At 42.4% G+C, this 70,056-nt stretch overlaps 1 protein-coding gene across 1 annotated transcript; it reads right to left on the bottom strand.

The window, feature by feature from the left end:
* Nucleotides 1–28,822: 28,822 nt before the first annotated feature.
* GCLC (glutamate-cysteine ligase catalytic subunit) lies at nt 28,823–66,860 on the bottom strand. Its single transcript, XM_029962836.1, is given in 21 exon segments — nt 28,823–30,516; nt 34,043–34,163; nt 34,256–34,359; nt 34,456–34,537; nt 36,654–36,758; nt 37,535–37,627; nt 38,299–38,411; nt 38,932–39,070; nt 39,895–40,011; nt 40,913–40,987; nt 46,643–46,779; nt 46,866–46,924; nt 47,690–47,803; nt 50,428–50,610; nt 51,940–52,052; nt 63,397–63,431; nt 65,817–65,949; nt 66,012–66,417; nt 66,711–66,783; nt 66,786–66,822; nt 66,825–66,860. Coding segments are annotated over 21 exon segments (2,481 nt in total). The 3' UTR covers nt 28,823–30,310.
* Between the last annotated feature and the right edge of the window lie 3,196 nt (nt 66,861–70,056).

Raw genomic sequence — 70,056 nt, 5'->3', positions numbered from 1 at the left:
ATGTTCCCCTCACAATTTGGATGCATCTGCAGTTAAGAGTAGAAGTTCTTCAAAGGGGAAAGTGTGTTGTCACTTCGAGCAGTTTCTGCTGCAATAGAGTGATTTTATAAAAGATAATGGTAATCACAGTAGGTGAATCAAGTATGAGCTGCATTATTTTGCATTAGTAATTGGATGCTTGTTCCTTGCCTGTTCCTGCTAAGGTGCCTTCTTGTTGACTTACTATGCAGATTACGACATCTAATCCTTCAAAACAATGTGTGTTCTTCCAAATCACCATAGATCCATCATTGTCCACAGCAGCCTGTCACCAATTTTCTGCTTTGTCTCAGAACTATTGGGACTGGGATTCAGAGCTGTCATGTTACTCAGTATAAGGGAGCTGGTATTTCCATTAAGAGTGTTAGATGTTCTGGTTTGAGAAGCAGTTAAGGGCAGCATTTGCAATCCCTCTTCATGTGTCGTGCTCCCTATCCTTTTGTCTTTAATCACAGACAGTATAAACTGTTTGAGATAATCCTGTTGTGGAGAGAAAACATTGTCTTACTGCTTGGAGGGCACAGTAAATCATGCTGTCTTAATGCAAAAAAGTATTTTTGTAAATGCTCTGATTTGTCTGAAAACACATGCATGAATCTGGATGGTTGTCATTCTGCATTGGAATTTTTCAAGTACTTAATTCATTCAATCTGCTTTGTTGCTGGACCTCATAGTGCCAACTCTTACTTGATAGTCAACACAGTTATTAAGTTATCACTGCAGTCATGTTTTTGAGGCGGCTGTTTCCCTACAGAGCACTCAGATCCTGATATAGCTCCTTTCCTCTTTCAGCCGTAAGTGTTCGCAGAAAATCTTTTCTGCATTTTGAGAAAACCATTATACCTGGACATTTCTCCTGAGTTAAAACAATTGTATACAATTTTCATGGCTGGGCTTCGCGAATGAAGACTTAGGGAGGCTCTATCCACGTTTGTTACAAGCACGCTGGTGGCTTATGAGGCCAATATGAGATAGATATATCCGACTGCAAAAGGCACAGCAGAAAGACTCCTTAGGTGGTATATTCTGCAAGACACGATTCTTTCTGCGTTGTCTTTTCTCCTCGAGAGTGATCCTGCGTGCATTCTCGAAGGAGACAGCAGCGTTATAGATGGTGTGTCTCCAGACCTCCTGATTCGAGGCCAGAGTAGAGCAGTTATGGTGATCAGTATGGCCGAGGCTGAGATGTTGTTTCAGGGAGTCCTTGTATCTTCTCTTTGGGGCTCCTCTCATGCGGCAGCCAGAGGCAAGTTCACCATAGAGCAAGATCTTAGGGTGGTGGTGGTCCTTCATCCTTGAGATGTGCCCTGCCCAACACAGCTGTGTTCTCAGTAACATGGCCTCTATACTTGTGACTGTTGCTTGTTCTAGAACCGGTGTATTGGTCACATAATCTGACCAGTGGATGTTTAGGATTGTTCGGAAGCAGCGTTGATGGAAGCGTTCTAGGAGTTGCAGGTGGTGGCGGTAGATGACCCATGATTCGGAACCATATAAAAGAGTAGACAACACTATGGCTCTGTAAACACTGATCTTTGTACTTTTCTTCAAGTGTTTATTACACCATACTCTTTTATGGAGTTTTCCAAAAGCACTACATGCCTTTGCTAACCTGTTGTCTATCTCCCCATCAATCTTACCGTCCGAGGAGATGAGGCTGCCTAGGTAATTAAACTGTTGGACTGATTTAAGCTCTGATTGGCCAATGGTGATGTGGGGATGATGGGGGACTTCCTGAGGTGCAGGTTGATAGAGAACTTCAGTCTTCTTTAAGCTGACTTCCAGCCCAAAGAGCTCTTCTGTCTTCTTTAAGCTGACTTCCAGCCCAAAGAGCTCAGCAGCATCTGCAAAGCAGGATGTTAAACGCTGCAGAGCTGCTTCTGTGTGGGCAACAAGGGCGGCGTCATCAGCATAAAGCAGCTCCCGGACAAGATGGTTTAAGGTCTTGGTGTGGACCTTCAGTCACACCAATTGAAAAGGCTTCCATCAGTACAGTATCGAATGTAGATACCGTCCTGATCCTCGAGGTCTGCCGTGGCCCTTTGGAGCATCATGCTGAAAAAGACTGTGAAAAGGGTTGGAGCAAGAACACAGCCTTGTTTCACACCATTCTTTGTTAGAAAGGGCTCAGAAAGTGCATTACCATATCTGACTTCGCCATGCTGATCCTCATGGAGTGAGATGATCATTTTGAGGAACTTGGGGGGACATCCTCAATGTTCAAAAATTTTATTAATCTGTTTTACTGTGGGATCACTGTCTGTTCAGACCAGCCTGCAGCCTACCTTCCTGGCTGCAGGATACTGAAGCCTCGTTACACAGCACTCAGCCCTCCACTGCCCATCTTCCCAGGAGAACCTGTAAATCCAACATGCTGTCTCTGTTGCTTGCTCAGCCCATGTCCTAAGGTGAGAGTAACCTTTTTACCTGATATAAAGTGTTCAGATATCCTTTTCCACTTCTAAAGATTGTCCCAGCTCTCACCTGGAAAGGCAGAACCTGCCTTTACCTTCTGGCCTCTGCAATCTTCTTCGGACCTCCACTCACATGACCTGGGGAATAGGAAGGCTGGGAACATATTTTACAGGCAATTGGAAAAAAAAAAAAAGCCAAGAAAAAGATTAAACATTCAAAATAACTGGTGTTTTAGGGTTTTTCACCTTCTCACTGATCATCTTCAGAGAGCCCTCTGCGGATGTGCAGCTGAAAAGTGAACCACCCAAAGCAGTGACTGCTGTTGATATTTCCAGCCATGCTGCTGTCCTCAGGAGAACTGTGAGGGCACCCTGTGTCAGTTCCTCAAATGTAAGCTGCCAGCAGCACACTGCCAGCTATTGGGAATAATCTTTGATAGCAACCAATCCAGGTCAGGTTTTGTGTAGGAGGTATTTTAACATAAGCTTACTTCTTGTTAGTTGAAAAGTAGTTTGGTTTTCCCTAGGAAGGAGAGCTGGTTTGGCTTTTTTCTCCAAGGAACACATTTTTTTCTCAGCTGTGAACAATACTGGATGTAGGTAGACACTGAGATAAATAATGGTGGATATTCCTCTCTTCCTCCCTCATTCTTTGCTTGTTTTGACCATTTACACTGTAAACTCAGGGCAGGGACTCTTTCCCACTATGTGCATGCAGAGTACACCTCAAATATTCAGGAGATAGGAGAAGGGTATGGAAATGTCTTAAAGATGATTGAATCCATTCCCTCACCCTAAGGCCTAGTGAGATTTTCCTAGGCATATCCGAAGACATTAAACTATTCCTGTTGTGCAAAGTTAGCAGCCAAAAAGAACATCCCCAGCCACACAGATTCCCACATCCCAAGTGTATATGTTGAGACTGTGCCTGCCAACCAAAGTCATGTTAAAGTCCACAGGAGGTCGTGATGAGGTCCTGGGAAAGAAGAGGAGTTCTTGCTTGGAGCAGAAGCTGCCGTCTCTGGGGGCCGGGTACTGCTGCTCTTCAAAGAAACAAGCCTGACTGACATTTTTGAAAATAAATTATATTAAAAACAATGCTCTGGTCAGTCTTATTCATTTCTTCTTGAATCCTGTGCCTTCCTCCAGCCATGTTTAAACAAAGTATCTACCAATGACTTCAGCATGAAAAAATATTTAATATGCTTGGGTTTATTTCCAAAACTATTTTTTTTCATGCTGCTGAGGTGACATTTCTCCAAAGACTCTTCTTTTATGAATAAATGCATCTGAGTTTACAGTCCTGTCTTTTAGTTTTACTTTTTTTTTTTTATTAAGCCTTACGCCTATTTTGATGACACCTAACATTTGTCCTGTGCCTCTGGTAAATAATTTGGTCTATAATCTTAATTCCAAATTCCTGCTTTCATAATTTTTTCCATTTATAGCGTTTCCAAGCTGCAGTCTGCTAAAGCTTGTTTATTTCTCTGCCGTAATTTTTGTTTCTAGTCCTTTGACACAAATTTTCATTTCGGTACTTGAACAACCTGAATAACAATAATTAGAGTTTCTTGCATTTATTGGTCTATTTGAAAAGGAGGATGGCATGATTACAGTATTGTCATAAACTAGGTACTGGCCTTTCACATCCATGTCCATCCTATTCAGCTGCAGGGTGCTGATGATGTGATGTGGGTTGTGTTGACTGCTTCCCTGAGTAGAAGTCTAGTACATCCACATCTGTAAGCAACCACTTTCATGAAAGTATTGAAATTATGAGATCCAGTCCTTGGTTTTTGTCTGTCCTTATTTCTCTCACATAACTCCATTTTAAATGAGGCAAGTTCCTCTTTTTGGGCCTTGTTACAGTTTTGTCTCTTGAATTTAATTTTTTTTTTTTTGTGATTTCTGTGGTAAAAGATTCTGTTTCTGAACTTCATCTTATTTTCTGGTTGGCTGTATCACTGTCTAATAGCTGTTATGATCTGATGACTTTAAATACTAAGTTTGTATCTAGTTGAATTTAGAGGCATTTTTTATTGTTGTAGTTGTCTCTTTGTCCTTTAAAAGGAAGATATGTGGTATGGTTGGACTAGAGGCTGATTTTATTTTATCGTTGGAGTAATTTTATGCACTGAATTTTTCTGAAGTTGAAAGTTGCTGTGCCTTGTTCACTGCTACCCCCACCTCTGTGTGGGAATGGTTGTTTTGGGATGTCCCTGGAGCCTTTCATCTCCAGGATGGCTTCTCTTGTGTCAGGACAAAACAACTGGAACTCAGAAATGCCAAATTACTGCTCTTCAATGAGTTATCACATTACTTCATCAGAGAATCAAGTTGTTTGTGCTCTTACTTCCTGTTGGAAATGAGAAGTGAAGTATATCAGCCTAAACCTTTGCAGATCAAAGATACCATGCTCTGCTTTTGCTGCGGACTGAGAGGTTTTAGCTCCCACTCCTGCAAAGGATGTTGGTCAGCTGCAGGCATCTGAGCCCTTACATATATTTTAACAAGAACTAAGTTAGTTCAGTGTATACCGAGGACAGTTACTGCTGCTACCAGCTCCCCTTGGCAGAGCTCTTCTAGGCATATATATGAGAGTGCCTCTGTCCTCGTAATTATAGTATCGCTACCAACATGCTATAATTAGACAAGTTAAAAATTGTCTGAGCTCCTACTTATTGCTGCAACGCGCCAAATTCCAGATGCTGTTATCACTGAGAAAAACCACTTAGAAGCTGCAGCTCCAGTATAGGTGATATCCTCACATCCTCCTCACCTTTCTCTTGAACAGAGCTTTTTTTATGTGAACTTAACACACATGGATGGTCTTTGTAAACAGCTCTTCTTCTCCTTTAATTATGTACCAGGAGAAGCATTAGAGGCTCAATGGAGTGTATTTCTTTTTTACATAATTCCTTTATGCCACTTGCCAGCCTTACGTGTCAGGGTTTTTTTTTTTATTTTATTTCGTTTAATTTTTATTTTATCTTTAATTGAATATGTGTATTTTCTGTGTTGGAGGCTGCATAGAGTATCCTCTGAAACTCGGGAAGAATAGCCAGTTCACTCCTTTATTCTGTGCGAAATATCCCTGCTCCTTGTTCCTTACCTCTTGCAGATAGCGGGTACAAGCTCTGCACAGCATGGACAAGAGGTTCTAGCTTTGAACTGCTGCCAAATTCTATGAGCTGCCAGCTTTGATGGATCTTGGATTCTTCGACCTACTTTTATGAGGAAAAAAGGCATTGAGGCCTATTTGTTTTTTGCTATAACCGCTCCTCCTTGTATCATTTTGACAAGGTAGTTGTCATATCCCTTGTATGGATCATTGATCATGTCACTTTTTATAACTGTCGCATTTTTGCTCCAGCCCTGCAGTGAGAGCACTAATGACTGAGGAAAGGCAGCTCAGAACTCAGACATCTGCCCTGTTCTCACGAATGCAGTAGCAGGAGACTCGTCATCAGAGGCTGTCATCAGAAATCCCCATTCTTTACATAGTTTTGAAGCTCTTGGCAGACTTTCTGCTTCCACCCACACGGTAAAGGCTTGTCTAATAACAGTAACAGCGTGAAGCCCATTAAGATCAGAAAACTAACTGAGCCCAACTCCCCCTTTTGATAGTGGAGAGTTGTTTTCTTTAAAGGAAAGCAGGAAAGTGGGTTTCAGTTAATAAAGCTGGCTGGTTTCTGACACTGAAGCAGCAATGCTGGACCCTAAGGCGGGCTGAGGCAGCGCATCTCTTCCTCAGCAGAGTTTGCACTATGCCTGCTGCAACGATGTCCTGTCCAATCCACAAGGAGTTCCCATGGGAGCAAGACTACTAACCTCTCCTCCTGCTTCCAACAGGTTGCTTTGTAATGCTTGGACCCTGAGTTTTATTTCAAGATATTATGCTTGCCTTTCCTCTGTCCTTTCCTCAACCTTAGCCTCTGCCAGACTGACTTAAAAGCTGCAGTCATCTGATTTCTTCTGGAACATCGCTCTGATGAGGAGGCTTAGCATTCCCAGTGCTGGGGCTTAAGAGGATGACTGTCCCCAGGGGTGGCAGGATGGAAGGCTTTGAACTCTACTCTGTGTATTAGCACCACAGACTGGTGTCTGTGTTTAATACATTAATCAGTGTTTCTTCCTGCATTGTTGTACTATATGATATGTAGAATTGATTTGACATGAATCAGCAGGGGAAGCTTATGCTTCCAAAATGAATGATGTGCATAACATTAGCTTTTTAAAATACTCATCCCTAGTTCCTGAGCATAGCACAGCATCATGCACCTAACAGCCCACACGTGGAACTGTGTCAGCAACCTGCCTGGGTAGAGTGCAGTAAAGACTCTGTTGTCCAGATCCTTATCTTAAACAGGGGGTAAAGGCTTCTAAGAAAATGAAGCTTGGCTATTTAAACTCAGTTTTTGCCTGGTGGACTGTATGTGTATAATTTTCATTCCTGGTAAACCCCAGAATGCATCAAGCAGGCCACAGGTCAGTAAGATGGGTTGCTTACCTTGAAAACTAGCAACTTCCATGGGTGTCCTGGTAACTGAAAGACGCCGGGGGCTGAAAGGGGCTGGAGTAAGTGGCTGTGTAGGCCTAGCTGTGGAGTAAGTATAACTCTGGAACAGGTTGCCCTGAGAGCTGGGAGATATTCCATCCCTGGAAACACTCAAGGTCAGGTTGGAGGGGGCTCTGAGCAATCTGATCTAGTTGAAGACATTGCTGCTCACTGCAGGGATGTTGGACTAGATGACTTTTAAAGGTCAAGTGTGGGTTCAAGGGAGAGGATGGGAATGAGGCCTAGGAACAGGGGGAAGACTGGACCATCCCTTCCATTTTGAGTAAGGGCTTGTGCTGGATTAAGAGATCACGGAACTACTGTGTCAGCTGTCACGGCAGATGCAGGTATGGGTGCTACATGCTTACCACAATTTGCTCCTTCTGATGGTCTCCTTTTCTAGAAGGTACCTTGGATTAGACCTCTCATTTCCACCTCTTGTTTCAAGCAGACCTTTGAAAATATTGACTTCTTTTTCTGCTTTAATTTCCTAGAACGTCTCGAAAACAGACAATACATTTTCTGATTTTATTTTTTTTATGTTCTTTTCTCCCCTCCCCCTCCCCGCCAGTTTATTTCTCTACATTAGTTTTCTTTCTTTGACTGAATGCTCATGGAGGAACAAAACCATGCTGTCGGATCTTGTACAATTAGAACTGAAATAAAGTAGCTTTACAACAGCTTGTATTGACTAGACCTCTTTCAGCTCAGTTGTTTTTTCTATTTGTCAATGAAGCCTTAGAGCAAATTAGTGCCGTGACTGGCCCCTGCAAGTTGTAGTGTGTCCACAGGTGGTGGGATATGGTGGATCTGCTTCCTAGAGTCTCAGGAATGTTCCTGAGGCTTGTTATGATGCAAAGAGTAAAAGACCCCAGAGTCATACAGCTACGAAAACCCACCACCTACAAGAAAGCTGTCCAGTCCTATGTACTTTGGGAAATTCATATAAAGTTGTTAAAACGTCACAGAAGCATCTCGATTTGAAAAGAGTGAAGTATTTTTTGAAACTCATTTAGAAATGTATATTTAGAAGAGAGGGAAACTGTCATGGTGTAGATTTGGTGGGTTTCTTTTCTTAAGAAGAGCAGGGCCAAGACGGAAAGGTCTGGTTTATATTTTTACAGAAGCTCAGCTTCTTCTTAAACTGAAATTGCCATTGATTTTAACAACAGAAAGAAATGAGCCTCAGATTGATTTACACGATGACTAGAAATTGGATTTCATGTGGCAAACTGTTCTTGGATCACGACTAATTACATCACTCTGGGTAAAAAGGTCTTAAAACCCCTGTAGCTATCATGTTCCCCTTTTAAATGCTATTTTATCTGAAAAACATCCCTTGTTAAGGGAAAAAACCAAATTCTGTACTCAGTTCTGTTTTATCCACTGGAGAACACCTCTTCATTCTGTAAAAACTGTAAGCAGATGAGTGAAATTGCAGATACCAGGAATGATGGCTGGAGAGCAGGGTCACCCTGGCTTTGTAGGTCAGTGCTTGCCAGCGGACTTACGATGCAGGGAGCAGCGCTCCCATCGTGGTATCTGCTTGGAGGGCAGCTGCGGTGACTCAGGCGCGGGCGTTTGGCCCAGCCCTTCAGGGAAGCTTGTGTTCTGTTTTCCACAGCTTAGTCAGTGCTGCCTCACAGCCTCTTGCCTCAGGATGTGCCATTGCAGGTCACTCCCTGAGGTACTTCAAGGCATGTTTTTTGCTGGTGAGGCCAAAAGTTTTGGTTAAAGGCAGGGACCGGTTGGGCTTGGCTTGGTTCAATGCTCCCTCCTCTTCTGGGAGCGCCTGGGGAGGTGCCCAGGGTGCAGCTTGAGCTGCTGATAACATCCCAGCAGATCTGTAGGGACTAATTATTCATGTCATGCCCTCTTCACACTGCTTTAGCCTTAGCTGAGATGTTCAAGGCAAGTGGTGCCAGGGCACAGCAAGAATCTCTCTGGGCTGCATGGTGGAGATGGGAAGGCAGCACAGGGCTCCTGAAATGAACAGGAGGGGCAAAGTTCTGAGCGTAGTCTTGAAACGGAAAATAAGGGCTGGAAAGGAAGTATCTTATGAGACTTCTGTAAACCTTCTGGACCTTAAGGGAGAAAATCAGTGGCATTATTCAGAGCCTCCTCCCTCTGCTGAGCACAGTATTTGTACAGTAGGTATCATTAGCAGAAGCTTTGGTTGGTAAGAGAGTGACAAGTCTCTGCTTGTGTTTAAACGGTCCAGATTTTTGGTATAATTTAAATTTAATTATTTTAATTCTAGCAGCCTGTGCTAGACATGGCTGTCCTGATGCCATACCTGGCACAGCATCTCAGCCAGCACCACAGGTAAGACTTGCTCTTACCTGTTGGGAAGGGTAGTTGGCTGGGGCTCAATGGACATGAGTCAAATAGAAGTTTGGGACTGTGGTGGGACCCAAATTGCCTCCATCCTTTTCTAGTACCTAATCTGTTGGTCTCACCTGTGTGCAGGTCAGTTTTGTGTTAGTAACATGAATCTCCACTTGGGATTTTCTACCACTACTGACTGTCCCACTGACTGATGCCTCTTCCAGTCTAATTATCTATGCTCTTCTAATCATGACTATTAAGTGCACCCTTACAGCCCAGCACAGGGATGTTTGAGCCTTGTTCACCAGAGGAACACAGAAGTCTCTTTCTTCACACTGTATTTGCATCTTAAATTAAGAACAGACTGATCTCTGTGGTCAAGACCAAAGTTCCTTTGTCAGAACAGTTTGATCCCTCAGATGAAACCAGATCATAAAATCATTCACCCATTGCATATGCAATTTTTTTCAACACCAATACCAGCATTGCTGGCCTCTCTCTGCAGGTACTTTCAGAACATCCTCTTTTTCTTCTAAATATATGTACTTCCTTCCTGTACCTCCCTCCTTTTTACATTACATGGTATCACTAAAATCACAAATATTTATGGTGTTGGCTGATCAGTTTGGTTAGCTGAGAAAAAGAATCTAAAAGGAAGGTCAGAAAGTAAAACTGAAAGCTGATGGAACACTGGAAAGAAAACAAAAGGAAGTTATCTTAAGGGGAAAGCTGAGGAGCAGAAAGAAATCAGGTGAGGTTTGAAGATATGGTAACGAGGGAATGCTGCCTGGAAAAGAAGGTGACATTTTGAACAGTCTAAATAAACTGTAGAACTGTAAAGAATGCAGCCATTCACATAAAATCTATTGTAACATTCTCTTTTTGAAATGCTCTGGTGGCAAACCCCAGAACCATATCTTATTTTAAAACAACAGAAGTTGTAAGCTTAACTTTCTTGGAAACCTTTGCTAGCACCAGCAGTCCAGCCAGCTGAAGGCCAACCATCTCCCTGGCTTCACCAAGCACCTGAATCCTCCTACTGCCAAAGAAAGGCAAAAGACCAGAAGCGAAAGATGCCAGGGGCTGTCACCACCAGCTGGTCATGGTGCAAAGGGCGAATGGTGGGAGAGCTGCTGAGCATGGTAGGAAACACAGCACCCTGTGCTCCAAGCCCAGCAGCAGCTCATTAAAAAGCCCTCATCATTACTGATCCCTGGTGCTTTTTTTGCAGAGTGCTAATCATCATCTGGGCGGTTTTCCAGCCCACGTGATTGCAAACTGCTGGCTGAAATTACCTTCAGCAGTTTGAACTGAATTTGATATCTTTCTGCACGTCCTAGGAGTGCTGGGGAGATGTCTTCACATCATGTCGTGACTGCAGCTCCCGACTGAAGGCATGTAGGTGATACCCTCCTCCCTCTACTTCCGTCATTTTTTTCATGTCTTAGAGCAAGGTGGTTAATAATGTTGCAGTGGTTTCAGATCACACAACTGGAAATTGCTTTCAAAGTTCAAAATGTAGCCTTATTAAGAGCTATATGCTTCCAGACAGAAGAAATCCCATATAAGTGCTACCTAGTATTTAAGGAAGTGTAAGTGCAGGAAATTTGACAGAAGTGCCTTGGCAGCTTCCCAGGTGACTGCTTCCATTGCCTGTTTGCTGTCAGCCTGCGGGGTGATGATGTAAAACTTGTTGGCTGGAGGGATGTAAATAACTAGTCCTTTGTCACAACTGCCACAGGCAAAGGCAGGGCAGGATTCATCCATGCTACAAACAAGGCCCAGCAGCAGCCCATGGCAGCAAGCCAGGGGATCCATGGGCCACCTGCCTCTGCTTCACTGACTCTCAAAATCCTAGCACTTGCCTGCTTGGGTCCTACTTTGCTCTTCCACCTCTCCCCAGGACCATAAGCAAAGTGTCTTGAATTTTGCTTACGCTGATGAGAAATCTGGAGCCGCTGTCACGTGTCCAGATTGCAAATGGTAACTCATTAATCACAGTGCTTTACCCTGAGCATACTACTACAAGAAAAGGGACCAAATTCTTCTACTGGCTCTGTTTGGGCAGTTGCACAACTTCAGGAGATTAGATGAGGATCTGGCCCCTAATCTACCAGGAGAGTCACAGTTGCTGTTCAGAGCTCCTCCTCCCAAATCCTTTGAGCTCTCGGGCAGTTTTCCTGTTGCAAATTGCCTTGAAAGTATAAAAAAAGAGTAATCTGTTGAGGCAAGCTTGGCTGAATGTTCCATTGTTCCTTTGTTTCTAAACACGTGGAAGCTGATGTACTTCTGCTACTACCCCATTAGAAAGGAACAACTGCTTTAAAAAAAAAACACGTGGGAAACACAAGGGAAAACAATTCTGGTTTAAACATGAATGACCATAAGTCTAAATAGAGCCATGTCTGATAAAGAAGAAAAACTAGATAGATTTATTCCAGCTATCTATAAAGCAAACTGTATGTTTTTAAATCCATAAGAACAGATTGTTTTCAATGCATGTTCAAAAACAGTGGCATTGGTAGCAGGGAGAAAAAGTTTCAATGCTTTGCTGGGGGAAAATGGCAATGGCACTTTCCGTCTTTTTCAGCGAACCGTTCTCCAGCTGCGGCAAACAGCCAGGCATGGCCAGGGCACACTTGTATTTCTCCCAAAAGCCATGTTTCCACTTTCCCCTCCCAGCTGCAGAGTTCAATGCTTGCTCTGAGGTCACTGAGTAAGCCTGTTAGACAAACACAAAGTATTATTAACGTTGAAATATTCCTGAGCTGTTCTTGTGATTTTTTACAATATTACCAAGGATATGCTAGTGCAATATTTCTTCTGCAGGAATTGCAGAAGCCAAACACATGATGATAACTACAGATATATTTTGTCATCCACATAGGGCTTTACTGAAAGTACAAGAACAAGCTCTAATGCCTGCACACTCCTGTGCTTGATTTCTTACTCTTTCTTCCAGAATCCACAAGGAATTTAGCTTGCAGCAAGAGGTAATTTTGGGTTTGCTATGAAAACAGCATAAAAGAGTAGTTTTCACCTTAAAATCTTACATTGTTTGCTAATCTTAACTACCAGAAGATGAGACTAATTTAAGGAGACCACTTAAAGCACTTTATGACCTAATTACACTTTTGTGTCCTCTAGCTTTAAAGAGGCTTTAAAATGTGGATACACTGCAGGCTATTTTACCTTGTCAGAAAGATGTGTATGTAAGGACATATGTAAGTAGTGCAATAACCACTGTCTTCTGTTGCAGTAATTTGAGATTTTGTGCCATTCTCTTACAGCTTCTGCGAAAGGGACTATTGAGTGCCTAGATGCAGTCACCTACTGTACTTTCTAGATTTTATAAAGGCTGAAGCTCTTATCAAAATTAAGTTTTTTGTGACTTTTTAATTGCTTTCCCTGTTCTTTTAAAATGCACAATTCAAATGCAACATTCAGGAGGGGTGAATGCTCTTCAGAAACAGCTTTCTCTCTCCACGTATTTGATACTAATATCTGCTGTAGTGAAAAGGACTGGGCAGCAGGCAAGCATGATGTACTCTTGGTCTGCCTTCTTCTTTTAAAAATGTTAAACAAACTGTTTCCCAAGATATATTCCATGTATTTGCAAAGGACTTTAAGGATATTGCCTTCATACATTAAAACAAACCCTGAGTGTGGGTGTAGGTTATATAACATCACCAGCAAATGCATAAGCAGACAAGAACAACAAAAGATAATCTGTTTACCCATTCCAGTTGCAAAACCCTCCTGCTGGATGACTCTCTGCTGTCACTTATTGTCTGTGTAATGCTGAGGTAACGTCAGTGCTGTAACTCTGCATTTATAGCAAAGGTGAGAGAACTCAAATTTAGCAGCCTGTCTCATGTTGATCTAAAATGCTCTGGACATCCATTACTGTCAGGCAATGGTTTGCATGGCTCTTCACAGTCTTCATAGGTAACCCATCTCTGCTTTGAGGTGTGATATTTTTTAAACAAATGCCATATAAGGGCAAAATTGGGGAACGAAGCATTAGGTCAATAGCACTGGAAACATGTCTTGCTCTGGAAATTCCTGTGAAGGAAGAGGGGAAGTGCATTTGTGTTTAGAAGATCGGGAGGGTTTCTCCAACTACTGCACATGATCTAGGAAAAGGGTACCAAACTGGAAACTGAAAGCAAGCATCAGCAGAAATGAGGATGTGAGGATATTGCTTATCACAAATTCGGAATATAAGGAGATGTGAATGTTCTATTCTGAATTAGGTAAAATCAAATTGTTCATGTGACTACCTGTCTGTCATCTGAGACAGGTAAAGACCCCACAAAACATTTACAAATACAATCAGATTTGAATGTACGAATTTGAGGAAGCATGATAACTCCCATTAAAACTCCTTTGTCTTCTGTCCTTTATCATCCCCTCTGTGCTCCTCCCTCTCTCTGTGTTTCTCCTTTCCAGCACTCATTCCACCTCAGGCCGTCAGAGGAAGGAAGATCTGCTTTTCTGCTGTCAGCTACACTCTTACCCCTGGCTGCAGGTTGCTACCAGAAGTAAGAGGTGTGAACTTCTGTCAACCCTGCAGCTTTCCAGAGGTGCTGGCATTTTTTGTGGGTCCTGAGTACACCCAGAAACAGAGGAGCAGGGAGTCAGGGAGTAGGAACATCTTCCCTGGAGATATCCACCTTCTAAACGTTAGGACATGCTCCTTACATCCTCTCCAAACTTTCTGATGCAATATTTAGGGCCCAACAAACTATTGCTTGGAGAAGATCTCTTTCTGCTTTTAGTCTGAGATCCCTTTTAGTCTGTGATATTCAGAGCAGACCTGTGATGCTCCATCACACACAGCAGTGTTCTGGCTGCCTAATCTCAAAACACAACATCACACAACATTTTCTGATCTTTTCCTCTCCCTGTTTGTGTATGTCTCTGCTATAACTTTGTCCATTGGACTAAATTAGAAACATGCATGCAGCTGAATAATCATTCATTTTGTACTAGTGGGTATCTCGTACAGAAGAAGTAATAGCTGAGGTCTTCTTCAGGTAACTGGAAGAAGCCTCACTCGCTCAAAGTGATTGGAGTAGTCAACATGGATTTGTGAAGGGGAAATTGTGCTTATCCAACCTCATAGCCTTCTATAATGAGATGAATGACTTGGCAGATGAGTGGATGTTCTTTTTCTTGACATTAGCCAGGGTTTCAAGACCTGTAACATCCCCATAGACAAGCAGAGAAGTATGGGCATGATAAGTGGAAAATGAGGTGGACCAAAAACTGGCTGAATTTCCAGGCTCAGAGAGTTGTGATCAGTGGCACAAAGTCCATCTGGAGGCAGACTCTAGGGGGTGTACCCAAGAGTTGATGCTAAGGACAATATTACTTAACATCTTCATTAATAACTTGGTGATGGGTGGTGGGACAAACTTAGCAAGTTTGTTGATGATACAAAACTGTGAGGAGTAACTGATGCCATTCAGAGGGACTTGGACAGGCTGGGGAAAGGGACAGAGAAGAATCTCATGAAGCTCAGTAAAGAAAAATACAAAATCCTACACTTGGAGGAGGGAGGAATAACCCCATGCCCTAGTACAGACTAGGGCCCAACCAGATGGAAAACAACATTGCAGAAAAAGGCCCTGAGTGTCCTTGTGAACAAGCTGATCATGAGCCAGAAATTCTCCCTCATGTCAAAGAAGGCTAATAGTATCCTGGGCTGCATTAGACAAAGTGTTGACAGCATGTTGAGGGAAGTGACACTTCACCTCTGCTCAGCACTGGTGAGACCACCAGGCATGTTGTGTCCAGTGCTGGGCTCTCCTGGACAAGAAAGGTGTGACCTTACTGGAGTGGGTCCCATGAAGTGTCTGAGAGATGATTAAGGGACAGGAGCATCTGTCATATGAGGAAAGGCACAGAGAGCTGGGACTGTTCGGACTGGAGAAGAAAAAGCTCAGGGGACATCTTGTTGGTGGGTATAAATATCTGATGGGAGGGTATGAAGAAGGCAGACCATCTTCTCAGGGGTGCCCACTGACAGGGAGAGAGGCAATGGGCACATACTCAAGCACAGGAAATTCTATCTGAAATAAGAAAACACTTCTTTACTGTGAGGGTGGTCAAACACTGGCACAGGTGGCCTGGAGAGAGTGTGGAGCCTCTATCTCTGGAGATACTCAAAAGCCACTGGGACATAGTCCTGGGTGGCCTGTTCTAGCTGACCCTGTGTTGAGAAGTGGGGCATGGAGTAGGCCAAATGATGTCCAGGGGTCTCTTTCAACCCCAACTGTTATGTGCTTCTGTTTTGTAATTTCCAAATTGCTATACTTTTGAACTGGACTTTCTTTTATCAGGAAAGCAAGTCAGTTCCCTCGCTCTACAGGGAACAGGCAGTGATATTAGACCCTCTCCATGCATGAGAACATCTATTTCCTATTTCAGACACGAAGTCAAGATGCAGCTTTCAGATGTTTTACAAGAAGTTGGACTTGAAGACAGTGTGTGTAAAAAGAACGTTTGTTATATGAGACTCAAATGATGATTCATTTTCACAAGGTTGAATCATAAATTTCTGAAGCTTCATTGTTGCCTGGAGCTGTAGTGCTTGATCGGCCTCCTCATCTGTGAAGGGCTCCTTTGGTCCTGTATAGTATATGATGCACCATCAAGTACTGCTGGATGTAACCACAAAGTCATAACATACCTCTAGTTCTGTAGAGAGTCTGGTAGCAAAACCAAGAAAATATTTGGGTACATGAATTTAAGATGTGATTCTGTGTAATTGGTAGATATAACCTAGTTTTGCCAGTGGAAGCTGCTGGGAGGCACATATGCTACATCTGCACTAGAAAATAAAACAGTCCAAGGGGGCCAACACGCCCTAAGGCCAGTTCAACCTGTATCCATGTGCTGGTTTTAGCTAGGTAATTTTCTTCACAGTGGCTGGTATGGGGCTGTGTTTTGCATTTGTGCTGAACACAGGGTTGATTAATATAGAGATGTTTTTGTTAGTGCTGAGCAGGGCTTACACAGAGCCAAGGCCTTTTTTGCTTTTCATACTGCCACACTGGCAAAGAGGCTGGGGTTGCATGAGAGGGTGGGAGGAGACACAGCTGGGACAGGTGACCCAAACTGATCAAAGGGATATTCCATACCATATGACATCATACTCAGTGTATAAACTGGGGAGAAGAAGTAGGAAAAGGGGGACATTTGGAGTGATGACATTTGTCTTCCCAAGTAATGGTTGTGTGTGATGGGGCCCTGCTCTCCTGGAAATGGCTGAATACCTGCCTGCACATGGGAAGCAGTGAATTAATTTCATGTTTTGCTTGAGTGAGTGGCTTTTCTGTTCCCTATTAAACTGTCTTTATCTTAACCCATGAGTTTTCTAGCTTTTGTCCTTCCAATTCTCTCCTCCATTCCACTGGTGGGGGAGTGAACAAGCAGCTGTGTGGGGCTTATTTGCTGTCTGGGGTTAAACCACAACACCATACAGCTAAATTCTCCCCCTCTCTGAGCAGCGTGGCTGCATCCTGCCTGCCTGTGAGACTCTCAGGCCAAGCCTGCAGAGTGCAGGGCAGCTCGGGCTAGGACCATGCAGGGAATAAGATAATATGTGGCCAGCCAGGATGGTTTGCTTTCCTTGGACTGTATGTGAGCCTCAAATGTTTTCCACCTAATGGTACAGCTAGGTATCTGTTCCATGGTCCCAAGCAACCAGTAATTCTGTCAAAGTGGCTAGTTAATATTAACAAGCTGTTAAAGCAGTTTTGCCCAAGATGTGACCTGTACCCATTAATCAGGTTATAAGGCATGATTGAGAAGGGAGTTGGGGCATGAGAAAGAGCAAGTAGAGATGGATTAATACATTACTTGAGTAGTTAGGGAAAAGGATGTGAATGACTCAGTTCATCTAGAGCAGGAGCATGGAGCAAAACAGTTGAAAATGCACTGAGGCTTTCCTTATATCCTGCTTAGTCAAGGCTGTTAGAGAGGAATTTGGTAGTCCTGTGAGAGCCCTGAGTCAACCCAAGAGACAAAGCACCCACCTATTCTGTGTGGCTGCTGTGAGGGCTGGGCAGGCTGTCAAGGAACAGAGTAACATAGCTGCATCTGGTTTGGCTGTCTCCTGTGCAATGCTAGTGTTTAGAGGACTCACCCAGAAAGCTGAAGACTAATTCAGTTAGTGGCATGCTCAGCCACTAACAGCCACCACAGGAGGAGCCACCAGGCATGGGCAAGGCTCCCACCAGAGAAGGGCATGTGCATGCTGGTGATCGGGAGTTTACCTGCTAGGGGACCTCTTCTGAGTAGCCTGTATTCTCTTCTTCTGTAGTCTACTAGTGACTGCTTGAATTCTGATCCAGCTCCCAAAGCCCAGGATTCCTAGCCCAATGCCTACCTGCTAGGCTGAAGTCTGTCCTTTCTCCTATGCCTGCTTCCCAAGTAACACTGAATTTTGTAAGAACATAACTCAGTCAGACCAGAGAACCCATATTTTCTTCCTGGCAGATGTGGATGCTTAGAGAAAGAACACAAGAAACAGCCACTGCAAAATTATCCTTCCCTGACATATTTACCGTGTTTCAGCAGCCTGTGTGTGTGGATTTCCCTGGACAGAGATGGCACCCAGACAATGGTAACCAGAACACTGAATATTAAACCAGATAATAACAATAATAAAAATGACAATTATGATGCCACTATGCTAACTACTGTAGCCACATCTTTTCCATTAATTTGACTGATTGCCTGGCAAGCCCTTTCATATTTTGCAATGATCAATTCTGCAATTTACTTAAATGATTTAATTATATGTACCTCTATCATGCTCACCCCCCAGACTCCTATTTTACAGGAGAACAATTTCTAATTTACTTTATCTCCCTTATTATAAAAGACCTTCTATTTTTCTGAAAATTCCCCTTTGGCCTTGGCCATTGCTCGCTCTGTTTCATGTGCTTTTAGATTAGGCAGGAAGAAGAGAAGATACAGTAGTGAAGATGTCAGCACAATGCATATTCATGCATAGATTTACAAATATCTCTTCTGTTTTGCTCTCTGTGGTATCAAAGTCTAATAAAGAGGATGGAGAATTTCCATTATGTCCTCTCTCTCCACCAGAAACCCTTTAAAAACTACATTAAGGAATTGATTTAGATACTCTGCATGGAGATTATGAGGACTTAAACCCTCAGAGGCAGCAGCGCATCTGACCTTCCACTTTCTAGAAGTGCCCTAAACACAGGGGTCTAATAAGAACTTTGAAGCTAAGCCCTTCTCAGAAAACAGAAAGTGACCACTATTGCAGCTTGTGGATTGCCTGTTGCTTACCTTCCAAACTGAATCCCTCTGGGACTTGGGCATTACTGGTTTGGGCAGTGACTGGACCTACACAGGTCTCTTGGTGCTCTCCTCTGTCTGGAGAGCTGTGTGCTGAGATGCCTGGCAAACTTGAAGGCCAAATGTGAGATGAGTCTGAAGCTCAGATCCTTGTAGAGGATCTCATCTTGGAAAAAAAAGTCAACATAAACAGACTTTTATCCCTCCTGATCTAGGTAAAAAATTGCTGCAAGCCTGCAAAAGCCTAAGTCCATGTTAGGATCACTGCCACAAGCAATGTAAAGCTTCGCCTGCTGTCCCATGGCTGCAGGACACAGCCATCAGCACAGTGCTGCATAACCCAGCTGCTTCCCAGCCTCACCATGAGAAGCTCCCTCTCAGCACTAAGTCCTCACGTTTCAACTGAGGCCATTTTCATTTTACCTCAGAAATGCTGCAATTTTTTGTTTTTTTTGTTTCTATCTACCACACAGAGAGAAGCAGAGGGAGGATGGAAATTCTAGCTTTTCTTGGAAAGAAGGAGTTGCTAGGCTTTTTTAGCCTAGAAAAGAGTTGCCAGTTGCATACCCAAAACCGGTTCCACGGTAGCCAGACACAGAGAAGTTCCTGCCTGCCTTGCTGCATGCCAAAGAAACGAGCTAAGAATATGAAAGCATTCCTTGGCAATCACTTGACAATGTCTAAATTGGAAGGAGTGGCTTAAAATTAGAGAAGCTTTTTTTTTTTTGCATTTTCTTTAAAGATAAAATTTTGCAAACACAGAAAGGCCTTCCATCCCAAATTACATGCCAGCCTTATATCCCTTGAACCATCAGGCTTCACAGACACTGCCAAACTCTCCCTACTGTCTACATCTTCCCTGGCTTTCTTCTCTTTTGCTCACTCTTGGGTTGCCTCCTGATTATCTTCTCAATTTATCAGATGGGTTAACCCTTTGCTGGGTTATCCTCATCTTCTCACCACCTCTATATGTCCTGCAGGTCTCCATTTCAACTGTCTATTCTCCTGTCTCTGAATAAAAGCAGAATTTCCTTTGCTTGTCTCCTCGCAGACAATTTACAGCTCACTCACTCTTTAGGCCACACCAACCTTCTTCTGCACACACTGAAATCTGAGCTGCCACATAGACTGAGTTTGGACAAACTGGAGCTCTTCAGCACCTCCCTCTTTTCCTTTTTTTTTTTTTTTTTGTTAACTATGGACAAAAAAGGCCAAACACAGTCTTGTAGCTTGTGCACTGAGTCCTCATGTCTAGGCTGCCTAAGCCTTGCAGAGTCTTCTTTCATAATGACAAGTAATGAGGCATTTTTAGAGGACTGTTTTGTGGCTCATGCCCATGTCTGCCTTCACAAGTTTTTTGTGTCTCTTCCACCACTTGGGCAATGGAAGCAGGCACAGCTTTGCATCCTATGGGTGGAGGGCTGCTGACATGGAGCTGCAGAGGGGCAGGAAGGCAAATGTGGTAAAATCAGGTGGCAGAGTTTATGCAGGAGCAAAAGAAGCAGCTGAACAGGAGATTCAACCATGGAGATGTGCTACCTGGGGAGAGGAGCAGGGAGGCAGGTTGTAGTCCTGAAGAAGAAGGTAAGGCTGGCAAAGAGGGAAATAGTGGCGAAACCAGCCTTTTCCCCTGGAAACCATCTTTGCAGTTCCTCTCAACTAGGCTGAGCTTTGCTTCTTGGAGCAGACAGAGCTCATGGGAGCACTAGGACAGAGGAGCTGGGATATGATGGGTACATGTTATTTTTTTTTCAATTCCTATCCCCACAGAAATCATCAGGCAAGTCACAGAACTGGGAACTTGGTATTATGTCAGTGTTTCCTGCCCCACTGAAAACATTTTTGAAAGTAGCTGCTAAATCATCAACTCCTATTGTAGGGCCTGTCATAGCAGCTGATCTCCAACTGGAGGTATGCCATGAAGACACAGTACTAGTATTTATCAATTTCAGTACTGTCTGTAGTGTCCTCTGGGAGGTACATGCCACCTGTAGTGTCCCAGGACACAGCCCATAGATGTCTTTTCATGACAGGTACCAGAAAAACACAAATCTGGCTGATTTTGAGCCAGTGGGCTTCACCAGTAAAAGTTGTTTACAAGGAAGTAGCTAGTACAGACTAAGTTTATACACCCTTTGTATTTGTTGATGATAAAAGATAGGAAATGGGTGTACATAGGCTGTCATTATGTCATTTCTCTCAAACTTTAGGCACAGATGAGGAAAAGTTGTAAAGACAGAGCAGTTCTATGACAAAATCTATCATAATGTTTTTCCCTTCAATTGCAATGAGAGCATCAGACTCACCACATCACATCATCCCGTGGGCACGTCTAGAAGAGCATCGTGCCTCTGGTTGCTGTATGTCAGCTCTGTGGTGTCGTAGCATGCCATTGCAACAGCCAACTTGGTACCAAAGTTTTCACATTACAAAGCTCTGTTGGCTGCATCAGGACAAAAGGGAGATAAAACCTCCCTTTCAGGATGGAAGCAGAGCTGGAAAGAGAAAACTCTTCTGCTGACATCCTGACTGCTGATGTGCCTGGCAGATGATCCCCTCTGGACAGCATGATCCTGGAGGATGTGTTCTTCTCCACTGGAGAACAGCTTGCCCTGGTATATCTTGAAAACCAGTACAGAGCTTTGTACAAACATACAAGCACAGAAGGCACACAGTGAGAAACATGGCAACCCGCAAAGCTTTTCCCTGGATGCTCTTGTTGCATGGTTGGAATCTTCTGAGTTTCCTTTCTGTTCTGTAGATTTTGCTTTTCCAAGATAGGATAAGAAATGCTTTGTCCTAGCACTGGCTTGGGACTCAGGGCAAGCATCACACTTTATCAGCTCAAGGCAAGGCCAAACATGCCACTGAAAGCCAGAGTCACAGCTGGAGGGACTGAAGTGGGTGCATGGCTGCCTTCTCCCCTCCTGGACATGCCACCTCTTTGAACCCCTGTGGCCTGAGTGGGAATGGTCAGGCACTGATGACACCACATGTGCTGGGATGACCAGGAAGTGGAAAGTCAGGGACATGTGGGCACTCCCTTCTGGAGCTTTGCTTTTCACATGTACCTCTGGAAGTGGCTGAATCCCCACCCCAGAGGAAGTTTTGGGATATGTGCCAGTTGGGCTGCTCTGCAAATAAAAGGAAAAAGACAAAAATCTGAAATATGCTGATTTGTGCCACTCTCTGAGGGGGCCTGGGCAGAGTTTTTTAAAACAGTGAAGTTTGTTGTCTAGAATTGATTATTTTAAGAGCAAGACCTAACTGTATTTAAAAGGGGAATTCTCCTTCTCACCTTACATGGTTGTTCAGGAGGTGTCATGTCTGGAAGCACTGGGATATTACATGTTTTAATTTGGACTGTTTTTGCTCTCAGCAGTGCAATTGTATGGCTGAAACAAATGTTGGAAAGGGACAGGCTGGTCTATTTTCGAGCCTGTGCCACAGAATGCCTTTAAAAACACATACAGAGGGTCTACCCTGCTCGTAGGCCATCTACACGGCACGTCTGCCTGGAGCTCTCCCGCCTGGGGTGACCCCGGGCAGCCTCACCACTGGCTTCAGCTTCCCTTCACGCCTTCCCAATGGGAATGCAGCAGGCGAGGGTTGCGGAGTCACCGTGGCTGCTCCGCTTAGTGACCCCACCGGGACACTGGGACGTGAGGAGTTTGCACCAGCTACACGGGCTGGGGATAAGCCCACGAGTAGCAACTCGGGCATAAATCCACTGAGGATTTTGACCTGGAATATCGCTGTGGCTCTGGCTCCTTTCCCCCTTTATTCCCCCGAGAACAGCTATTTTCTCTTTCAGCTCACTGCACCGCCTCTTGCCTTACGAGGACATCTAGGGCTGGCCCTGGGCTGAGCAATGAGCTCCGTCCAACCTCATCCCCGCACTACGAGCACACCCCAGCGAGAACCCTGCCTGGTTTTCTGCTCTCTGTGCCGAGGTTATTTCACTTTGCTGGCGATGTTCACGCCGCCGAAGGTCAGGGCTCAATCACATCGGAGTTCCTGTTACATTGCTCTGTTTCATCCTGTCGGGGTGAGAAACAGGCAGAAGTGGTTTGTGATCAGTGGTCCAGTTTGTGTGCAGCCACATCTCCTGCTCCCCACAGTCTGGAGCGGGGTCTGGAGAGCTGGCTGCCGGCTTGACCTGTCTCCAGTAACATCCCATGCCATCCTCTGTCCTACTGCTCTGTAATATCAGATGCCCTGCAGCTGATACCAGAGGGATGAGTAACGCACAGGAATGCTGCAGGGTGGGATGAAGGGTAGGAAATGTGGGTGATGCCAAGCCTTGCTTCTCCTCAGCAGAGAGGTTTTGTTTTTTTCTGGAAGGCTTTCCTGTTTTTCATTAGGCAGCTGTGTGACGGTCTCTGGGCAAGGAGTCCTAGTCCCTTACACTGCCAAGAAAAACACGGCAAGTTCTTGGCCTCTGAATGCCCATGTTGTGAGTAAGCTGGCAAGGATTAGATGTCCAGCTCCGCCTGTGCATGCACGGATGGGAACAGACAGGAAGGCATATAGTCCAACACAGAAAATGGTTGAAGGGAAAGAGAAAACGTAACTGAAAAGTGTTGGAGAACTTGAGGTCATCTTGGCACAGATGCTTCTCTAGTGAAAATCAAAGAGTGGGGAGAAAATGGGACGTCTCAGAGATGGCTTCTTTCCTTCATTCTTTCCTCCTTGCTGCCCCCAGCCACCTCTTCTGAATGTGACCTGCCAGAGCAACACACAGCAAGCTACTCCTTGCTGCCACACAGACTGGCTGCAGTCAGATAACAAGGCACTCTTTCAGATCTTCCATCAGAATCTGTACCATCATCCTGTACTATCAGATAAAAATCTAATTGCATTTAATAGGAGCTTGGACTTTTTCCAGAGTAAGAACAGTTGTTGCTTAAATATTTTATAAACTAGCATTTTTCCAACCAGAACACAAACACTTAGAAGTCAATGATGAGGAACTATCATGCACCAGCACTATTTTTTAGCACAATGTGTCTCTGGGTATTACCTTCACTTTCCTTCACTGGGAAGTGAAGGAAAATTCACTTTTTACCTTCTCACTGTCAGCATGATTTTAGATTTCCCTTTGGGCCGTGTCACAGGGGTAGTTTTTTGGAGTAACTTTCAGATACATAACTAAATTCAAGGGCTAAATTAACAGATTGTTTTCAAAGATTGGGAAAGTATAGCCATTTCTTGCTTAACATAAGTCATAGTATCTCACCCAGCAATTTGTAGCTAGCATCTATGGACAGTTATGCTTTCTTCTGGAAAGACATTGGGTTGTTTAAAGGGAGACGAGATGCTGCCAGTCCCATCCCTAAGCCCTCACAGCAGGGATGGCAGGGTGAGTGGTGCAGCAGCAGGACCCTCCAGCTGCAGGGCACTCTGTGGAGCTGCTGCCAGCACCTGGAACCTGCCAGTGGCTCCAGCCAAGTGTGGTGCAAGGGGATACCTCATTATTTCTGTTCAGCACAGTGGTATCTCAGCAAGAAGGACCCAGAAACACCCCAAGTGGAGTGTGGCTCAGCAGTGCTGCCTGCAGCTCTGCAGGGTTCACCTTCAGGGCTACCCAGCTTACAGCCTTCACACTCTAGTTTACACAACCTAGTTGGGATGGAGTAAATAAAATAAATCAGGGGCATTTTCAGGAAACGATTTCTAATATAATTTTTCCAATATGGTCGGAATAAATATTTGATAAAGTCCTACCAGAAACCAAGTGGGCTTCTGTCGTATTCCAGTGAACAGTGTATTGGGTTCATGTGGCAAGGTTTTGGTATAAGGGGTGGCTTCTGTGAGAAGCTGCTAGAAGCTGCCCCCTGTGTGTGACAGAGCCAATACCAAGTGGCTCCATGATGGACCCACTGCTGGCTGTAAAGTAAGATACACAGGTATTTCTAGAAATGCCAAGGCAGTGGAAAGAATTCAAAAGTTTATTCAGGAGGCCAGAACATGAAAAAACTTACAGATACCTCACAGTGCTGTTAAACACTGGGCCCCAGAGAGAAAAAGGCAAGTTCCCGCCCTCTCCAGGGCCTTTAGTATCTTCTCTGTTTCTCTCCTGTCTTCCAAGGCCTCTGTACATGTCTGTTAGGGTTATCTCTCTCCAGCATAGCAGAGAGAGATAACACAGTGCTCTCTGCAACCCCCTCTGCACTGCAGAAGGGAAAAAACCATCTAATGCTCTTGAGAGGGCACTTTGCATGCTTCCTGAGCAAAAACAAGTTTCTAGCTTTCCCATTATGAATTCTTCTGAAATCACAACTGTTCCCTACACTGGTCATGGCTGAGCCCATCAGCAGTGGTGGTAGCACCTCTGGGATAAATATATTTAAGAAGGGAAAAAACTGCACAACAGCACTGCAGCTGGAAGAGAGAAGTGAGAACATGTGAGAGGCACAGCTCTGCAGGCACCAAGGTCAGAGAAGGAGGAGGTGCTCCAGGTGTGGAAGCAATCTTTCCCTGCAGCCTGTGGTGAAGACCATGGTGAGGCAGGCTGTCCCCCTGCAGCCCATGGAGCTCCATAGTGGAGCAGATATCCACATGCAGCTCCTGGAGGACCCTACTGAAGCAGATGGATGCCCAAAGGAGGCTGTGGGATCCACAGTGGAGCCCTTACTTTTGAGATTTAGTTTTCATTTCTCATTATGCTACTCTGCTTTGATTGGTAATACATTAATTTTTAATGTGTTGCTACCTACAAGCCCATCGGTTGGGGGTGCCACTGGCTTCCTAGTACCTACCCAAGTTCGTTGGAGCTCTACTGGCATTCTTAATGCTGTTCTACAGCTCAGGACCCCAGAGACAAACCAAGAAATTGGCCCTGAGAGGAAGTGATGTAAGTTCACTGAGGCACAGCAGTGCCTTTATATTGCATGCAACTACATGTAGCAGAAAAGGAGGGACGTTTGGAACCAGATGCTTGGGACACTGCACCTTGCTTTTAATGCAAACATCATAATTCACATTAAAATTCAAGACCCTGGGGAAAAGCACAGTAGAGCAGAAGCCCGTGGGGTTTAGCCCCAGTGTCAGGGGAGGTACAAGTTCTGCTGCTGCCATCTCCAGGGCTCTGCTCAATGGCTGCAGGAACCGACACCAGGAGGCACCAAGGACAAGCACCCACACACCAAACCCCAGGTTGGTCTCGATACCGGCCCACATCCATCAAGAAAAGCTACGCTGTGGCACTCACAAGGATTTGAGTTTCACTGAGCTGTTTTACCCAATTGCTGCGGCCTTCAAAGAAAGGTACAGATAACACTTTAAATTTTTCCTAAATGAAGTGATGGAAAAAAGCCATGGAAATCCCTGTTGCTGTCATAGCTATGTACAGGGAGCACTGCATGAGTGGGGAGAAGAGACTGGACCAAAACCACAGAAATATTGAGTTTGGATGCTCTTATTGGGGATTATTGCCCTAAATTGGCCAGCTATAGCCCTGGAGCTCTAGCTCTGTCTAGGCTTTCAGCAACTGTGGCTCTCATTGCAGCCAGTCCCATCCAGCACCAAATTCTTGCACCACCTTTGCCAGAATAAGCCCATGGTTCCAGCATGTTTTCAGAAAAGCCAAAATTTTCAGGAGAGTTTGCAGAGGGATTTTCACTTATTTGGTACTGCATAACCTAAACAGAGCTGTTTAATTTCTCTTTGTCTCATTGCCCCTTATTCTTCCCTGATTTCTTTTGTAGAATTCAGAAAGCACTTTGATGTCTCATGATGTTGTGTTTTGGTTATTTTATGCCAGTACAATATTTTGATTATATGATGTTTTACATAAGAAAAGGCTAAGGACCACTTTCCCCTCACCTGAGGAGTGGGGGATGCAGGAGGTCGCTGTCATGGGGGAATATCCAGAGCTACCAGCATCTGCTCCCAACTGACCTGTATATGTTAAAGACACCATAATTCAGTTCCTAATTTGCAGCTCATTGAATTCTGACAGAGAAAGTGTAAAGCATATAAAACATAGTCAGAGGGGAAAAAACCAATATCCCAACCTCTTGCTCACAGTGATGCTGTGCAGGCTGTAGGAGGGCAGCTGGGGGAACTGGGAAGTGACCTAGCTGTGGAGGACAGCTGCTCCCTGGGATGGCCTTTTCCCTTCCCTTCCCTTCCCTTCCCTTCCCTTCCCTTCCCTTCCCTTCCCTTCCCTTCCCTTCCCTTCCCTTCCCTTCCCTTCCCTTTCCCTTCCCTTCCCTTCCTTCCCTTCCCTTCCCTTCCCTTCCCTTCCCTTCCCTTCCTTCCCTTCCTTCCCTTCCCTTCCCTTCCCCTTCCCTTCCCTTCCCTTCCCTTCCCTTCCCTTCCCTTCCCTTCCCTTCCCCCCTTCCCTTTCCCTTCCCTTTCCCTTCCCTCCCTCTCCCCTCCCTTCCTTCCCTCCCTTCCCTCCCTCCCCTCCCCTTCCCTCCCCTCCTTCCCCTCCCCTCCCTTCCCTCCCCTCTCCCTCCTCCCCTCCTCCTCCTTCCTCCTCCCCTTCCTCCTTCCCCCTTCCCAGCAGCTTGTGTGATGCTCTGCTTCCCACTTGTGGCTAAAATAGTGTCGGTGACCCACCGAGGCTGGGGCTGTTGCTGAGCAGGGCTTGCACAGTGGCAAGGCCATTGCTGTTTCCCACTCTGTCCCTGGCTCTTGGAAAAGGATTGCAGAAATCCTTTCCTGCTGGAACTCAGCTCACACCATCTAGATAAATGCTGCAATAACCTCAGCTGTCACAGCTCCTGTGACCAACTTCCCGTGCAGGAGGAAGACACCACCTAGCAGGAGGTGCCTCTCCAATTTGATGCAAAACCACATTAGTGCATCAAATATAATCCACTTAAAAATAAGCAAAATAACTGCAAACAAGAATCTTCAAGTGCAACTTTCACAAGTTGCATGATGCTAGTTTCAGAGGTTAGGTTGCTTTTACAGAACCAGATTATTGTATGAAGCTCTTGCTGCATCACTTCCAGAAAGGCAAGCTGCTTGCAGAGCTCTGTGCACACATAGAAGGAGCCAGCCATGTTTTAGGGATTTAGGCCATGATAAAAGCATGGCTAAAATAATCCAGAAATAAATACACTTGTACATAAGTACTCTGACTCTCTAGAGAAAACTGGCATCAGAGTACCGTTTATAGCATCCAGAGCTCTGGAAATCATAGCAGGATTTAGCTGAAAACTGAGTGGAAAGCATGAAACTATATTACTGGGGCTGAACTGGGGCCAACACATTAGCAATCACAGGAAATGCCATGACTGATGCACTCCTAAAGTATTTGGACAAGGAATCAATCACAGTTCACCTCAGCTACTTGATGCTTCTTCACCTCCCTTTTTACTCAGGTGACTGTTGGAAAGGTCATTAATCCCATGAAAGCACTTGATGACTGCAGGACCAAAAATCCCAAATTCATAGCTCAAGGGTGTTTCTCTCATGTTCTCTGCAAAAGGTCAGCCAGAGCTTGAGGCTTGCCCTAGGGTTTGCTTCCCCACCTCGGAGTGGGTGCAGATACCACAGAGCCACCTCTAAGGTATATTCAAAACCAGTAGCAAAGTTTGCCTCCCCTCTCTGCAGCAACTCTGGTTTGCCTTCAGTACAGCCCTCACTGTGCCACACCATAAAGAGCAGGCTGGAGCACATACTTAACTCTTCATCTAGTGAATGTAAACTGCTTGGATACTGCAACCATGGCTGTCTCAACAAACAGCAGCAGCTCCGTGTTTGATGCCTCTCATTCTTTCTGAAAATATGCATACAAGAAGTCATGAGGGAAACTTCCAGCCACAACTTTTAGGGCATCATGACAAAATGTTCTCTCACTTACAGGACACACAGTAGGCCAGAAGGGTAATTTGATATCAACTGAAAGGGAATAAAGGCAGGTATTGATGCAGTACCAGCAGGAAAGCACTCTAACTATTTTTAGGGGTCTTCCAAGCATAGCGGCTCATGCTGTGCAATCAGCCAGATGCTACCTTGACAAGGGCAAGGATTTCTCTGTTGCAGGGGTGGCAGATCATTTGCCATTAGTCCTGAGAAGCTCCACTGTGACGAAAGTAAGTCTGGATGACTTGTACTTGCAAGGTACACAATTCCTCCTTTTTTGAATCTGAAAATGTGGGCTCAAGTCATGCAAGTGACTAACACATACTGCAAATTTTATTTTTATTTCCTTATTACAGAAACTAAATCAGTATATGCCTACACCTTAAGTAAAACAAATTCACCACCGCAGAAAAAGAGCATTCTTTTTATTCTCTAAAGAACACCTGTGAACACAGAATGAAGTCTATTTCAGTACATAAAAGCTTCTTCTTAGTGCACCTCTTCATTGCAGTTTCTCCATTAGCTCTTTTAAAAAAATCATTACACCTCAGGTATTTATATATGCTTGCATTGAGCTTTGCATCATCTACCCATAACGCAATTCACATCTAGAAGTCAGTTACGAAGCTAAATCAAAAAGGCCCCTTAAGTTGGCTTTATTTACAGTTGCAATGGCTAAATTTTAAATACTTTACAGTCACTCCCAGCACCTGCTCCAAATTCAAAGGATTAGTGCATTCCAAAATTTCTTTTTGTAACTATTTTCTAGAGGGGAGTAAGTTGTCCAAAACTACAGCTATGTAGGTACCCTCAGCTACCAACATAATGTACCTTTTTAGGAAATAAACATGCTGACAAAAATATTTATAATAATGAATGACAAACGAGAAACTCAACCTTTAGGAAGAATGGACATGAGTTTGGTTTTGTGCTGCAGTCACTGTCAACTGTGGGAACATCAGCAATGTGGGAGAAACAGGAAACAAGGAATGCCAAAGTCCAGAGTGGGTGTCTCTGGTTCCTTTGTGAAGATAGCTTTTTCTCCTCTATTTCATCATATCTCCCATTACAACTTTTTTGTTAAATCCTTGGGCAAATTTCTGAACTATGATAACACACAGATCTATTTCAGAGGGGAAGAAAATAATGATGCAGCTGCAGGCAGGCTGACTTGCATTATCTGAATAAATACAGATCTGTTCCTCTGAGTTTTACATTTTACAAGTAGATGCAGGTCTTGTGGCAACTGAGAAACTGCTGTAAAGATTAACAATTAGGATGCACATGCGTTTATCTGTTCTTACATACTTTCAGAACCCAAATGGAAGGAAAAAGTTTCTGTGATTCAGTTAGATCCAGAAGAATTGTTTTTTTCTTACACAATAAGGTAAATTACTTAGCACATTCCAGGTTAAAAAAATTACAGTAAACATTCAGCAACTGGAATGCATATATAATATACAAGTAACATTACATTTACAAAGCTGTTCAGGGCGATTTTTCTTTCTAGAATAAGCATAAAAAAGTTACAAGCTAATTCACAATAACTTTAGTTACAATGTTATTAAAATACATTGATGTTAATCATAAAAATATTTTACTATTTACATGTATATTGTATAAACCTCAGCAATAAGAATATGCCTATTTCAGGATGCCTTAAACGAATATTTAGGCAGATCGGCCCATTATATAGTGCAGTAACCCTGTTTTGGTCTTCACACCATGAAACTGTACCAGATTCACAGCATCTTTGCTAGTGCTTTGCTAAAAGGCTTAAACTTTTTTTTATTTAAGAAGCATTCATTCATTACAAAGAGTCAGTTTTGTTTCCACTTTGTTTCTTATTAAATCCCGCCCCCAACAGTTCAGGACACTCTGCCTGGCCTTGTGCGATTTGGTTGCATTTCCAGATAAGGCTGTAATTCATTTCGTCAGTTATCACACTATCTTGCTTGTAGGCTGGATGCTGTGCGATAAATTCCCTCATCCATCGAGCAACTGTCATTAATTCTCCTGTGGGCAAGGGGAAGTCAAATGTCACAGTTTATATATCTAATTTAGCATCTACAGTTCTCTGCATTATATACACAGTTAAAGAGTAGTCCATGCTTTCACGAGAAACACTTCCTGTTTCTCAAATACAGATAAACTGCAAGCATAGTTAAGCTGACATACCACTGGTGATCTAAAAGCCATTCATCTGGTGCAATCTTCAAACTTTCAGATGTTGCAATGACAGCGCAGAGAGAAGTAGCTACTGGAACAGGTGTTACCAAGAGACTGTACAGCAAGATGCCCTAAACATTTCATTTAACAGAATCTGACTGAGATGAGCCAACAGACACCTCTACACAACTATATATATATACAAAATAATTTTGTAGTTCATCCAGCTCCGCTGCTAGTTTTGATCTGTCTATCTTTGCTTACTATTCTTTCTCCCTCTGGCAGCTACTCTAGCAAAAAAAAGGCAGGTTCCCAATTGTACCAATTTCTGGTTTGTACACACTGCCTCTGCTTCACTACACAATACTTGGAGTGGTCAGCAAGTGCCTAAAGGTCCCCAACACTTCTATACAGGGTCATTGAAGAGCACACACCACTTGCAGGAGAACTGACATTCCTAGAAAGTAGCAGCTGGAGGCCAGGCTGCTAAATCTTGCTCCTGAATGCCGCATCTGCAGACCAACCTTAACTACTACAAGTTAAGGGTAACTGACAGCAAGACATTAAGATAGGCTGATGGGATGCTCGAAGAGCCTAGCAAAACTTATATGGCTAGCTACTGGAACATCAGTTTCTTCATGAGTGGAAAGAATCAAGGACTTCCACTACAGAAGTTTTCAGTTTAAGAATATTATAAAAAGAAAGAGGAATCTAGCTGGAGAAAGCATGGAGGAACACACAATAAAAAGTAAAAAGCATCCAAGACTGTTTAAAAATATGCTAGCAGTGGTTTTGAACAGAGGTACATGAACACAAATGAGAAAAATTGCAAAAAATACAGGAAAGAAAAGCAGAATAAAAAAGGTTATTAGAAATAAAAATGTCCTTCAAAAACCAGAAGTCATGTTTTAAAGAATGAGGCCAGAATTTCTATAGAAGAAGAGGGCAGAAAAAAAAACAATACCCAAGAAACATTTTTTATTGAAGACAATAAAAACTCACAGGAAAACTTTCTCATACCAACAAGAAGCAGGAGGCCTGCAAGAAAAGCAGTGGAGCCAGGAGATGAGCAGAGTAAGGCATAAAAAAGAGACACATTCCTGGACTGAAAGCCTTACAGGCTGTCTATGCAGGAGGAGCTGGGAGCAGTCCAGTGCACACCAACATAGACACCTAGTGGCCAGGCACTCCACATCCTTGTCACAGTGTAAATGTGCAGCACAGCCTGTGGCTCTTAAAGATCATACAAGGATAAGGCACCAGAGACTGACAAAAGGTGTGAGACAACTTTCCAATCAAGGAGAGACAAGACAAAGGGAATCGCAAGCTCAGAAGCGACTGAAGTTGTTCAGAAGTACTGGAGAGGTCTGAACAATTATAAATGTTGATGAGAATTGAGTAGAAAAATGTGCTCCTACAACATAGGAACTAGAAGGCATATCATGGAATAACTGGGAAGAGCATTTAAACTAAACACTCAAAACTACAGGAACTACTTTTTTTAAGTGCATATAATAGAACTGTGGCATTTCTTACTGTATGACTTTATGGGAACCAAAAGTGTAACTGCTTCAAGGGCAAGGCAAAGATCATGGAAATCACATTTGTGACTGTTCATCAAGCACTGTTGACTGCTGCACCAGCGTTGGCCGAGAGAGCTCCCACACTGCAGGCAGCTGGGACAGGAGAGCACAGCAGGACAAGGATTGCTTGATGCTGCTGTCTCAGTACTGCTCTCTTTAATATTTGGTGGTGGTCAGCACCTGCTGCCTGCCTACCAAATCTGTAGTCTCACTGAGTGGTGGCAGTCACACACCACCTAGACAGAGACCAGGAGGGCAATACCCAGCTGTGCTGCAAGAGAGGATGTAACTGAAGCTCAGATGGATGATATCAGGGCAAGGTTACAGCCACAGCAGCTAAGGTGTCAGTGTTTAACTCACGAGTGTTGTGTTAACCATTTGAGGAGAGAAATCAGAAAAATGGCCACTCTTTGTGGACATGACATGCTAGACAGGCTGCAGATCAGGAACATTTGATTTAAGATTGAGAGTAAACTGGACTACTCTAAAGCTCACAACTGAGAAACATCATGGCACAGTAATACAATACCTAATGCTTTTTATTCTGTGAATTCTGGCTCTTAAGAAGCATCATTTAAAAGTCATTTCAGTTCATTAGAGCTAAACTATAAACCCTAGACTCTTATCTACCTCACTCTCACACATTTTAGGTCTGTGTAAATACACGAACTGACTTTTGCAACGACTGCAACTTTGCATACCAGGTAGCAAAGCTGTTCTTTGGAGGGAAACACCTGCCAGTAGGGGTTGGACCCAGGTCACTTATGCATTCCTTGTTTCTTCAACAGTATTTCTCTGAAGGGGAAAACCCAACAACAGACAAGTAAATATTTAAAAACTTATTACCATTCTGAAGTACTGCTAAAGTACTGAATTACCAGGTGAGAGAAAGTCCAGATCTCCAGCTCAGCTTTGAAAAGGTCTTTACCTAGAATACCCATGCTGTAGAAGTTTCTACAGCAATTTTCAAGAACTAAAAAGGAATGCAATACTTTAATTTAAAATTGGGGGGGGAAGAAAAAAGTCTTGAATTAAGAGACTAAAATTATCTTGCTAAATTAAATTTACTGCAAGGCAGGTGTTCGAGGGATTTGCAAAGAAAAAGTTAAAAAGCTGCTGAAGTCTGTGCTAAGCACTCAGTTCTGAATTAAAGTTCAGCCTACATCTTTTACTCATTATACTGCTGCATTTTAAGAAGGAAAATAAAGAGTCTTTATACCACCTGTCTTGAAAAACATTGCAACATGGGAAAGACCAGAAGAGCCTGGTTTGCTCTGTGTTGAAGGAGTTTTGCTACTTACAAAAGGGCTTCCTTATCAGGGAGCTAAAGACTATGTCCTATGCTCTAGCATACCTGAGTTTAGACTTATGAATCCTTTGGAGCAGCATGCTTTGGAGTCACACCAGTAACACCAAGCAGGCTACCAGACCCAGCCTCACTCTTACACCTCCCAAGTGACAGGGAAAAGTGGGTTAGTATATGTACAAACTACTACAAAGTGGACAACACACTGGCAAAAGCAGCAGTAAGTGGTGCTGAACAGAGAAATCTTGGATTGGACATATGCTACCCTCTAAACTTTATTGGTTACTAATTTAAATTCTAAAATGGATCACTAAACATTAATAATCAAAATTAAACAGGATCACATTAAAGCCAGAGAACATGCTCCAGTCCTTTGCTTTCATGATTCAACACTAAAATCAGACAGTCACCACTGCCATCAGTTTTACCCAACTGAAAGCAGGAAAATGCCAGGAAAATCAATGTCCAAAAATGTCAAACATACCAGAGGCTCTCTTTTTTATTAGCTTCAGGTAGTTTAGGATGGTGCACCTTGTGTCCACATCCACTTCCATATTTTCAAGATAGGAATTCAAAACTGGGATCAAACCAGGAAAGACTCCTTCCTGTGTATGAGAACAGAATCAGCATAAAACACACTCAGTCTGGTTTCTGGGAGGGCAGAATACAGTGTGTTCCAAGTAGAAGAGGCTATGACCTTTCCATTGATAATAGTATCAATGCTCATCAAGGTGTACTCTTCTGTGTCGGTGCTTGCCCCATTCTGTGCAGAGCCACATCCATCCACAACAGCATTTCCTCCTTCATGGGTGACAAAGAGAAAGGACAAAATGGTTAGAAGGCAGCAGATGCACTTACCATTGACAACAGTGTTAGTCAGATTGCTTGTTGTAATACCTTTGCATATATCTTTCCTGAAGTAAAACATTCCCTGTCGGACAGCATCTCTTTTCTGGGCCACTTTCATGTTTTCATCCACCTGGCAAAAGAAGTATTTCAGAGATGTGTGACCCTTTGGAGCAGTAGGACTCTACCAAACTCTCACATTTTGGTTTCATAAGTTGAAACATCTACTATGTTTCTTATTATTTCATCGCACAGGTCAAGTTGTGGAGATAAGTTTGATTTCATTCTTCATTGTCCAGTACAAACCCACAAAGAGACGACTTTTTATGAAACTGGGTCTCCAGCGGAAAAAGGTAATGGTCTCCTGTTAGAACATGCTATGCTAATTTAAGTTTGGATGAAAACACAGGAAAATTTGTGAATAACACGTTGCATCCCATGTGGCAGACTTCTTTGCATATTTAGATGCAATTCAAATGAGTACAGAAGAAGAAAATTGCTATTTCCCTAGCCACAGCTTGCTTCTTTTATTAACAAAATCATTGCTGCCTTTAGAAGAGTTATCAAAGTATTAAACAAACTTTTGGAAACAGCATTCAAGTAACTTTGTATGGGAATTGTATCTATTCCATTCCCAAACATCTGTTAGATATTTCAACTTAAGATTGCTAGTAAAGAAGTTCTAAATTGCAGACTTCTCAAAAATTCTGCAAATGACAAAGTACATGTGCTCTGCAAATGACATAAGCATTGCTCTGTCTTTCTGGATGGAAAATTTTGTCCAACTTATTTGGTCAGTATGTTCTCAGGGAATTAACATCACACAGCTTTAGGACATCGGCTTTACCTCATTGTCTTCAGAAGAGAGGATATGGATTTGCTGAATTCTTTGTCTGACCTTTAATTAAGGGCAATGCAAAATCTTTACTTCTTATCTTTCAAAGCTTTGTTTTCAAATGTCTATTTTTATTCATATTATGAAACTTATTTACACAACAGGCTGTTTTGAAAGTTTGAAAGAACTCCAGTCCCAGCTGATGAGTGTTCAACCGCATTCAATCAGACAGCAAAGATTAGTGTGAGATTAGCCCCATAACTCCCTATTATTTTACTTGAAAGAGGCAGGCTTACCAATGGTTGTGCAATTCTATGTTGCATTACCTGCCAAATTACTTGGTTAGCTCAAGCAATTTTAAGCCCACCAGTTCCCCAGTTCTGTTCAGGTTCTTTCAGCACCTAATCTCTTTTTCACTTTTAACTAGTAGTTAAAAATTGTGTCATTTTGAGACACTTCAAATAACAATGTAACTATGTAATATAAGTGCTAAATTGCTGCATTATTTATCAAGTCTGAACTCCCTGACATCTCATTTTAGAAGTCATACCAAATGTATGGTATCGTTACTGTAAATTTACAGCTTCAGTGTTTTTCTCCAGTTTAATTAGAAAACACTATGAAAAGCCACAGGATACACAGCTATGCTGTAGCCAACACAACTGGGATTTTCCAGTACAGAGTTTGTTAAAAGCCTTCTGCACTACAAGACTTTTTTTAAAGTTATCTATAACACTGCAGGAATATACATCTAAAAAGACATTTTTTGGTCAAGGGCCTCAGAAAGAGGATATGTAGGGACAGTTTCACACAAAACAGTTCAGCAATTTTGAGGACAAGATTAAGGCAAAAGCACATTTTGCATGGCTGGTCTGTCTAAATACAAGTCACAGCTGTGACCAGAATCAGCAGTATTTGTTTCCACTCAAATACTGTGTAACACTAAGCATGCTGACTCCTCCTTTCCCTCTCCACCAGATACAAACAAAACAGAGAATAATAGCATGAGACATAGGCAACAGTCATGCTAAAATAAGTATCTAAAGTTTTTATTTTGTCCTCCATGGGTTATTTCCCCAACCACGTAAAATGCTCCAAACATACCCTTTTCCCAGCCTCCAAACAGCCTTGTGGTAATGGTATTTCTTGACATTTCTGCAGTAGTCAGACACTGCTAGGCACCACAGAAATTCCTACAGCATTTGTCTATAAGTTTAATTCCATGAGACAGCAGTAAAATTGTTTAATACTGTAAAGTTGACATCAATTCAAAGTACTGCTATAGATGAAAACTGACTGAAAGATAAAATGACTATTCTGTAAGTGCACAAATATTATTTCCTAGCTTGCAGGGGATAAAAATCAGGCAAATACATTGCATTTATTTCTAATGGATCTGATCTTTCACACCTACCTTGGACAAAGGAATGAGAAAATCCAGTTTATATGACAGAATCACTCTGGTTAGCAATACCACAAACACAACATATGCAGAGTTTTCAAAGTCTGTTAACTGGACCTAGACACGAAAGGATTAGAAAGTCAATTACTGTAGTGAGAACACACTCATGCAAGTAGTCAAATATTGAGGACAGTTTAAAACACTTTGACTCGTATGTTCACGTTGGTGCTTGTATTCTCACACACACACACACACACACACACACACACACACACACCCCTCACCAAGATGGTGACGCACACACAGGAATCATCAGCAGTGACTTGAAATGCACAATGCACACACACATGCTTCAACAAACTCAACCTTCAATCCGATACCAAAACACACTTGTGTTTCAAAAGACTATCTAATAAGCTGCACCTTCAGGCTCTCTGTCTAATTACAGATGTATAGTAGCTTTTAAATTTCCACTCCTTAAAGGGATTAAATTCAGAGAGCTCAGAAACTGACAGCTACAGAATTAAAGCACTCATGAAAAACAAAACAATGACAGTAGAATTGTTCAGTACCAGGAAATGTACTGGAAAAATACAGTTTCTAGAAGCTAAATGGGGCTTTGTTTACTGTTGCTTTAATACAAGCCTAATTCCTTTCCCCATCACCCCAAATCCATTAGCATGCGTTGCTGTGCTGCAGTGGATTCACCTGTCAGTTACATTCCCACAGTTCACGTCTGATTAAACACTGCTGTCCACTTCACTTGCATCCAGCAATTCAGAGGGGAGAAACCACAGCACAAGTAATAAGAGTTTGATACTGGATGGCATAATGCCTGGTACTTTTCCACTTAAAAGGAAATGCGCTCTTGTGCATACCGACGTCTTTCTTACCTCCATAGGTCTGAATTCCACTCTCCATCCAATATCTGAATTGGGAGGTGGTGGCTTAAACCTCATTGTCTGCCAGTTTGTAGACTGAATATTCTGCAAAGCACATGAAATAATCTGTCACAGTCAAGATACACATCATTCTATAATATAATCAAAGAAAAATAAGCAGATAAACTAGAGTCATAATATTTTCCTTGGAACAGCCAATCAAGTTAGAGAAGTGCTTCCAAAGTGGCATGACTTCCTAAACCCCCCAGTACAAGTACCCATCCTAGGAGCAAATACGTTACACTTTCTCATGCTATTGTGGTTGAGTATTATGCACAAGATACTAGGGCACCAGTATACAGCTGACTTTTTTTTTTATGAGGGGTTGACACATCCCAAACTAAAAATACCTAATATCACCATAGCTATTATCTCACAAAACTGTAAAAGAGAGACGTTTCTACATAACTAAAATGCAAAACAGTTTTTAGGAGGCCACAAAAACAGACAGTTCCCCTTAACACTGATATATATAGCTATAAATTGGGCTCTTCTTATTTTATTTGGTTTAAAGTATAAGCCATCACCTTCTAAATAAAAGATAAAAAAAATAATATGCTTATTACTGCAAAGTCATGCTAAAGAACTAGTTGAAGTGAAAGTGCAATGAAAAAATTCTTAGCTACTACAGCCATCCTCCAGTTAAGCAGTACTATAAAGAATAAACAACTATATATATGAAAATATTTACTAAATTCCTCCAAATCAGACATAACCTCAAAATGGTCGGATTCATTTGCATCATCTAGATGTATTCTCTCCTCAAACAAAGTCAATGGGTCTCGAATGAACAAGTGTGCAATATGCTGTGCCAAAAGGTGGTCAATACCTACAAAATGAAAATTCAAACAATTCACACATATCAAAACAGGCTCTAGCAAAAATTTTTTTACAAGACTGAAAACATCCAACTCTGCAATACTACCTTCAACCCACCACATCCTGTTAAAGTTTAAATGATGACTTCAGGAAGGAAGGAAATGATTAAAGAGGAAAAAAAAAAGAACAGGTTCTTGTTTGGAAATGGCAGTTGAATATTGGTGTGGCTGCCTGTTTCTTCCTGTTTTCTGATGCACTCTGTGCCATGTTTCCTAAAGCAGTTCTGCTCACTCCATAAAGATAAAATATTAACTTCAGCTTGAGAAACTCAGTTTGATGCATTAGGGACAGTTTCTGTTATAAATGAATCCTTTTTAAAAAACTCTCAAGATCACGCTACACAGATACTTCCTGAGTAGGAGTAACTCTGAGGGTTGCACAATGATAGTAACAAACAAGAACAAAACCAAAATATCCCCACACACTGCAAACATAATTCTTAACCTGCTCATAATGAAGCAAGCACTTACCTTCCTTTATTAGGTGCTCGTAGATATCTTTGTCTATTGTCAAATCAATGTCATTGTATTTCTCACCACATTCAGATAGATAACTGTCTATGGAATCATATCTGGATTTACTGATTCTATAATGGTTGTTCTTCAGTGGCTATATAATTTAAGAATACAATATTTTAACAGCTTGTTAACAATGTTACCTAAGTTTCGCTCACTAATGACACTTATGTGAGAATTATTACCCTGTTTAAAAAAGCTCAGTCTCAATTAAAATTATTAAAAAAGCATGAGTCTTAAATAGGATCAATAGAAAGCAGTTCTGGAATTATGACTATTTTGTTTGCAGACATATGTATCTGAGCAAAAAACCAGTCATCACACATTGACTAGAATTCTCTAGAGTGGAAACTTCTTCCTGATGTAATATACCATTACCCCAAGTACCTGGACAGCATTATTACAACTATTGCAACACATACCAATACAGTTTCACTACATGTACATTGTTAGAGATGCTTTTAAATTTCAAGTAGATTTTTAAAACTATTTATTATTAAAACTATTTTCTAAGTGCCTTGAATGCAAATTCCTTCTTAGAGAAACTTTAGGTTCGAGTTCTGACATCTGGCTCTCTTCACATAGTTCTAGTTTATATTACTCAGCAGCACCTGCTATTTAATCCAGAGCAATTTTTGCCTTTTGGGCTCAAGTACAAACTGAGAAGTTTCATCACAGGGGGCCCTTTTCAGCAAGCTGTGGAGGACTGGGATTCCATACCTAATTAAAAATATATATTTGCTAAGACAAACTGTACAACCAAGGTGAGTGTTTACACCATCTTTCCTATATTTTCCAAAAAAACCACTATATTCCCTCTTTAGGGATTCTGATGAGCACAAGCAGAATTTGATGCTAAAGGAGATTTAACTTTTTTACCTGAAAAAACCCAGATATCTACTACCTAACATTACTCACCTCTAGCCCTCTCTCTTCGCGTGTTCGATCATCTACAGATGCAGAGATTACTCCCCAGCGACAGTCAATATCAGACACGTAGCCTCTGTAGAATGGAGACGCAGCACTCAATGCCATCTAAAATAAAATAGTCTCATATGAAAACAAAGGACAGGCCAAGCAACCAAAAGCAAAATACAGCCCTACTGGAAAGGGAAACATGCTGGTCCAGAAGTAACTCAGGTATATACTTCAGTGTAATGTACAGCCAAAGCCTGTATAACCGAAAATTTCTCAACTGCTACCTCCAGAAAATGCTTAGATGGAGGGCTGCATTACTGAAGTGGCATCTGACACTCTCCAAATGTTTTTACCTCTACAGATCAGCATTTAAGGAACACAAAAATGACATAGGCAGAAGCAATTTTGTGACAAATCAGCAAGTATTCTGCTTGCACACTTTGAAACTTTAAAAGTTCACCTGGCAGGCATTTTATTTTGTTAATTTTTGTTTGGCCAAGCACCTTAGCAACACAGCTGGAGCATACCTCACTCAGGGCAGCATCTGCTCACCATCCAGACCAGAGAGATACTTTATTTCTGTAACACCTGCTATAAACATCTGTTTATGACCACATGCTTACAGAAGGGACAGCTTTAAACAACTTAAGCTGAAATCCTCTGTAACACCAGCGCAGAGTTGAAAAATTAAAAATTGTTTTCAGGAGTGAACTTGCCTTGATTCCAAGAAAAACCACCCCAAATGTATTTTTAGAATACTCAACAGGAGTCTTGTGCATGTGGGAGTGAGGGCAGAGGAGAAGAAACAGATACGAGGACCGGGAAAGAACAGGTATCATCTGTTTTGTGGTGTCATTTGCACATTAAATAGATAACACAACTCATGTGACAACCTAGAAATAGTCTGACACTTCTCCCAGAGCACCAAATTTGTGAGCTTGTAATTTAAATTTTCTTTTTACACGTAGTGGCTTTTGACACTAAGGAAGAGTTCATCTGACACATGTCCATTACTTACCACAATGGGACAAATTGTGGCTAGCTGATCATAGAGATACCTTGCTTCGGAAATGCTGCAAGCCTGGAATGTTACCTGTTGGAAGTAGTACAGTCGCTATCACCATTTCTATAATCATACTACAAGCATCGTCTTCCTAGATTTAAAAATCAATGATATAATAAAATGATTTAAATACCAAAAATTGTAGATTTTTTTTTGTTTGGTTGGTTGACTTTGGGTGGGGTTTTTTGTGTGGATCCTCCTCCTACGTCTTGGGTACATTTTTGCCCCACCTATCAGTAGCATTTATATTACAAGCTTTTTTTCCACGCTGTTTCCATGTTTATTAAAAGATTGCAGACCATAAGTCTTCCATGATGAGGCTAAATATACAAACACTTGCCAGAATCAAAGAAAACTGAGTTAACATCTACAATACACATGGGTTGGTAATGCACCTTCAGGAAATAAGCCAGGAACCTACTTACTTAGAACAACAGTCAGACTTTACTGTAGATCTAACATTTGTTTTATGTGACGCTAATCCTGTTTAAAAGAACATTTCAAGATGCCTTTGATCCTGCAAAAAAATAAATATCTGTGTGTCTACTGTAACTTTCATTAAAAAAAAAGTCCAGCTTTGCCTGTTTCAGAGGTCAGAACACAGCAAAAGATGGAAAATAAATGTTACTTGCAGAAGCCATTAATACTGTGGAAATCCTACCACATATAGGCCACTGGAAAATATAACTGCTTTGTAATCTTTTTGTGAAATTTGCTGAGAGCAGCATCAAACACAAGATACATTTCTAGTAGCAGACCTTACCCTCTAGACTTCTCAAACCAACACTTTATGCATTTTAAAAATGCAGTGATCAATCACCTCAAAAGTCTCTTCATCCTAGCAGTTTACATGTTTACATATCAGAGGATAACTCAGTTGGGAGTGTACCCCTGTACCACTACCACTACATTATACAACACACTTCAGCTCTAGATCACCATCACTGCTTGTTGTCCTGAAGAATGCCAGCTGAACACAGACTTTCCTGTTCCACAGATAATAATGAGTTCCACAAAACATAAATGTTCTTCTCAGCTTGCCACTGAAAACCAATACAACCTCAAGTTAAGACTCAAAAAAACCCAAACCCAACCAACAAATCCCTCCAAAACCCCTGAGTTCACTGGTGCCTCAGTGGTGGGCTTTTCTAGGGGGGTGTTGGTGACAGTAGTGTAGGAAGAATATGGGATTTGTTTGTATTTGTTTTGTTTGTCTTTTTAAATCTGCAGCCAACATTCACTAAAACATTCTAAGTTAGAAAATGGTTGTGCTGTAGACAATATATTTCTTCTGTGTCTATCCTTCAAGTGGCTATCACAAAAAAATCCAAGCAAACAAAAATCCACATTTTAAAAGGACAAGATTATTTAATTCTCTTGCAGAGAAGCAGCTAAGTATGATTTCTTATCACTAACTTGGGACATTCAGCACTAGGGAGCTAGCCTTGGAGTGGAGGTGGGTTGACAGCCACCTATACTCTCTCCCCAGACACTGATATTTGCCTCCTCTTCTATGTTTATTCCAAACCACAATAAATATGAGATTCAACATGGTTTCTAGACAAACATCCCGTTACAGAGAAAAAGGGCATGCCTGTCTTCTCCAGAGGAGGGCTATAGGCACTGCAGGGCAGCACCTCTCACCCCACTGCCAGTGCAGGCTGTCCCAGCTGAGCTCATCAGGACATTATTTTTAACCCTGGAAACACATCAAACCAAGTTGTAGCTTGGTGCACAGTAAGAAAAAAAGGGACAAAACAAAAACCAAACCAACAGAACCACTCCCAAAACACAAAAGGAAGTATGCATACTGCAAACTACTTTATAAAAAATAGGTGGGGAAAACATGTTTTCTTCTAGTCAATTATCAGGAATTATCAGTTGATCCAGAAGCAGCTGCCAGCCTTGTTTTCATCCTCCCTTTGACGATAACAGGACTACCAAATTTGAATTTGGCCACTGATTACAAGAATGGGGACTAGTGAAATGGTATTCCTTAAACAGGAATTTACTATTTTTTTTTTGAAGTTCATACAATGACTGAATGATAAGGTTGGCTTTCTTTTTTTGGTCTTAAATAAGAGAGATGGTACAAAATATGCCATACCACACAGTATTATGTACACTTCACTACTTCATCAGATTCTCCCTAACTTGCCCTTACTGACAAGAAACCATACTTAGCAGCTGTCAATAACTTCTATTTATTTGGCTTTCATAGTTTTTCAGTCTCAAAGGGAAGTGCTTTTTATGGGGTTATTTCTGCCACTGCTATGAAACAAGAAGAGCCTGGAGAATTTCCCTTAATCCCATACAGACTTAACACTAGCCTCTTCCTAGCTCTGCTTCCAACATGGTGGTGGCAACGGGCACATTTTATTAATGTCAAATACACTGCAGCTACCTAAAGGCATCAGTCAGCCCCCAGCATCAGGCTGACAGAGAAACATTAAAAACAAACAGAAATTGGAAGGATTAAAGCACTCCCAATAATCAGCACCTGGATTTAAAGGGAAGATACTGTAAGATAGGAGTAACTCAGGCAAATGAATGAAAATAAGAAAACAGGACCAAGAATGTCTCCCAACACATAGTAACAGAAGATAGCTATCCATGTGGATTTGATAGGTTCGTGGTACAAGCAGGGAGAAGACAAGTCCTTATCAGATAGATAAAATATTTAAGAATGAGAAACTTTATACAGGAGTTCATGATGTTTGTAAATAAAATAAAATTATACAAGAGCAGAAAGCTACTTATTTTAAAAAATATTCCCATGACCTCTTGCCACTCCCTCCTTTGCTGTTCTAAGAATACGGAAGAGAAAAATACCCAAAATGAATAACCAAAAACTCCCTCACATTCCTACAAGACAGCTCAGTTTCCATCTTCACAGTGTTCTTTGGTCATGCCTGAAAGATGACCAGAATGGAAGATGATCTTTGACACTTGGAAAGTGCTGGAGTTCTAGGAGCAGGTACTCGATCAAATGCAGTTTGACCCTTCCAGCAAGTCATCCAACCACATTTGAATATCAGCAGAAAATAAACATAATGCAAACAAATAAACTTGATTTGTTGGATTGACCCTGGTTGGATGCCAGGTGCCCACCAAAGCCACCCTGCCTCCTCAGCTGGACAGGGAAGAGAAAATGTGACGAAAGGCTCATGGATAGAGACAAGGACAGGGAGAGATCACAGAATCAACTAGCTTGGAAAAGACTTCTGAGATCATTGAGTCCAGCCCATGACTGAGTACCACCAAGTCAACTAGACCATGGCACTAAGTCCCATGTCCAGTCTTTCCTTAAACACTTCCAGAGACGATGACTCTACCCCCTTGCTGGGCAGCCCATTTCAGTGTCTAATCATCTCACCTGTAAAGAATTTTTTCCTAAACTTCCCCTGGCGAAGCTTAAGACTCTTGCCTGTCACTAGTTGCCTGGGAGAAGAGGCTTACCCCCATCTGGCTATACCTTCCTTTCAGGCAGTTGTAGAGAGTGATAAGGCCTCCCCTGAGCCTCCTCTTCTCCAGGCTAAACATCCCCAGCTCCCTCAGTCACTCCTCACAGAACATGCGCTCCAGAACCTTCACCAGCTTCACTGCCCTTCTCTGGACACGCTCCAGCACCTCAGTGTCCTTCCTGAATTGAGTGGGCCAGAACTGAACAAATGTGGCCTCACCAGTGCTGAGTACATGGGAAGAATCACTGTCCTGGTCCTGCTGGTGACACTATTCCTGATACAGGCCAGGATGTCATTGGCCTTCTTGGCCACCTGGGCACACTGCTGGCTCATGTTCAGCTGGCTGTCAACCAGCACACCAAAGCCCCTTTCTGCTGGGCAGCTTTCCAGCCACTCTGGCCCCAGCCTGTAGCACTGACTGGGGTTTCTGCGGCCAAAGTGCAGGACCCAATACTTGGCCTTGTTGAACCTCGTGCCATTGGTCTCAGCCCATCTATCCAGTCTGTCCGGGGCCCTCTGCAGGTCTTCCTACCCTCCAGTAGATCCACACTCTGACCCAACTCAGTGAGGTGAGATTCACCAGTTACTGTCACAGGCAAAACAGGCTTGACTTGGAGAAATTAACTGAATTACTAGTCAAATCAGAATAGAATAATGAGAAATAAAAACTAAAACACCCACTCCTCCCTTCTTCCCAGGCTCAACTTCACTCCCAAATTCTCTACCTTCTCCTGTCCCAGCAGTGCAGGGGGACAGGGAATGGGAGCTGGGGTCAGTTCATCACATGTTCTCTCTGCTGCTCCTTCCTCCTCAGGGGGAGGACTTCTCACACTTTTCCCCTGCTCCATCATGGGGTGCTTCCCATGGGACAGTCCTCCAAAAACTGCTCCAACAGGAGTCCTTGTCCTGGCTTCAGCTGGGACAGTTAATTTTGTTCTTAATGGCTGGAACAGTGCTGTGTTTTGGATTGTACGAGAATAATGTTGATAACGCACTGATGTTTTAGTTGTTGCTGAGCAGGGCTTACTCTAAATCAAGGACTTCTCAGTTTCCCATGCTCTGTCAGAGAGCAGGTGCACAGAAAGCCAGGAGGGAGCACAGCCAGGACCCCAACTGGCCACAGGGATACTCCATACCATATGACATCATGCTCAGTACATAAACTGGGGGGAGTTAGTTGCAAGGGGCCGATTGCTGCTCAGGGACTGGCTGGGCATTTGGCAGCAGGTTGTGAGCAACTGTATCACTGAGCATCACTTTTCTTTTGAGTTTTATTCCCCTCTCTCTCATTTTCATTACTAGTACAATTATATTCTAGTTTATTTCGATTATTAAGCTGTTCTTATCCCAACCCATGAGTTTCACCTTTTTCTGACTCTCCTCCTCACACCACCAGGGGTGGGGGTGTACATGTGTATCAGGGAGCACGGTATTTATTTACTAGGTGAGTTTAAACCACGACAGCCCTTCCCATGGGCTACACTTCATGAACTGCTCCATAGGGTGCAGTCCTTCAGGAACTGACTGCTCCAGCATGGATGCTCCATGGGGTGACAGGTCCTGCTAGGAACCTGCTCCATTGCAGGCTTCCCACAGGCCTCCTTCGTGCATCCACCTGTTTCGGTGTAAAGTCCTCCAACAGCTGCAGGTGGATTTCTGCTCCACTGTCATCCTTCTGCCTCATCATGGTCTTCACTGCAGGCTCCAGGGGAATCTCAGCTCTGTCACCCAGAGCACCTCCTCACCATCCTTCTTCACTGACCTTGGTGCCTGCAGAGCTCTTCCTCTCACATGTTCTCACTCCTATCTTTGGCTGCAGTGCCATTGTGCAGTTTTTTCCCTCCTTCTTAATGTATTATCCCAGAGGTGCTACCACTGTTGCTGATGGGCTCGGCCTTGGACAGTGCTGGGTCTGTCTTGGAACCAGCTGGCACTGGCTCTCTTGGACATGGAGGAAGCTTCCAGCCACTTCTCAGAACAGCCATCCCTTCAGCCCCTCTGTGCTCAAAACCTGGCCAGCCAAACCCAATATACCCGGATTTTAAAACTAGATTATCACACATAACATTATATTTGTTCTTCTATCTCCCCTTTTGCCCCAGTGATGGAAAACGCATCAGCTGAATTAAGAAAGCGAAAGTAGACATAAGGCAAGTCTTAAAACGGGAAGCATTTAGGGGAAAAAACATGCAGGAACATCTTGAAAGCATATGCACTTTACCTGGAGACAACAGTTTCCCATTCCAAAACCCATAGCATCCATGTATATATAGTCTGGCTTAGCCGCCTTTGCTGCTTCTCCATCATCATTAGGAAATGTTTCAATAAATGGTGATGGTGTGTTCTTATCTTTAAATACTGTGTGAAAAATACAGATAACAGTAACTCAGAGCAGGAGATTGAACAATTTTAAAAAAGCAAAAAGAAAGATTGAATTTACTCACTTGGTACATTTATCACAACCTTTTCTCCTCTTCGGTGTCGAATGTTTCTGGTCAGTGTACTACAACAAAAAAAAGTTTGTGGAATTATCTGAAATTTTCTCTTTATGCAGATGTTTTTGCAGTTAATTGCTTAACAATTCTGAATGTCAACAAATTCAGAATGTCAACTTCCTATTTATTTTGAGCATTTTCCTTCAGGATGGTTCTTTTCCTGGTTTAAGGTAGACAACACCGATTTTTTTATCCTGTGAAGTCAGTCTTATTTTGATGGACTTCACAGTACTACACTGATAAAACAGTCAGAAGTAAAAGGTAAAGACCTGAAGAATAAAAGGGCAAGATAAAAGGTGTGCTTAGTTTTTAAATAGAATAATTTTCATTTTTCAAAGTCTCACCTTACAGTGAAAACCCCTCTCAGACTATAGAAGTACAACATGAACCATTTTAGAGTAACTAGGGCAAGCTACTGCCTACACTGAGATGTCGCTGTGACATACCTGAGAGCTGGATTAACCATGATGGGAAGCATTTAGCCACACGATTTCAAAATGGAAACAATTTGGCAGTAGCAAAATCAAAACCTTTTGCCCCATAACAGTAACTATTATATAAGGTACTTGAATTTAACAGTTTACTTTCTTAAATCACTTTGAAAAGAAAAAACATGTCATCACAACCATTTCTGTCCAAGTCCTTACAATATCTGCAGCAACTAGACACAGTGCTCTCTATTCCAGTAATGTAAAGAATTTGCAGGTGTGTCTAAGATATTTAGGCAAAGAAAAAATATTCGGCTTCTCATCAGACTTCCCAAATATTCTTACCTAAATCTAGGATGTTTATTGATGGCTTCATCTGGAAAAAAGAGGGATTTTGAAGCTCCTCCTTCTACTGGTCTTGGCTTATATTCCGGCAGTGTAAACCCAGGACACCCTAACCTGTGTAACACAACAATGAGATCCAAGCTGTAATGAAAACAGACTGTGATTTTAAAATGGTGAGATGATCAGAGATTAGGATCCTAGTAGACAACCAGCCAACAACTAGTTTCCATGGTGGTTAAGACAGCCTTTTTTTTTATTTTTTCAAACCACTAGTCTACCATTATGGACATTTTCAGTGGCTGAAGCAGGAGACTTCACAGTATTATGTAGAGTATATACACGTTAGAGTGTGTCAGCGCTCGTCACTAATACTGACATGCAACTGCATTCTGTGCCTTCAAGAGTTTCTCTAGAGGATACAGGTTAATGCTGACTGCTGAAGTCATTTATCCAGCTCTGCTCCCAACAATCTACCCCTGTTAAAATATATACTTAACCAACTCTGTAAGAATCAGAGGTAGTTTCAAGTGATATGTGCTGAGTTTCATAGCAGCTTGTAATTCTAGAACTCTGAAAATTCCTATGAGAGGAATGTAATAACCAAAGAAAAAATGCAGCTATTAGTGTAAAATATTGAGAGAAATGCAAGCTAATCAGAATATAACTCTCCCCTTTGAGAAACTCCATTTAAGTTTCAGTCACCTGAAACAAAAATTAGCTTTCAGTACAGCTTAGACAAAGGAACCGTTGGCAAGGTGGAGGTAAAGAAGCAGAAGATTAATTTCTCCATGCTGCCCAGTAAAAAGGGCAAAGATTATGTTATCTTGAGAGGCTCTACTATTTAGATGGATAAAAAAAAGTTAGCTGATAAAGCTATAAACAACGTACACAAAATACTAGGAAATACATTTCTGAAAATATAATTTATTCTCAGCATGTATTTTACTACTGTTTTCTTCTTCCTAGTTTATGTATACAAGTTGTCCTGCAACTTGTAAACCCAGCTTCATTACCTATGAAATTGCTTCACTGCAAACTGCATCCCTCCGGTCCTCAAGACAGAAAACAACTTTCTGGTCCAGCAGCAGGGGCTCACGAATTTAAGAACTAGAGACACTTACCTAGCATCTAAGCTAGAAATTTTTAATATTTAAGCATTTTCAGGTTGTTAATTTTTAACTGAGTTATTTTAATTTGAATAAACTTACTTCTTTACCTTTCTTCTGTCAGCACTCTGACAAGTTTTTTTTTCCTTTTCAAATGCAGTTTTTTTATTATACGCACGTGTACATGCACAGATGCACACAGGCATACGTACACCTCATTGTAGAGAGAATGTGGCATAAAACTCCAAACCCATGAAACCTCAGAAACATATTAGCAAGACTCCAGTCAAACCAACAGGCCTTGAATGGTAAGATAGTGAAAGGTGCAAGAAGTAAACTAAATTAGGCGAGCCTAGGGAGAGCAACCTCTGAGGTATGAAACTATGTTTGGGAGGATGCATAAGTAATAAACAAACTACATTTTATTATTTACTAGCTTTTACTGAGCTTTTAGCAACACATTTACTGAGGTGTAATGTCTTGCTCCTACAGTGATGTAAGAAGTATCTATTTGTATCTATAAAGCAATGAAGAACTCTCCCTTTATTCCCTGCAAAACTGGGTCAAAAATGTTTGTATAGAAAATTTATTTAATGACATAATATATTTATAAGGTTGCAGGGAAAACCCCCCCCAATTCTGTAATACACTGAGAACTTCTTAACCACTGGACTTTAAATAAGTTCTTATTACACCTAGTACAGCTCCGATAAAGAGAAAACAGCATTCATGGGTCTTAATGCAGGCATTTTGGCACCTGAACTTCACTGCTAAGTCATATTTTGTACTGTTCCTGCTCTCAGCAAGAATTTAGGGCCACTGCATTCTGTATTACCCAAGAAACTAGCCAGTAAGGTCAGCTCTTTCTCTTCTACTGCAGAGCAACTTTTTAACCATTATAAGCATAACTATCTTCATTCACTTCACTGACCAGGCTAGTTAGAACGAACACAATAAATCCCTGCCTAGAATTATGTTTGAAAGGAATGCATAAAGTACAGTTTCTCCTAGGTAATGAAGTACATCTTGAATTTAATTTCTTCAAGTATGTCTTAATAACAATAAAAAGGAGGAAATCTACCCTTTTTTGTAAGGGTACTGTCCACCCAGGAGAGATGCTCTCCTTTCTAGATTCAGTAAGTACAGTATTGTATTATAGAAGTCTTAAGTCTGTGTGTTCCAAACTACCAGAAGCTTACATGCACTTCAGTGAAAAAGTAGTGTTAAAAAATAGATCAGGTTAGCCATATTTTGCAAAACTGCTATTTACAAAGATTAAAGGTAAAGATTAATAGGTAAAGAGAAACTTTTTATATATGAATTGCTCTATCAACTCAAGATGGCAGACTATTCTATATACAACATATAGAATATATGTTATGAATATTCAGGTATTCTCTCCTAATACAAAATTGTCACAGGTTAGAAGCAAGCTAAAAATATAAAAGATGCTTATTTGCTTGTCTTGCTGCAATGAAAATTTTAGGAAACATGACTGGAACATCAAGCCAAAGTACTTCAACTGAATCATGTTTTTCTCTATTTCATTGTACAGTTAGCTATATGCAGTAAGGAGAAAAACTGTATAAGGACAATAGGAAACATGGCATTACACTTCAATAACCATCTCACCTTGGAAATGATGTCACAGTGCAAACAGCCTCATTTTCTTTGAGTACAGAAGCAGCCTCTTGACGTCTTTTCCTCATGTTGTCTTGCACAGTGTTGAACTCGGACATGGTTCCCCCATATGGCTGCCCAGGTGTCCCCTCAATCATGTAACTTCCATATTCTGGTCTCCAGAGTGTTGGGTGGCTATAGTAAAATAATAGCCTCATGTAAATATTTCAGCAACTTTAAAAAAGATTAATTATTTGGGAGAATTACAGAAATTAATACCACTTGCAAGAAAAACCTTCTAAATTTGATTATTTGACAGTAACACAACGTACCTTCCAATGTACCTCACTGCCAGGAGGCAGTACAAAGAAAATAAGGCACAGTTTGGCAGTAATAGTGTTGCTGTATAGTGCAGCAAGCAGAATTTGCTTACGTCATCAAATTGCAATCACCTTTAGTATCTGTCTCAAGCTTTGTTTCTTGGGGTTTTAACTAAAACTGGAAAGTACAGAACCCTCTAATGCTTTCACAGTGCAAGGTATGACAAAAGTTCTGTTCCATTTCTTATTTTTACTGCCTGTCCTGTTTTACAAATTTATTGGGTTAAGATTAAAATGCAGTTTAAGTGCACCTAGTCACCCCTAAAAAGAAGTACCTTCCCATGCCCTTGTGAAGCCATGCCTACTCTGTGGAGCACACCCTACCACAGGCAGAACAACTTCTTACTATTCTCCTGACAGTAGCCGTCTTGATGCTAAAAGTAAAGGGGTTCCTTCTTGTAGGCTTTCACTAGTCCCCCTACCAAGAAAGACAGAAAGGGAAGCCTTACTGGAAGAGGAGGTTAAGGCAGATAGAGAGAAGCTGACAGGCCCAGGGGACAAAAGCCTTTCATCTCTACCCTCCTGTAAGCTGTGACCTGCTTTTGGCTCTCTTCAGCCAAAACACTTTGCTGTCTCTGGTCTCATTTCCCTGCTGCCATCAATTAGAAGGTAATTCACAGTTCTCTGAATAGTTGAAATAGGGACATATTCTAAATATTCCTCAAAACACCACAGGGGACGATAGGGAAAAACTTTCCTGCCAACCTTACATCTACATTCCTAATTCTTCCACAAACGGGAGAGTGCTCCTACAGACAACAGGCTTCCCCACACAGCCCTCACTTGCTCCTGAAGTCAGACATACAGGAACAAGTGCACATACACATATGCTTTATGGAGCAGGGATTACTGTGTACACACAGACACAGAGCAAGACAAAAAAATACCCAAACTACAACTTCTGTGGGCTCACCATTACATCCTCCTTTTTTTCAAAGCATAATATAAAAAGCACATGGACTGCCTGCAAGTGTGCTCAAAATCTTTCACTTCCTGAACCCCAGATTTATCTGAAAATATCAGTATCTGTGGTTTACAGTTTTACCAACAGCAGATTTGAATGTTAAGCCAGGTCTACAAAATTCTGTACAGTACCATAGCAGGAGGATTAAAAAAAAAAAAGAAACAGGAAACAGCTACTCACTTTGGGTTTACCTTCTCCCCCTTTTCTTGCAGTGTTTGAAGAACTTCTTCACCACAGAGTGCCAGGCGCACTTTCTTATTCTCATGGTCAAATTTTACTAACATATATTCCACCTTGTAAATAATAAAAACAAAACAATTAGACAGTAAGGTTTTGTTCTGACACAAACACAGTGGCACACAGTTTTAAGCATCAACTGGAAAAAAGATGTCACACTGAACTTTATATAAGCTTAAAAACCATCACTAGCTGTGAATGCAGTAAGCAGTACTGATGAAGATGTATGCTGGCTTATTTCATCTTGAATAAAGAATGCAAATTCCTTGAAATCAGCCTTGAAATTTCTTTTCCTCCATTTCTAATTTGGGATATTTCACCAAAAAAAAAATCCTGAATTTGTATTTGCCTCCACACTATTTTTAGACAAGAAAAAATTAAAACCCATGCAAGCATGACATTTCATTGTCATTCCATGAGTTACAGTCTTTGGTGCTGACAAAAAAACCCACCAAATAAACAAAAAAAGGGGAGTCATTCTACAAGACATCCATTTACACCCATCACTTATTGGAGCTAATAAAAGCACTAGCACAGTGCCTCACTAGGCACAGGACAGGGGTTTCCCCTGCTACTTGATTCAGCTTTGCTGCCATATTTTCTTCTTCTCCTGCCCAGCGGTGTACCTTTCCCTTAGACCTCTGCCTCCTTGCCCCTGTTCCTACCCCAGTGTGCAACCCACACTCGATCCAACAAGCCACTAATGACAGCAGTGCTGCATCCCAACACTAGAGAATATTGTTTCCCTAAAAGAGATTATCTGAAAGTAGCCAAACTTGGAACACCCTCATCTCAAACTTTCTAATCTCCATGCATACTTGCTGTCAAAGCTCCCGTAAAGACTTCTAGAGTGCTACCCAGAACAGCAATCTAACAGCCTCCTGGATCTTGTAGCCCTTAAATACTTACTGATACACTCTATTTCCTAACACCTATTTGGCAGGGATTTGCTTTGTTCTGGGAAGTGTGAAAGACAAACCAGTGCCCAAGTGCAATGTATTGCCTATCATGTAAAAACAGAAGTTGCACACAGAAACGTGTTACCAGGGTACTGGTTTTCAAAACCCCTGACTGGACCAGCGGTCATATCCAGTGCTTTTGTTGGAGGCTCTCAAACTGCTGTCTCCAAGACTTACATAAATCATCTAGTTGAAACATCAACTTACAGTTAAAAATTTAGGCTGCAGTTTCACAGTTAGAACTTGTCAGAGGTTTTGCACTGTGCTCCTCTGTTTCATTTTCCAACACTGTCTAGAGCCACATCCTTCTGTGCTTTACAGATATGACTGCTCCAGCTCCAGGAGATCAGATTCATGCAAGATGCTGATGGATACCAACTCATGGCAACTTCTGTTTTGTATAGAAGTCTGATGTGTACAGGAAAGCAACTTGCCAAAACACAGGGAACTTTTGCCATGTTTTCCAGCACTCTGGAAGTGGATTTGTGGGCTTCATCTTCGTTGGTTGCTTCAGTGTCCATGGAAGAGTTATTGCTTGCTACTGTGATAAAAAATACAATCCACTGCTGGGATTTGCAATTAAATCTCAAGCAGCATTATCCAAGAGTGTTTGTAAATCTACAGAATCTGATCAGACACAAACTCTGGAGGGACTCATTCAGCAATTTTTTAAGATCAAATTTTAATTCCCTAAAGAAAAATAATGATTTCTAGTTTCTGTGCAAGACAACACTTCTTTGTGTAGTGTACTTTGTGGTTTGCATGTACTATGCCACCATAATCTTCGCCATTATCTTGAGATAACTACAGACTATAGTCAACCAGAACACATTCCAATACTGATTTAATTATTACCTAGTACCAGTCTCTCCAGTAACACTTGACCCTGATTACTGGTAAAAAAAAATGGACTTTCATACCTTCCAGTCTCCTACACATTCAGCATCATCTCCTGCTTTGTAAAAGCATTCTCACTAGTAGCCAGCCTAAACTAGAGAGGGTATGCGAGTCCACAGGTGTGAGCCACACATATGGACACAGAATGGGCATCAAGCCCACTGCATGCATGGTGAATACATAAATATGCTACTACCATTAGCCTCCTCTCTTAGAAATCCCCCTCCAAAGGTAGCTGTAATGAGCTGCTGGTGAGAACACTGTACTTCTCTATAAATGGAATTACAAGTTTCACAAAAGAAAATAAGCCAAAAGGGTAAAGAAACATTAAGCCAAGAAGGCAAACCCAAAGAAATCAGTGTTTCATATTCCAAGTATAGTAGTGAATATACTGTATTTATCCATCTGGCTTTAGAAACAATTATTACTCTTGCCTCCAGAAACATTGACTAAATCTTCAAAGCTGTCTTAACACAGGGAAGATCTGCCGTTAATTTTAATGAGAAAAGAAAAAAAACTTCAGACAGGCTGCCAACAGTTCCAAGTAACCCACAGAGTATCTTGACAACAGAGGGACTGACTGAATGAGCATCCTTAAAGAATGTAATTTAGGCTCATCAAAAGATTTATCCTACAGCTACAAAGAAAAAAAAAAAACCAAATGCAGAGTTCACACATTTTTACATTCAACTTCAGCTCATCATTCACAGCCTTCTCACATGTTTTCGATCCACAATAAAGTTTAGAGAAATGCAGCCAAGCCGAGAGAATCAGCCTGCCTGGCAGAGATTCGAGTCCAAGGGCCGCCAAACATGTGGGATTTCACCCAACATTCATAATTCATCATTTTGCCAAGCTCTTCAGAGTTCACTTTTCCCTCTAATTTTAACTACTTTAACTAAGGCTCCTTAGCAAGCAGCAGCAAAATATATATCAGGTCAAACTACTGATGCAGATGGCTGACTTAGAGCCAGCTAGGACAGTGCACACTGCCATGGTAAGGAAGGCGGCCACTTTGGACCCAAGTTCCCAGTCAGTGCTCTCACCCTGCAGCAAACCCTACATATCTCTATCCTCTGGCCAGTACCTGCTGCAAGGCTGCTGAGGACAAGATACTGGAAAGCAGTGCCACAGAAAGGGACCTGGGGGTCCTGGTTGATGGCAAGTTGAATATGAGTCAGCAGTGCCCTGGCAGCCAGGAAGGCCAACCATGTCCTGGGGGGCATCAGGCAAAGCATTTCCAGCCAGTCAAGGGAGGGAATTGTCCCACTCTGCTCTGCACCTTGAATATTCTGTGCACTTTTGGGCACCACAATATAAGAAAGATATTAAGCCATTAGGGAGTGTCCAAAGGAGGGCAATGAGGATGGTGAAGAGCCTGGAGGGGAAGCTACATGAGGAGCAGCTGAGGTCACCTGGTCTGTTCAGCTTGGAGAAGAGGAGACTGAATGGAGACCTCCTTGCAGTCTACAACTTCCTCATGAGTGGAAGAGGAGGGATGGGTGCTGATCTCTGTGGTGATAAGTGACAGAACCCAAGGGAATGAAGTTGTGTCAGGGGAGGTTTAGGTTGGATATTAAGAACAGGTTCTTCACCCAGAGGGTGAAGGGTACTGGAACAGGCTCCCCAGGGAAACGTTCACAGCACCAAGCCTGACAGAGTTCAAGAAGCATTTGGACAATGCTCTCAGGCACATGCTCTCAGGTGTGACTCCTGGGGATGGTCCTGTGCAAGGCTAGGAGTTGGACTTGATGATTCTAGTGGGGCCCTTCCAATTCAGCATATTCTGTGTGTGATTCTGTGTAAAGATGTGGTCTCCCAGCTTCTCCCTGCAGCCAGCCATGCTCAGCACAGCCTCAGTGGACGAATCCCTCCGACAAGCCCAGGTCTGTCTGGCTCTCAGAAGTGCTGTACCACCTTACCAGGCAAAGGAACAACAGTTTGGCCAGCAAGGTTGCAAAAGCTTTAAATTCACACGCACATAGAGCAAGCCTAAAAAAATGTATTGTTCATAGTTAAATGCATTAGAAAAGCAAATAAATTCTTTGTTCAAGCAAATACTCTAACAGAACTACCCATGAGCCAACATAAAGAAAAACTGTTCTTTACAGGTTTCCTTCCTCTCAACTACTGGCTTGCAATGTACTGCATCTACAAAGTACTTCCACGCCAGCTCAACTCCACTGCCGAATCTTCTCAGGAAGCAGAATGCACCATTAGCTTGCTAGCAGAACAGCCCCCAGAATGGCATTACTTCACTTACTACGATTATTTCTCCGAGTTTGCTACAAAGAAAATTTCAGGCTTTTGAAAATTCTTTGATGTCGCCTCTGCAAATACAAGTGAGACCTTGAAGCCTCTCAGCTGTGGAGAACCGCAACCACTCTCCATTCATTAAGTCAAACAGTTCTGCTAGTCTTGCCTGGTGGCAAAGTGGGTAAGCCTGTGGCAATGGGTAAGCATGTCTGAAATTGTGTTTGAATGCCTGAGTTATTTGACCATAACTACACATACACTATTTCTGCATAAAGTGCACTTCTTAAAAATGAAGGTGTTATCAGTCAAACAATCCTTTAGTACTAATTCCAAGGAACGAGGAGAACCGAAATTGTCACACACGCTACACTGTTGTCTTCAATGCAGGCTCACTGCCTGGTGTGCAGTGCCAATTCACACACCAAGACAAGGTATTTGTATTTAATCATAGAATTGTCAAGGTTGGAAGAGACCTTTAAGATCATCCAGTCCAATCGTCGGCCCAGCACTATCACTGTAATCACTCAACTGTATCACGCACTGCCAGATCCAGATGCCTCTTAAGCACCTCAAGGAATGGTGACTCCATTACCTCCCTGGGCAACCTATTCCAATGCCTGACCATCCTAACAGTGAAAAACTTTTTTCTAATATCTAATCTGAATCTCCCCTGTCTCAGCTTAAGGTTTTATTCTTAATTTATGCAAAGTAGGGAGCTAGGTGGTAACCCACAAAAGGCTAGCTACCTGATCATCAAAACTTTATACCATTTATACGTTTTAGCAAACGAAGAAATCACTGTTCATTGACCACAAGTTACACAGTTCTCTTATTAATTAGTATTCTACCTTCTATTGGTTAAATGACTCTCTCGCTTTTCATGCTAATTAGTCCGCATGCTGGGTCCTTCTCTTCTTTTGGGTTGGTTGGTTTCTTGAGTTGGTGGGTTGTGAGTCAGTGCTGGGAAGCTCCCTCTGCCGAAATTACCTTTTATCCAGTTGGAGCCGATCTCAGCACAGTTGCTGAGTTGGCTTTGTTAGTTTTTTCCTTATCTTGGGAGTTGTGCCAAATGTCCTTGTGGCCTGTAAATTCTGTGTTCTTTGTGCCCACTATCAGTAGTACATCCTTCTGCCTAAGCTTTATTAACCTCTCCCCCTAGCTCTGAGATCACTGAGCATGTCAAGCCCTAAACCTTAACAAGACAATTCTACCTACAAGTAATTTGTCTTTCCAGCACCTGGACATCAACATTATATCAACTGTCCAAATACTTGCCTTGGCAGTGGTCTACTTCCCAATATCAAATCCCTCCTCAAACACTCAGTTTAACACCATCATGCTAAGTGCACATGGAACAAAAACTATGTAACAGCTGAGAGTAAAATCTCTACTCTAGAATTAATGTTAAAATTCTTTTAACAAGTATTTTCCACGAGTTACTTCTGCCTACCAGAACATAAGAAAGCAGAGAGTCTGGACTTCAGTAAGCTCAGAAGTAAGGTGTAGAGTGGATGACAGAAGAGATGAAAATAGTTTAGAAGAATTATCTGAAGAGAAGCTTTTTTGAGAGAAAAGCAATGCAAGCTTGCACACTCTGCAGCTGTGAAAAACAGTACCTTGCATTAGCTTTGTACCACACTCCTGACCGTCCATCTCAGATGTAGATGTCCCATGTCTGGAAGTGTTCAAGGCCGGTTTCGAAGTAGCTTTTAGCAACCTGGTATAATGGAAGATGTCCTTCCATGATCTTCAAAGGTCCCTTCCAACTCAAACCATTCTGTGCTTCTAAAAAACCTCATCACAAGGGACTCATGGTCTACTGTTGTTTCTCAAAGGCAATCTTAATGACAGCTTCTTTCTCCTTCCACTTGGCAGCTATTGCCACACATACTTGGAGAAATTGTTAGCAATCTCTTCATACAAGCCTTCCCTCAGGTTTTACAAGAAATTGAAATTTTTCCCCTAAACGTCCAATGAGGTCTCATGGCTTTGTTTACTACTACCAGAAGCCACTACCAACATTAAAGTATTATCGTGTAGTATGCCTCATATATTTATGCATACAGCAGAAAACAAAAACTAAGGTAAACTTTCCTCTCAAGAGCATCAACGAAACAAACCCCTTTTCCCCAGTTATTAAGCTCACATGGAAAAAAAAAAGTAGTTCCTCTATATATTTGGTCAGCTAATGTATCATTAAAATACCACTACCATTAAATGACAGCCTAGAGAACAAACTTTTAATAACTTGATTGTTCATAAAAGAACCTCTGCCACAGTGTTAGATGGAAAAAGCAAGTATTTTCTGTAAGTACAAATACTTCTGACGCATGTAGAGCATAATATTCAAGATGGTTTTTTTAATGTAGTTATTTTCTTACTACTGCTGTGATAAAACATGGAGCCACAGAAATAATCAGCTGGTAATATACTGCTAATGAAGGGTTTACTGGCTTACAAGGGTGAGTCTAAGCCCCAAGGGAGGTAAATTCAGAGAGAAACAAGTCTGGAAGTGCCACAGAGACTGCTTACCCCGCTTCTAGCCAGCAAGCCCCAAAACTGCACACTGGCATGATGCAAGGAATTTCCACGCTCATGAGATTACTATGGATGTTCTCTGCAACAGAAATAATTGCAAAAATCTGCCACAAACAGCTGAACCAAGATTCAAATATAATTCCCAAAATGCTTAATTTTGATTTAGCAGATTTGAAGTGGCCAATCCAACGAACAAAGCACCATCACCAGCTCTGTAGAAAACCAACTCAGAGAAACCATGTCCCAGAAACAAAGCACAACTCGTGTTTTCCATTATTTTGACAATAAAAAAAAACAACAAACAAACAAAAACCCAAGAACTTCTATGCCACAATAAAGATGACCATAGATAAAAAAACCAAAGAGGATGCAGGGGCTCTCAACTCAGTAAACAGAGCAACCCCCAGCTAAGTGCTCTTGCCTGTCTCTCCTCCTATGTGCCAACATCAGAGCTGCAGATTTTCTTTTGCACATGACACAATGTGAACAGAGGACATTCTGTGCTGCGCACACCACAAACCAGGAAGCTGGGTTACTGAAAATTAAAATCAAGAAGGTATAAACATTTGCATGATTGTAAAGAAGTAAAGATGTAGTGCATTACAGGAAAAAAGTGTCTTTGACTGCTGTACTATGTAACACCTGAGGCTAATACTGTTAAAAAGACTGGGATAATGTTAATTTTAGATTTCTGCAGCAAAGACAACTTTTTTATTTATTCAGCTGTGAAACAAGATGCAGCAAGCTTCTAAGTTGCCTTTTGCATCATAAAGTAAGAGTAGAAAAACCAAACATGCAACATCAACAACAAAATCTTTCTTGTACTCATCCTTCTAATTCATCCTTTCTCATACTGTTAACTAAAATAAGGTATCTGCACAGTAAGAATAGGTCCTGTGGGAAAAGAGGAATTACAATCCACCACTTGACATCCACAGAAGGAAGTCCACTGTGAACAGAATATTTCATTGTCAGAAATATAAAACCAGTAGGTAATTTAAGCTTCTCTTATTAAAATCTGACATTGAAAAGGAGGAAATCAATGATGACCATGGAGGCTGGTCACTATTTATGACAAACTGCAGCTTGCTTTGGGAAAAAAAAAATAAAAAAAGACAAAAACTCCACAACAAAAAAACCCCCCAAACCTCCAAACTGGTTTTCATTAATTACAAAATTAACTTTTCAAAGAGCATCTCAGCATAAACTACAGTAAGTCCTGTACTGTCCCATGCACAGTGCATCCGGCACCAAAGCTCTCAGGTAGGTCACTAGTGCTGCACTACAACCCATACGTATCTTGCCACCCAGACATGGAGGAACTGAGCAGGAGGGAGATGAAGCAAAATTATCAGCCACTGGGTGGGTTAACACACTGTGCATGTTTTGAGAGTTAGAAGGTTTAGTTTAGGTTTTCCCTGACATGAGGATTAAAGCCAGTCAGAAAAAGTAGTTTCGTGACCGTCAGTCCAAGTAACCAGAGAAGGAATAAACACGAAGACTCTTCAAGGCCACCTATCTTGTTCAAGTCAAGATTTAAAGAGTTATATTTACCTGCATTCGTGTATTCATTTTATAGGTTGCATATATACACTCACAGCTGTCACGAAGTGTGAGCTGAGGCACTAACATCATACCTTCAGACCCCGCCCCAGCAACACTGCTATTTTAAACAGCAAGTATCCATACCAAAAGGTATTAAGGAAGCACTAAATCTTACTGTAAAGAAATAATTCCACTGTCCCTTTATTTACCCAAATAAAGCTCAGAGAGAAAGGATGAACAAGCAGACACGTGACAACCAAATCGTTCAAGTGCTGTTTCCCCCCCAGCTGGCCAGCAGGCAAGCACATCGATTAAGACAGCTCCCATTGAGATGCATCCACACATGCCACATTTGGCAGGGGCCATCAAGAGGAATTTCTGCATGAAAGAAATTCAAAAACGCATTCTGTTCGGGGAATTTTGCTGGGGGAGGGCAAGACTAAAAGCATTTGCCTTAAAATGACAAGAACTCAAATAAAAAAAATAATTCATAAGCTTTAGGCCATGCTAGCTTTATTATAAGCACAAGACTCCCAGGAAAAGCTTTAAAACAAAGCAATTTCAGCACACTGGTATATTGCAGCAGTTTGTACGAAGTGAGAACGTGAGATCATCACAATAGTGATGATGAATCTGTATAACGATTTGGTTGAATTTTTTTTAAAGACCCCCTATTACTGAGATTCAGGAAAATGCAACCACCGTTTTTTGTGATTCTGTTTTATTCATAAGATATACAACAAAGAGCTAGTTAGAAAGCTTCAGACAAACACTAAAGAAACCCCGCAAGTCACCTACAATTATCTAAGTGGTTTGGATAAATGGACAAACATCTTGCAGCACATGGAGTTTAAAAAAATCCTAATAAACTGTCTATTCTTGTTGTTCCTGTAACTGTCTATCTCATCTTCAAAGCTATCATGTGGCATCTTGTTCTACAGGACACCTAGGCTTTGTAAAGTAAATAACTATATTAAAAGGACATCTTCTGCTTTTCTGTTCTATTAGGTTAGCCAAATTTCTTGCAAAGTGAGAAAAGAACACCACCTTTCCTGTAAACTGTGATGCTCTCTGAACCTATTCCTTTGTTTATCATTTCTGGTCCTTTCTTATCTCTTTTTGAACATTTTTGTGCACAAGTGTCTCTCACTAAGCCTCATTGTTGTCTTTTAGCAAAGAGATGACTAAAACTTCAACTGTGTATTTTAGAGATAGTAGCTGTTCTTATTTTATGCAGCTGGTGAGCTAGATTCACCATTGCTAAAAAATGCCCCAGATTTTTTCCTGGTTTTAAATGGGTAACAGACAAACCAGAGTCTCAAATTGTGTGCATTTGAACCCCAATCCACTTCCTTAAGATGCAGCAATAATTTTACCAGTCTGAAGTTCTGCAGACTGTAAAGTAACATCTCTGATCTTATCACTTATATATTGCTACTGCCCTGAAAAAAACCAAAACCAGAACAGGCTATAAACTCCAGCAAGACATTAATGCAACTGCTAGTTACCTAGTAAGAATCACTCAAAAAGAAATGTAGCTCTTTTCACAGCCCAGCCTTTCATTAGGAAAAGGGAGAAAGCTTTCAAGAGTCACGCATCTTCTAAACAGGAGCAATACCTTTGGGACATTCTGGTAAGAAACCTCTGGCCTCTTGCAGCACCTGAGAAGGGCTGCTTTGCTTCTTGCACGAGGAAGTGCTGATTAGCAACTGTTCTTTTTAGTTCTCATTTAACTTATTTACAAGGTATAATTAAAAAAACTAAAAGATAAGGAGGGGAATAAATCAAATGTACAGGACAAAGACCAAAAGAAGATTAAAAAGGGCTGAGAAAGAAGTAAGAAAATAAAACAAACAACCAAACCCAAAACCAAACTAGAATTGACTCAGTAAGATTTCAACTTGCAAGCAGTGCAGTGGCACATTTTTCATGCTGCCTCATACACATCATTATCAAACCTATTTAAGGGTCTCCAAATTTCACTTCAAGTTTCCATTAAGAAAACAAGTTTTTAAAAGCTGAAGATGCTTATTGTGTGCTGGGTTCCAACACTGACAGGAATAAGACTCATACACAACAAAAGGGTCATTGTGTCCAATTTAACTAAACAAGGCTGAGAAAGTTAGATTCCCATTTCATTCACATATACTTTCAAATAAAACTGTTGTGTTTTGCCCATGCTTGCTTTTTACATCCCCTCCTTCTGAGGGGATCTCCCTCCAGCACACCTTTCTTGAAATTTTCATATGCTGAAGCAGCTCCTCCTTATCCTTTGCAGACTGTGGAAGACAAGTATTACATGCACATATGAACACATGTATCTGTAGTTAAGCATGAGCTGCTGTGACTCGTACACTTGTGTGCACGCTCAGAACAAAGCAGCAGCAGCGAGCCCAGCCAAGGGCCAGCCATTCCACTTGTCTGATCTGAGTGTCTGCATAAAGCTGCAAAGAGAAATTTAAGCAATGTCCATCACTTAGAGGAATGCAATCAGCACACAAGAGGCACTAAACAGCACAGGAGACTAATAATGCACTGGCACAGAAGACAGCTTTTTGGGACAAAAGCAGGAGGCAGCAGAATAGGCTTTGGCTAAAACCCTTTAAACTCTTCTAGTTTTAAACTACTAAGATCTGCCAAGCTGCACAAACTAATTGTTTCGCATAGTATCTGCTAACTCTACTGGAGTCCTAACACATAATATTGAAAAGTTGCAGGTTTTTAATTCTGAAATAAAAACCAAAACAAAATAAAACTTAATGATCATGACTCTGCAAATCCAAAGTTTAGCATACATTATTGCATGGAAGAGGAAGATGAAAACACAAGGAGATTATACCTTATATTATACCTATTATACACAGGGTCTCATCAGCAGATCTAACTGTTGCCCAATTTTTGTGAGCATTAAGGCACGGATAGTGAAGCAGGGTTTGATGAGGGATAATGAGATAGTTCAGTGTTTTGTATTCCCCACAGTCAGGAGAAGTCAAGCATAAACAGAGAGGCCAACTATCAGTTTTAAATGAGGTAGAAGGATGATTAAGAGGCAAAAGACCTTACCTGCAAATGCAGATTCAAGGAGACCTTTAGAAAGCTTTTTTTAAAGCAAGTCTTATTCTGTTACAGTCACATTTTGTAGGCTTTTTTTTTTACCATTGCAAAGACTTCACGGTTGCAGAAAACAGAGTAAAAAAGAACTTACCTCAAAAGAGATAACAGCTCTTGGTTCTACTAACCCTGCAAGCAGTAAGAGAGCTGACTTTTCAAGAGGCAGCACAAACAGTGTTTTGACCTTTCCAGCTCTTTACTCAGGAGAAGACAAGAGTATTAGGGAATGCTACCCTGCAATGCAAGTTGTGATGCTGTCTTGCTCCCTTCCAAACACATGCCACCAGCCATTAGCACTTAGCCTCAACACTTCTGCCTGGCACCCAAGGAACAGAAAGCACAGGATGATTTCCCAGTTTCATTCCCCTGGGATCTCAGGGAATGGAGGCCCTAGGAGGTTACAAGCATCCTTGAGATTAGCTCAGTTGGTTAGAGCCTGGTGCTAATAACACCAGGGTTGTGGGTTTGATCCCTGTATGGGTCACTCACTTAAGAGTTGGTCTTGATGATCCCTGTGGGTCCCTTCCAACTCAGAATATTCTGTGATCCCAAAGGACAACCACAGTTTTATAATGAGTTTTACAACACACACTGAAAAGTGGAGTCCTGTTGAAAACAAAACCAAAGCAAAGGCTAGTTCTATACCACTGAGTAAACACAGTATTTCCTTTTCACAATGGCATCACCTAGATGGTGACAACCTTTAAAGTATTCACACATATGCCCTGAAAGACAAACTCAGCATGTACTAACAAAGCTGGCTTTTTTCTTCATGAGCATTCCTTAAAAAAAATTAGAAAATACATTTTGCACTGAACATTGTCTCAGAAACATCTCTTGAACACAAAAGTAATTTTGTTTTTTCTGATTTTATCTCTACCATTACATGAGGGGTGTCATCTTCATTCTTGATTTCTATCTTCAAGAAGTTTTTAAAATAATTAAACACCCTCAGGCTATGACTTTACACATGAAGGTCAAAGTGCACAAAAGGCTTTTTATGAAAACTGTCCAATTAGTCAGTTGATTCATCTAAGCTGCATATAAACGTGGCGCCACTTTCTAATAATTAGATATTTGAGAGGAAAAATGGAAAACAAATTTACTGCTTTCTGCACTAGTCTATCTACAGCACAGCTCAAGGAAGTTATGGGCAGAGGTACAGTTTTGTGTTTGCACAACAAGAGCAGACTGGCTACAAGTCTCTGGTCCATTAACACACTCTTAAATGCTGTGTTACATAAAAATATATAATTGCATAATACAGTAGAACAAAGGTAAGTTGCCACACCTGAGTTTATTATCATTTGTTAAAATGAAGAGGTAGTTGATGAACTGGGTTACCTGACCTTCTCTGAATGTTCATAGGCATTTCAAAAACTGCTCTTACTTCTCATCAAAATAATAGCTTTAATGATATTGCTCTTAAAATTCTGCCTCTTGCCATGCTGGGCATGATAGAAGAAAACTGTGAATCTCCTTAAACATAATGCACCACTATTTACTGAGCATAAATACTTTGTTCAGTACGGTCCCCCAGCTGAAGGAAGAAAGAGGCTGCCAGAGTCCAGTCTCACCACACAGCAAAGACTACCAAGTGACCAGCTGTGGGTGCTGCAGAGGCTGGTTCTGCATGACCCTTTCCTCCACATGCTCCTGCTACTTTCCTCACATTAAGCACAATTTGTTGGATCTAGCAGTGAAACAGCTGAAGCTCTGCTGAGAAAACAAACCATCCTCAAAACTGAACGGGAGAAGAGTTTTCTGCTGGGTTAACTTTTCGAACTCAGATGGCCAGTAAAAACACAAGGCAGGCAGCAGAAACACAAGTCTGGAGCCTGGAAGGGAAGCTTGCTAATGGATGAACCTTAGCTATCTTGTGAAATCTCACTCTGAGAAAGCAAGGAGAACTAAAATCTAACAAAAAAAAATGAGCATCCTATCTTAAAGATTAATGAGAAAACCCTCAAGCTAAGTCTCAGAGTAATACGCAGACTGTCTATATTCCTGGACTCAAGGCTGTGAGGCTTTTTTGTCAGCATAATTTCAGTCATATAAGACGTAGGAACACAGAGACATCAGATGGGGTAGATAAAAGTATATTTAAATCTCCTGAGTCCATGCCACTCTGGCTGCAAAACTCTGTGGTGTAGACAACACATATTTTCACTGAACAGATTTTAGTAGCCAAGCCCCCATTCACTCACAGAAGCAGCTCCTGCTGTTACGTGAATAGTGACAGGAATTCCTTAAAAGTACAGACTTTAAGAGACAAGTTCTCTCAAAGTGCTCATGGTGAACAGCATTTTCCTTTGGCAAAGAGCATCGGTGAACAGCTACTGGTACCACCTGGATAAAGTTTTCTCACAAGTCCCTTTGCCATTCAGAAAGCAAACTGTGCATGACACAGATGCAATGGCCAAGTTCCCATGTTGTTCACATCCTACTCTGCTCTTCCAACTGCCCTGCAGTCACATCACAGGCACCTCTTAAGTGACCAACGCTGGACCTCACCAACACCACGATCAAGAACAGCCACTAGTGCAGCACATGTGAAGCTGCTCCCTGTCTCCAGGGGAAGCTGGGTCCCTCGGCCAATCCTACGGATCAATAGAGGAGACTCTGCTTCTCGCAGAGTGCTGTCAGGCTGTGGCGCAATTCAGCACAGGTTTACAAGGCAATACGCCTAAGACCTGTGGCTAAAGTTACGGTGCTCGAGCACAAAGCACCTGTAACAAAGTTCCAGCCATGACCCGAGTAATCATCCTGATCCTTGTTTGGAAGGCAGGCTGACATGTACAGGACGCCCAGGAGACTCTGGGGTAAAGCAAGGCTCGGCAGGTCTCTTTCCACGGGGATCAGGAGGGACACTGCGCGGCGAGAGGGCTGCCACTGCAGAGCCACTCGGTCCTGCTTCCCTCGCTCGCCTCCCCAAAACCGAGTCTGGGGCTGAGCTGGCACTGCTGTGGAGTCTCGGCACACACATGCTTCACTCAGACCTCGCTCCAGAGAACATAAACTCCGGGGAAGGAGCGAGTGCTGCCGGGCATCACCGCCCGGGAATACACCTCCCGAGGGGCTGCCCAGGCCAACCGACCGTTGCCAGGCGGGAACACTGGAAGTTGTGTTAGCGTTTCGGAAACGCTCAGAGTGGGGCAGCCGTGCTGGTAACGAGAGGTAGTGCGAGGGCAGCCGTGCTGCGCAACGACAGGCGGCGAGCGTGTGTGTGTGTGCGGGTAAACAAGCCCCGCCGGGCAGCCCCGACGTCCCCTCCGCAGAGCCGCCGCCGCCGAGGCGCCGGCCCCCGGCACTGTGGCGGCGCACGGCCGGCCCGCACGCGAGCGGACCCCGCCACGCCGCGCGGGCGGCGGAGCCCGCGCGGAGGCCGGCCCCGGGCCGAGGTCTCACCCACTCGTCGCCCACTTGAGCAGGTCCTGTGGCGTCGCGCAGGCGCGGTAGATGTGGAGGAACTGGAGGATGCGTGCCGCCGCACGTGCTCCGCGTGCCGCCGCGTCTCCTCCCCCAGCTCAGCGGCGAGCCCTGCGACAGCAGCCCCATGCCGGCCGGGAGCGGGGGAGGCCGGGAGGCGAAGCGGGTAGCGAGCGAGCGGTGCGCTCCGAGCGCGCCAGGGGTGCGCTCTGCACTCTGAGCCGTGCGGCGCCGCCCGATCCCGGCGCCGCACGTGACGGCGGCCGCGCTCAGGCCGTGACTCAGCACTTTCCGTCGGCAGGCACCGCCCCCGGGGCTGAGCGCGGCCCGGCGGCCCGAGGTGTCCTCAGCGCGGGGCTGCCGGGAAGAACGGAGGGAGAGCCTCGGGAAAGCGATATGCGGGGAACGGCTGCGCCGCAGCGCCCGCGAGCGCCGCTGCCCGCTCTTCCCCACCCGGCACCCCCGGGCACGGGGAGGAGGAGGCGTCGCTCGCGTGCCAACGGCGACATGCGCGGGAGCGTGTCCGCGGCCCGGCCGGGGCAGCGCAGGGCAGGGCAGGGCTTGCCGGGCTGGTGTTCCGAGTGGAAAGAGACCCTTGTGTGACTGAAAGCGCCTAAATAAAGCTGCTGAGTGAAAGCACGGCCGGTGTGTGAGCGCTGCTGTGTATTTATTATAGATCAGAGCACACATCGCAAAGAAAATTATGATTGGAGTGGATGGAGGGAGACCCGGAGAGGTGACACCTCATCTCCCGGAGACGACCTCCTCTGCATCTCTTGGGTTGCCGAACCCACATCTCGTGGTGCCAAGCACAGGCCCGTCTCGTGAAGTTGCTGAAAATGTGTCTGTTACCTGGCAATTGTCCTGGACCGAATCAGAACAGCATTGTCTCAGGAAAGTGGATGTGGGAGCACGTCAAGGCGTTGACACAAAATAGAGGGAAGGCCTATCAGTGCTATGTCTTTACAAAATGAAGAGACAAAAGGCACTGAACATTAATGTGAAGGGAAAGGCTCTCGCTGCTGAGCAGCAGAAATTCATTACTCCTGGACTCTTTTTGTTGTATACACAGAGCTCTTCATAGGCCTTAGGGACAAGCATGGCTAGTATGCAGTAGGATAAGCTAAGGCTTTGCGAATTTGTAAGGTATTTAAATTGTGGTATAGCCCACTAATGGATGAACTGTATTATTAGATGTTTCATTAACTGAATGACGATACTGACAAGAACTGCCTAATTGTCTTTCCTCCAGGATATGAGGTGCCTCAAGGCTCCCAACACATTAGAATAATATATCTAAAATGCATTAGTGGAAGATATCAAATATTACAGTAAAACCACTCAAAAATATTTTTTTAATGATTTAAGTTTCTACAGAAAGGGCAGCATTGACAGAACAAGAACAAGCAGTGGCCATTAAAATTACAAACATTTAATTTACACTGTGCTGTTCTTAAGGGCTCATGACTTTTTAAAAAGTAATGTTTTTTGCTGAAATTGTAAAGGCTGATCTAATTGAAAGCAATGCTGTTGTTGGTACTATTGTAGATCTGGAGATTGCTGGTTGGGTTAGTTTGAGGGGGAAGAAAATAATCTTTTCTTCTAGTTGAAAACATCCCTTAGCCTTTTTTATTTTTGAAAAGTCAGGAGGTCAAAAGTCTCATACTTGGCAATGGGAGCCTCATGAGGTGTATCACATGCAAAAGCCAAGCTGTACTTTATTTCAGACCTGAGGTGATAAAGAGGCTTCATGCACCACCCTGCATGTTGCATGTTGGCCAGTTGCACCAAAAGATCAAGATTCCACATTGGTCCCACTGTGCTGTTACCCAGCCTCAGGTCTTCCACAGCTTTAAGTTGGAGCTGAAGCACCTGAGGAGCCCCTGCAGTGACAAGTAGCACCAAGGAGCACAGCTAACAGCTGTGTTAGCCCCATTCCTGCTCTTGGGGCAGTGGAGCCTGGTTTTGGAGCAAACTTTTATTATATCAGATCAAACTTAACATTGTTGTCTTATGAATCCGGGCAAACCTGTCCAGGTTATTTGGGATCCATGCTCCCAGTTCACTTGGCTGATAGTGAGAGCACTGTGTTACTGAGAAAGTTTTTTGAAAAACTGGGTATTTGGTATGATCCTGGATGCTTTGAGTGTGCTGCTGTGTATAATGGACTGTAAACATTTCCAGCAACATACACAAAATTATGAAACTAAGATCGAAACTGAGATGAGCTTTATTATAATGCAGGCTGCTATTACACAGTCTGCACTCCTCAGCTGACCACTAATGCTACTCTTTGACCTGAAATTCAAGAGCACACTTTCAGTGTATGTCTTTCTCGACATTTAAACTCATTTTTTTGTTATTTTAGTGCCAATATCTGCTCTATTTCCAGTCCTGTGTGCTTAGTCTTATCAACAATAGAGCTAATACATTATTTATAACAGAAACCCAAAATATTTTCCTTCCGCATCAGTAAAACTGATAAATATATAAATCTTTTCTCACACTGTAATCTCTAGTGTAACAGCGTGACAAATCGGGTCTGTTTATGAGGTGTTCACCACCTTCAGCTGAAGCTTTTTTTCCTTCAGTTCCAATGAATGTGTTCTGGGGTGTAGGGCGATCCGTAGTCTTTTTCCTTTGCGGGAAACTGTGGAACAGGGAAGGACTAAGGCATTCTAAGGCTGACAGCATCACATGCAGAAGCGTTCATTTGCACATCACCCAAAATATGACTTCGAGACAAACCATCATTGTATAATATCTGCCTACATGCATAATGTTGTATAATTATTTCCACTACAGTGAGTATCATGTGCAATAAGTTCCAATATACTTAATATGAAAAAAAAAGCTTTTCTAAATATACAGGCTGTACTTTGGATGATGTTATTACTTTACTCCATACCCACATTCCCAGCCCCAAGACTTGACTAGTTTCTCTGTACAGTCCAAAGGAAAATTGAGCTTTTGTTTTTTGTTCTCCTCCCTTCTCCGTTTTAGAACAGAAACTTAATGGAGAAGCCTTGCCTTGGATGAAAAAGAACACAGATTTTCTGCATCAAATTGTAAAAAGCAAATACTATTCATTTTTTACAGAGATAGAAAAATTGTTTCCAGGTGAGATTCAACTATTTTTTTATGATAGTGTTGATGCAGCATGACAGCACCCAGAAATGTCTGTGCTAGGAAACAAAAATACTCTAAAAAATTAAGATATACTAAAGCTACAAAATCATTGGAGATTTTACTGATCATTGCGTTGAAAACCATTAGAAAGACATCAACTGTTAGAATTTAGATGAAGATCAGTAGGGATCTGGAA

Source organism: Manacus vitellinus, unplaced genomic scaffold (assembly GCF_001715985.3).
Source record: "Manacus vitellinus isolate BGI_N305 unplaced genomic scaffold, ASM171598v3 scaffold_4_pilon, whole genome shotgun sequence".
In the NCBI taxonomy this organism is placed as follows: Eukaryota; Metazoa; Chordata; class Aves; order Passeriformes; family Pipridae; genus Manacus; species Manacus vitellinus.
Note: the sequence above shows the minus strand (reverse complement) of the source record. Positions and strands in the feature narration are given on the sequence as shown.